Source organism: Jaculus jaculus, chromosome 6 (genome assembly GCF_020740685.1).
Source record: "Jaculus jaculus isolate mJacJac1 chromosome 6, mJacJac1.mat.Y.cur, whole genome shotgun sequence".
Taxonomy (NCBI): Eukaryota; Metazoa; Chordata; class Mammalia; order Rodentia; family Dipodidae; genus Jaculus; species Jaculus jaculus.
In genome coordinates, this window is record NC_059107.1 from 155,042,307 (window position 1) to 155,112,176 (window position 69,870).

The 69,870-nt window shown below is 53.6% G+C and overlaps 2 protein-coding genes across 6 annotated transcripts in view; both read right to left on the bottom strand.

Moving 5' to 3' along the window:
- The window catches only part of Mfng (MFNG O-fucosylpeptide 3-beta-N-acetylglucosaminyltransferase), a 17,762-nt gene extending 4,448 nt beyond the window's left edge, over positions 1-13,314 (bottom strand). The window contains exons 1-7 of one of the 4 annotated variants that reach the window (XM_045152826.1): positions 13,101-13,314; positions 12,862-13,008; positions 6,707-6,755; positions 6,219-6,321; positions 5,297-5,450; positions 2,007-2,092; positions 796-1,037 (exon numbers count right to left, since the gene is read on the bottom strand). In XM_045152826.1, coding sequence (XP_045008761.1) covers positions 796-1,037; positions 2,007-2,092; positions 5,297-5,450; positions 6,219-6,259 — 523 coding nt within the window. In that variant the 5' untranslated portion in view covers positions 6,260-6,321; positions 6,707-6,755; positions 12,862-13,008; positions 13,101-13,314. Of the gene's footprint in view, positions 1-795; positions 1,038-2,006; positions 2,093-5,296; positions 5,451-6,218; positions 6,322-6,706; positions 6,756-11,430; positions 11,550-12,861 lie in introns of those variants that run through there. The other 3 variants (XM_004650285.2, XM_045152825.1, XM_045152827.1) reach the window with 3 other exon arrangements.
- Positions 13,315-18,072: 4,758 nt separating this feature from the next.
- Positions 18,073-50,549, bottom strand: Card10 (caspase recruitment domain family member 10). Of its 2 annotated transcripts, none has more exons than XM_045152824.1 (20): positions 50,315-50,549; positions 49,514-49,651; positions 46,702-47,027; positions 41,127-41,318; positions 38,884-39,039; positions 38,164-38,289; positions 35,513-35,704; positions 34,318-34,446; positions 33,945-34,060; positions 32,535-32,563; positions 32,164-32,287; positions 27,053-27,212; positions 26,724-26,835; positions 25,942-26,185; positions 25,725-25,794; positions 22,117-22,207; positions 20,368-20,526; positions 20,158-20,273; positions 19,747-19,859; positions 18,073-19,131 (listed from the first exon to the last, which is right to left on the bottom strand). In XM_045152824.1, exons 1-20 carry the CDS (start codon positions 50,547-50,549, stop codon positions 18,894-18,896), a joined length of 3,066 nt encoding a protein of 1,021 aa, XP_045008759.1. In that variant the 3' UTR covers positions 18,073-18,893. The 2 variants fall into 2 exon arrangements, with proteins under 2 accessions (XP_045008759.1, XP_045008758.1); XM_045152823.1 differs by having other exon boundaries at positions 19,747-19,862.
- Between the last annotated feature and the right edge of the window lie 19,321 nt (positions 50,550-69,870).

The window sequence follows — 69,870 nt, forward strand, 5'->3', positions numbered from 1 at the left end:
ACCCATCAATCAGTGTGGGATCTGGACAACCAGTTGGGGGCCCCTCTGCTCATGATGGCTGCAGACCAGCCTGCCCTTCTGTGGGCACAGCTACGTGAGGGTAAAGCCAGCCAGTGAAGGGACAGCGGGTGGCAGAGGAGAGTCCCCGCTAAACGCCCCGGGCTTCTCTTTCAAAGCACATGCTGACAGGGTCCCTCCTCGCTAACCAGTCCAGGCTGAGTTTCTGTCACTGGGACCCCAAAGGTTCTGATTCGCTGCAGGACATCAGATCCCCAGGCCTCCCGGCTAGGACCATCTGTGGACGGGCAGGCAAGGTCTACAAGGCCAAGCCAGTTTGTCTCAGGAGCGGAGTCGCGGCCTGCCTGGTGGTAGGCTGGTAACCTGTTCATCCCTAGTAACTGGGGGCTAGGAGGAAACCCAGTGGGCAGGGGCAAAGGGGGTTCTGATGAAGGAGGGGGTGCCACATAGGAGGCTTTGGAAAGGGCCACTTGGCCCCTCAGGAGGGAGGTGCAGAGGGTGAAAGATGACGAGAGGAGAGAGGTACAGGGTAAGGACTTGGGGTCCCCCCCATGCCTGTGCAACCCTCTCAGACCAGAGGGTTGGAGGCGTGGAGGCTTGAATCCCTTTGTGCCTGTGAGTGGGCTTTGTTTCCCCAGGCCTCCATTTCCCCATCTACTGGGGATCAGCAGTTCCCATACTGTCAAGTTCCAGGTTGATTTCAAATACCCCACATTCCTTTGTGGGGGACCCTTCCCTCCCCACCCCAACAGCCATCTGTCCCTGAGCCCAGCTCACCTGTTCCAGGAGCTGACCAGCCTCCAGCAGCTGCAGGGCCTCCAGGTGTGAGTGAAAGAGAGGACTGGGCTGCAGGTGGCCGCCCAGCTTGCACTCCACAATGTAGCCCACCGTGCAGTCGTCCGGGAGCCGGATGAGAGCCGATGTGTCCACAAAACGGGAGCCGCTGAGGGACAGAACTGAGCAGTGGCCACTGGCCCAGGCTTTCCATGCCGCAGCCCACCTCTGCCTCCCAGGAGGCCCTTTGTGGGACCAGCATACTGTTTCAATTTTAATTTGATTTATTTATTTATCTATTTATTTATTTATTTATGAGAGGGAGGGAAGGAGCAAGAGGTAGACAGACAGAGAGAGAACGGATGCTCCAGGGCCTCCAACCACTGTAAACAAACACCAGATGCATGCACCGCCTTGTGCATCTGGCTTTCCATGGGTCGTAGGGAATTGAACCTGAGTTCTTTGACTTTGCCGGCAAGTGCCTTGACTACTAATCCATCTCTCCAGCCCACGACCGGTACACTGCGCTAGGACACTGAGCAAGTCAGGCATCTGGGAAGGCCTCAGTCTTCTCTGGGAAATGGGCTGACCATAGCCCCGCCTCCCCAGAGCCTGGCTGGGATTCAGAGGAGGGACAACAAGGGCCCCTCACAAATGCCTCTCTTGTTCTCTCCCTAACTCTTCATCCTTCATCCTCTAACTCATGGGTCTACCACTGAGCTTGAGAACTGCCTGGCCCATGTGCCGCACGAGGTCTGAGGACCCGGATGTGAGAAAGAAGTGTTCCCTAGCTGGGGAGATGGCTCAGCAGAAAAAGTGCTTGTCTTGCAAGCATGAGGACCCAAGTTCATCCCCAAGAACCATGTAAAAAAGACCAGGCATGGGGCTGGAGAGACGGCTTAGCAGTTAAGGTGCTTGCCTACAAAGCCAAAGGACCTCGGTTGGATTCCCCAGGACCCACGTTAGCCAGATGCACAAGGTGGCGCATGCGTCTGGAGTCTGTTTGCAGTGGCTGGAGGCCCTGACACGCCCATTCTCTCTCTCTCTCTCTTCCTTCCCCCCCACCTTTCTCTCAAATAATAGCTCACTTCCCATGAATGGGGAAGCCCTGCAGTTTCTCCTGTGCACCCTCACAATGCTCCATGCCTCAAAGGCTTCAAGCACGCCACAGCCACCTCTCCATGTCCTCCTGCCACCCCTAGGCCTCCACTTACCTAGCCCATGGGACCATCTTCAAAGCCAGCTTGCGGTTGATGCAGAAGCCAGCGCCCCCAGTGGCAAACCAGAACTGTACCAGCCTCTGGGGAGAGGAAGGCCAAAGTACTCATTGAGTCTGAGGAAGAGTATGCCCAGGCTACCTAGCACCTCCAACCAGTATGGCCCTAAAGTTTTTGGGTTTTTTTTTTTTGTGGTTTTTCGAGGTAGGGTCTCACTCTAGCTCAGGCTGACCTGGAATTCACTATGGAGTCTCAGGGTGGCCTTGAACTCACGGCAATCCTCCTACCTCTGCCTCCCAAGTGCCGGCTGGCCCTAAAGTTTTTTTAATTTCACATCTCACTGGAGGCTTGCTGGAGCCTGAAATTACTGTGTCCACTTTACAGATAGAGACAACAGGGCCCAAAGTCACATAGCTAATAGATATGAGAGGTGAAACCAAACCCAGCTCGAGTCTGGCTAACACTAGCTACGTGTTACTTTCTTCCCCCAACAGCACCCACTGGCTCCTCTAGGCCAGAGAGGTGGGTTTGGCGCCTCAGGAATGGTGAAACACGTGACCATGACCCTTGACTTAGTCACTGGTCCAGCGATGGCCCATAACTTAGGCCAGCCAATCAGGGCCCCTCCCAGAAGGTGCGCTGTGAGGAAGCCCTGCTCCGCACAGGGTCAGCTGGCTGAGGAGCTGGGTGTCAGAGCACCTCCCTTGGCTTCCTCACTCCAGATTCCTGAAGCTGAGAAAGACTTGCCACGAATAAACAGGATGAGGCCTGCCTTGGAGGAGAGAGCTTAGTCTTGACCTGTCCATCACAGGGACACACAGTGTCCCTACCAGGGCTAAGCCACTGTCTCCTCCCTCCACCACCATCCCCTCTGTCTAGGTCTTCCCCCGCCTCTGTGGAGACCCTGAACTCCCCAGTGGATTTTGCTAACCACTTAGAGGGACTTTCCCCTTGCACTACCAACTCGTGGTCTAACGATGTTCGACGGCTACCGTCTCCCAAATCTATAGCCGGTACTTAATTAATGCCTCTTGCACTGGGCTGAGTGAGCTCCCATAATGCAGTTGTGAAGAGATCCCTGGATGGGCAAAGTGGTGGCCTGAGCCTGAGGTCTCCACCTCCTCCCTGCACAGCAACGGAACCTGAGAAAAGCCACTTCTCAGCTCTGGGCCTCAACATCAGTACCTGCTGTCCTTTAGAGCAGAGCAGAATGAATGGCTCTTGACGCCAACATGTAAAAGGTGCCAAATAAATGTTTGTTTTACTTAAATTAATGAGTGTGTGGTTTTCACTACCAGGTTATTATAGTAACAATGGCAGCAACCGCAAACAAGATGACCAGAGGCAGAGGTCACTCGCCTCAGGGCCCAGATCAGGGACGGTCCCCAAGCTAGAGCTCTTGCCTCTGCCATCGACCCTGTCAGGACCTCAGGGTCTGCATAGTCCTGGACACTCTGGGATTCTGAAACACTCCAGGACAGTCAGGGGATCCAGCTCTGGGGGTCTATGCCCAGAAGAACAGCTTCCTCAGCCTTCTGATGTGGTCTAAGTCCAGCTCAGCAAAACTCCTCCAGGCCTGGGCTAGGGAGGTGGCTAAGCACCCATGTAAAGCCACTTGCACAAAGTGGGGCATGCATCTGTAGTCAGATAAGTAGTTAAATAACAACACTGTGGGGCTGAAGAGATGGCTTGATGGTTAAGGCACTTGCCTGCGAAGCCTAAGGACCCAGGTTCAATTCCCCAGGACCCACATAAACCAGATGCACAAAGTGACACATGCATCTGGAGTTCATCTGCAGAGGCTGGAGGCCCTGGTGTGCCCATTCTCTCTGCCCATCTCTATTTTTTTTTTAATCTCTCTCTCTCAGCTTACAAACAAATAAATATACTTTTTTAAGTCTCCCAGGTCTTTGGCACTAAACTGGGACTGCTGGGGCATCCTGCCTCAGACTGAGCAGCTACCAGGTTCTCAGCCTCTCCAGTCTGCAGACATGCCAGCCCATGCCATGTTAAGCAACCTAATAAATAATATACATATATGCTAAATATTCATAAATATTCATTCAATCAGTTCTGTTCCTCTAGAGGACCCTATTACAGAAATCTTGGTGCATGTTGTGGGGGATGGGCACCAGGTGTATCCACTTGGGCACTGAATGGCCCTAGAAGACCCTGGCTCAGCATGGAGTCCCATGCTACCTACGCTTGCTTGTGCCTGTGCCCGCCCGCCCCCCCCCCCCGCCCAGAACCTGGGGAGATGGCCCAATGCGATCCTTCTCTGCTGACATTCACTCTGTGAGTCACCTGTTTCACAGATGAAGAAATTGACACAGGAGGTTGGGTGACCTCAGTAAGGGTCATGGAGCCAGGAGCGTGAACCCAGGGAGGCAGCCTCCAGACTGGACTGCCCCAGGGGCAGATGGCTCAAACCAGCAGAGAAGCAATAGGGGAGCCGGGGACAGCTCACCTGGAGTCACTCATGCCCACATGCCTGGGGATCAGGAGGGTTTAATTAGGGCTCAGCAGCTGATGAACTGCTGATAATTAAGGCTCTGGTTTCCCCAGCGCAGCAGATGGCGACCTGGGGAAGGAGAGGGAGCCCCAGGCAGCGGCTGCTCTGAGCTGGCCTCCTCCTAGAAGGGCCCTCCTCCCTGCCTTTGCCTAGAGACCAGGGGAGCCCTAGAAGCCCAGGCCACCCCAGGACCTGAAGCCAGGAGGGATGGGGGACTGGGGGAGATCCATGCCATCTGGGGAATCAGAGTTATACTAAAATCCTCATCATGTATGTGAAAATCCACTCAAGCCACACCTCCTGGGCTCTGTTTGTTTTCCAATCTTAGTCTTAATCAAGTGTCACTCAAGCCTGCAGTTGACACTGGTTCTGGCCGCCCTTGGCACCAGGTGCCTATTCTTTAGGGGCTGGGGAGGGGAGAAATTTAAGGGTGGGGTGACTGCGGGGAGTCCTGGGGCTCACAGTAGCCTCCGTTTATCACCTGGATGGTGAGAGCAGGTGGCAGGGAACCAGGAGATTGGGTCAGGAAAGCCCAGCCGGCCCTAGTGGACACTGTGTGCCCCTGGCAAGGTCCTGCTCCTGAGTGACCCAGGCCTTACTCTGGGTCTTACCGGCATGTCTCCAGCAGAGAGGAAGCCACCAGCCCAAACCCACACACCTGGCACAAAACTGAAACCCAGAAGCTACCCTGACTCTCTACCATGGCCCCGCCTCTGCGGCAGGCCCCGCCTCCAGGAGCAGCAGCCAATAGGCGAAGGAAGGAGGCGGGACTTACTGTGCGGTTCTCGGGCTGCGGCTCGGAGGCGTGGATGGGCCGGTTCAGGCTGGGCTTGCCTACGTAGACATCTCGGGCCTGCGGGAAGGTTTTCAGCAACCGCAGCAGCGCCCTGGGGTTCACGTAGTTGTCGTCATCCACGTGGCAAAACCACCTGTGGGAACCCCAAGACAGTGAACCTGTGGAGGTGCAGCCCCCCACCCCCAGTCCCCACAATCAACAGCTAAGGGATGGATGGTGACTTAAAGCCAGTTTTGTGCCCGGCCATCTTCGAGGCTGACATTGGCCAAGGTCACACAGCCAACAAGTGGTAGGATTTTTTTTTTAATATATTTATTTATTTATTTGCAAGCAGAGAGAGAGAGCTAGAAGACAGACAGAATGGGTGCCCAGGGCCTCCAACCACTGTCAACAAACTCCAGATGCATGCACCACTTTGAGCATCTGGCTGTCCTGGGTACTGGAGAATCTAATCCACGTCATTAGGTTTTGCAGGCAAGTGCCTTAACCGCTGAACCATCCCTGCAGCCCCAAATGATAGGATTTGACCCCCGCTGGTCAGCATCTTTTCTGCTAGATGCAAGGGCTGAGTCAGACTGCAGAAGGTTCCTCTCACTGGGCCCAGACGGTTTCACTTTTTTGACGGAATACTCAAGAGGTGGTGTGAGGGCTGGAGAGATGGCTTCAAGGTTAAGGCGCTTGCCTGTAAAGCCTCAGGACCCAGGTTTGATTACCCAGTAGCCACGTAAGTAAGTAAGTCAGATTCACAAGGTGGCTCATGTGTCTGGAGAATGTTTGCAGTGGCTGGAGGCCCTGGTGTGCTCTCTCTCTCTTCCCACCCCCCCCACCACCACCAAATAAATAAATAAGAAGTGAACTGAGGCAAAGGCCACCCCTCTCCCAATGATGCGGCAACACTCACCTGAGCCCGCTAGCCAGGAAGGCATTGAACTCTGCAGCCATCTTGCAGGACAGAGCCGGGTGGCTGTGCTCTGCAGAGCAGTTAGTGACCACAAGGTGGGAGCCTGGGGATGTGAGGAGCAGTCAGGAGGCCCTGCCCGGCTCCTGCCCACCGCCCTGACCACTGGAAGCACACAGCAAGGATAGGCGGCAGAGACCCAGGAGGACCCCTCACCCAGTTCCTGATGGGGAAACTGAAGCCCAGGCCAGACCGACCTGTCCAAGACCGCAGAGCCAGTGGACAGCAGGCTGGGCTGGACCCCAGATGTGCAGGGCCTTGCCAGCCACTCTGCACACACACACACCCTTCTGCTCCCCTCCTTGGGCAAAGGGGGAATCCTAAATGCCAAAGCCAGGGGCCTTGGTTCCTGGGAAGGCCCATGCTAGGGCACAGCCTCCTGGATTTCCCTGGCAAGATAACACAGGGCTGCAGCCCTGCCGGGCAGTTACCTAGTCTCTCCAGGAGTCCTTTGTCGGCACTGTCGGTGAAGATGAACGTCTGGGGAGGAGACACAGGCATCAGGACGGGCAGTCATGGGAGATGCAGCCCAAACCACGTCCCACCACACCTTCACCCCAGATGGACCGCCACTCAGGGGTCACACACAGCAGACTTCTGTCCTCCCTATGTGACATACCCACGCTCCTCACAGCTAATTGCTCCTTCAGGACAACACACAAAACACACACACAACCTGGCTTTCCTGGACATGCAACATCAGGGTGTGCCCGCCCAGTTGCACCCCCCTCATGGGGCTACATGATCTTGGCCAACTCACACCTCTTCTGTCATACAATGTCACAGCTGGCTCTTGGCAGCCTCAGCCCTAACCCTAAATATACCCAGGAGGCAAACTGTGAAAGGACCCTCCTGCCCACCCTGGGCCACCACAACATTTAAAGGACAGTCACTCTGTGAAACCACAAACCCCTGTACAAACACAGAGGCCCTGGAGCACCTCAGAAATTTCACCACTTGGCACAACCCCACGCTCCCAGGCTGGACCTGCGCCCCGACAGGATTACAACCCACACCTGCTCCCGGACCATCATCCTCTGCGGACCTCAGGAGGTGCTGTAGCTAAACAACGGATCCAGGATCGTAAATGCTGAGCCAGGAGTCCTACGCAGATCTGGGACATTTACTGCTTGTTTGTTGAGACACAGTCTCCCACTATATATAGATCAGGCTGGCCAGGAACTCGTGACAATCCTCCTGCCTCAGCCTCCTACGTGCTGGACTTACAGGTGTGACCTGGCTTGACCTGGGATATTTCTTGCCACCCCCAGGTGGGTGGAATACACCTTAGTAAACAGAACACCAATCAGAAGGAGACAGAAACGAACCCTCCAGAATCTGCCAATGGGCAAGGCAGATTCACGGCGGGCAGACACTGGGTCACGCCCACCCCAGGCCCAACCTAAGACATGCACAGTCTCCCAGCCGTCCAAGCAGGCACGTCACCACAGAGCAAGGCCCGGGTTGTCCTGCCAGCCTGTGGAACAATTGTGAACCCTTTCTAAGTGATGACCAATGAGATACTACCCCCCCACACACATGTGCAAGGCCCCTGGAGCCCCCATCCGCTGCTCTCCTCACTCCTGTGACCCAGCCCTGTCTCCCTCCAAGCTCAGAGCTCCAGCTGTAGTGCCGGTCCTCGCTCAGCCATTACCTCTTCCTTCCTCCTTCCACAAATCAGCCCTCCAAACGGGGTCAGCTCCTGGCCCAAGCCTCTGTAAAATGGGGAAGAGTAATGACTTCAAGAATAAAATGAGGGTGGGCTGGAGAGATGGCTTAGCGGTTAAGCGCTTGCCTGTGAAGCCTAAGGACCCGGTTCGAGGCTCGGTTCCCCAGGTCCCACGTTAGCCAGACGCACAAGGGGGCGCACGCGTCTGGAGTTCGTTTGCAGAGGCTGGAAGCCCTGGCTCGCCCATTCTCTCTCTCTCTCCCTCTATCTGTCTTTCTCCCTGTGTCTGTAGCTCTTAAATAAATAAATAAATAATGAACAAAAAAAATAATAGAATAAAATGAGGGTGGGCTGGAGAGATGGCTTAGTGGTTAAGCACTTGCCTATGAAGCCTAAGGACCCTGGTTTGAGGCTCTATTCCCCAGGACCCATGTTAGCCAGATGCACAAGGGGTGCACACATCTGGAGTTCATTTGATGTGGCTGGAGGCCCTGATGCGCCCATTCTCTCTCTCTCTCTCTCTCTCCCTCTCTCTCTCTCTCTCTCTCTCTCTCTACCTCTTTCTCTCTCTGTCACTCTCAAATAAATAAATAAAAATAAACAAAAAAGGAATAAAATGAGATTTGTATAAGAGGATGAAGTGTAGACAGGGAAGCCAGGCTCCACTGCTTGCACCTCAAGGGAAATGGAGGCACAGGAGGCCAGAAGCCAAGGTTAGGCAGAGAAGGGACAGGAGGGGACCAGGGTTTTCTCCTGAGGCCCAGGGCATAGGCCTGACTCTGAACCAGTCACCTCCCAATGGACAGTCACAAAATGGTCTCAATCCTCAGCTCTATGTTCCTCTCAGAACCAGAGTCAGACAGAACCTGTACCCACTCACTTCCACCTGCCTTGGCTCCCTAGTGCCTTGGGGGAAAAAAAAGCTCAAGCCTCCATAGCGTGGACAGAGAGGGAAGGGGACCCCTCACCCTTACTGCCTTATCGCAGGACTTATGCCCACTCCTGTGGCAGATCTATTTCACCTCCCCTGGTGTAGTACGGGCACATTCCTCTGGGCTTTTGCGTTTGCTGAGCCCTTCCCACCCTCCAAATCCCCTCTCTGCAACCCTGTCTTCCAGAAAGCCTCCCTCAACACTCCTCCAGCTAGGCCAGGGGCACCTCCACTTGCTCCTTGTTTGCTCTGCCTTCTTTGGTACCACGGCGCCTCAGCAAGGGGAGAGACCTCAGGGGTCCCTCGCTCCCTCTGGGAGACCTTAGGTAGTGTGTATCCTCTGCCTTCCCCCAACACACCCCATCTGTCTCACTGAATTGATACCAGAGCCCCCGAATATCCTAGGGAAAGTATGGGCAGCCCAAGATTGGTATGTGCCCCCCCCCCAAGCCTCCCACAGGGCCATCCGCAGGACTCCAGTTCCCCTTTCTGTGTACCTGCTTCCCAGCCTCCTCCCAGGCTCTCAAATCCCTGTAGCCGTAACCCCCCCCCCCGAAACTCAGCATCAACACTACGCCCCTTAAAACAAAAGCTGGGTCTGAGGCTGAGTGGAAGAGCGCCTGCCTGACATTTGAGGCCCTGGGACCCAGCCCTATCACCAAAAACACAGACCCTCCCATTTCCCCCCTTCCCCACTTCTAGCTACACCTCCCCATTCGCTGGTCCCCCCAGGCCTCAGTCTGAGTCACCCAAGCCTGCTCTGTGCCTCCTCTCGGTATGCCTTCCCACCTGCCCCTCCAAATTCAGCCCCCAGCCCGCTCCAGCCTCTGCACGACTCCCCAGGCTGTCTTCTCTAACATCCTGCCCCAGGCCTTCTTGTCCAGCTCCCTGGCAAACTTTTATCACCAAAACAGCCACCACTAGCAAAAGTTAATCAAGGACTGAAGAGATGTCTTAGCGGTTAAGGCACTTGCCTACAAAGCCAAAGAACTCAGGTCTGATTCCCCAATACCACGTAAAGCCAGATACACAAGGTAACACATGCATCGGGAGTTGGTCTGCAGTGGCTACAGACCCTGATGCACCCATTCTCTCTCTCTTTCTCTCTCTCTCACTCATCTGTCTCTTTCTCTCAAATAAATGAATAAATAAATAACACTTTTTATTTATTTTTTAATAACAGATATATTTATTATTACATATCCATCAGGGCGGCTTTCGATACCCCAAATAACACTTTTTAAAAAGTCAATCAAGGGCTGGAGAGATGGCTTAGCGGTTAAGCGCTTGCCTGTGAAGCCTAAGGACCTGGTTCGAGGCTCGGTTCCCCAGGTCCCACGTTAGCCAGATGCACAAGGGGGCGCACGCGTCTGGAGTTCGTTTGCAGAGGCTGGAAGCCCTGGCGCGCCCATTCTCTCTCTCTTCCACTGTCTTTCTCTCTGTGTCTGTCGCTCTCAAATAAAAAAATAAAAAATAAATTAAAAAAAAAAGTCAATCAAGGGCTGGAGAGATGGCTTAGTGGTTAAGCGCTTGCCTGTGAAGACTAAGGACCCCGGTTCGAGGCTCGGTTCCCCAGGTCCCACGTTAGCCAGATGCACAAGGGGGCGCACGCGTCTGGAGTTCGTTTGCAGAGGCTGGAGGCCCTAGCGCGCCCATTCTCTCTCTCTCCCTCTATCTGTCTTTCTCCCTGTGTCTGTCGCTCTCAAATAAATTAATTAATTAATTAATTAAAAAAAAAAGTCAATCAAGTCTGGAACCTCAGGCCAAAGGGGCTGAGAATTTTCATTGAGGAATCAACTGGTGGAGGTGGGGGGGGATAGCTGAGGTGGGGGAGATCCCAGAGCAGCAGGGGTCTGGGGGCCTGGGAGCTGCAGCTTGGGGGTCCCTGAGGCCAAGGGAGAGCTGGCAGGCCCCAGGACTGCATTTGATTTATTTAAGCAGGGGACTCAGACAATAGTTACAACCTCACAAGCAGCAAACAAAGAGACCGGCAGCCTGCTGGGGCGGGGAGGGAGTGGCCAGGGACCATCTGCTGCAAGCAGGCGGGGACAGTGGGGCTGGAGGCCACCACCTCGCCCACAGAGGACTAGAGGAAGAAAAGACTCCCTTCCAGCTCAAAACACACACAACAGCCTCCCCCCACCCCACCCCCCTGCCCAGACAAAGGCGGCACATGAGCCCCAGGCCCCTGCAGCTAACGCCACCTGCCACCCCATCACCTTTAACCAGCCAGACGGACGTCCAGCTCCGGAGTTAACCAGCTAGCCATTCCAGACTGGCCTGGTATACAGCCAGGGAAACTGAGGGCCCAAACGGAGAGGATTTTGGCTAAAGTCAGAGAGAGGAATGAGACCAGGTAAGAGGTGATGGGATGGCCAGAGTGGTTCTCCTTGTCCCCTTCCCTTCTCCCACACCTGACCCTTCTTCCTGTAACTCAGAGTCCAGCTCTGTCTGCCCCTCCCATTGGGTTACTGGAAGGGGGGCGGGGACTAAGGGCTATGATGGGCATGACTGCAGTCCCTTAGTAGGGGAAGCAGCAAGTAGGTGTCCCCCACCTGGAAGCCTCTAGAAGAGAAGCTGGGTCACTCAGGAGTCATAGCTGCTGGCGTCTTGTCAGCCTGCTAGTGCTAGCCCGTGGCACCCAGGCCGAAGGCCCAGCACCAGCTCCTACAGGTCGGTGAGCCAGGCGGCTCTGATTCCCAGGCCTGGGCGGAGACATAGGGGACCCAGCTGAGAAACAAGAGGAGGTCTTGAGGGTCTCTGGTCCCTCAAGACTTCTGGGTGCCAGTGGCTAGGGCTTCCTCCTCTCCGGCCTTGGTTTCTACATCCGGAGCAAGGGCTCCGCCACAGCAAGCAAGACAAGACAGGGAAGTGCTTGGGACCCCAGTGAGACACAGGCCATAAACAGGAAGATCTGTGGGAAGGGCCAACACCCCCCCCCCGTGCCTTCTAAGGAAGAGCCAGGATCTCCCCAAAATGAGAGGTTGTGTGGAGCCCCAGGAAGAGTGGTGTACCAAGGAGCCTACTGAGAAAGGGCTCATCAGGGTGGGGCATACCTGAAACTGAGGACTGAGAACTGGGGGGGGGGGGTCACACCCTCCCCATAGTTTTTAGCCTCCTTTCAAGAGCCCAGTCACTTTCTCCCACAGAGCCAGCCATCACAGTGTGGACAGGGTGTGTGTGTGTGTGTGTGTGTGTGTGTGTGTGTGTGTGTGTCCCCAACACCACCCTCATCACCAGCTTTGCTTGACAGGCAATCTGGGTGCAGGGAGAAGGGCTCAGCTTGTCAGAGCTGCCACCCTGCACGGCAGGAGCCACACACCTTTTGTCACCCACACACCCGTTGTCATTGCGCGTGTGACACACTTGGGCTTCACACGTACGCGTGCACACAATCTCATGGGCCCGGCAGCCCTCCGCTGGCAGCTTAGCCTCTTTCCCACCCTCGTCAGCCACTTCCCCTCAGGAGCAACACAGGAAGCCTAGGCGCACAGGAGGCCAGAAGCCACCTGCCCCGCCGCTGGGGGGCACACCCTGGGCAGCAGTGGGGACCCAGGGTCTGGGAGGAAGCACCCCCTCAACAGGCCTCAGGAAATGTCTCTCCCTAGGGCACTTCAACTGCCCACAGCCCCTTTCACCCTCAGTGCCAGAGCACAGCAGCTGTCTGGGGCCTCCTCCCCAGTTGCCTAAAACCCCCTCCCCATCACCCCTGAGACCCATGGGACCAAGCTGATTGTGAATGAAGCTCCTTTGAGCAGCCAGGGAAAGGAGGAGACGTCAGGAGGGACCCAGGAGGGGGGTGGAGCGGCGACCCCACCCTGCCCTTGGAGTGGGGCAATGGGGTGAGGGGAGACAGGAAGAAAGGAATGGAGAGACAGCCTGGATCAATCCCTTGGGTGGGCAGCCGCTCACAAGCCCACCAAAAAGACCCTTGTGAGTCCCTCAGCCAGGAGCTCCCCAGGGCCTCAAGGTGGTCAGCCTATCACCTGTTGCCTGATCCTGGAGACCCACGTGTCCAACAGCAGGTCCAGACGGGAGCGGTGGAACGCCAGGGTGGTCTTGACTGCAATGAAGACGTCTCGCAGCTGCAGCTCCTGGGGCCCTGGGCTCAACCTGGGGGTCCCCCGCGCCTCCTGGGGGGACAGGATTGAGTGGTACCGTAGGGACAGGAGCCCCATGCACAGGAGGGTGAGGAGGGCTCCCAACAGGCCCCGGAGGAGCCTACACTGCATTGGCACCGGGACTCCAGACAGTTCAGTCCCCAAGTCCCAACAGGTCCGGGGTGGGCGGCTGATCAGGCGGGACCCTCGGCAGATGCAAAAGGCTGGTAGACATGGGGTAGGGAGCGGGCACGGAGAGAAGAGGAAGGAGTTGGGGCTCTGGACCCTGAGGCTCAACTGACTGCCAGCCGCCGGCCACCAACCAGCCGCCACCCAGGCTCCACCTGCTCCGCCGCCCTCCCCGCCGCCCGCCCCAGCCGAGGCCGCCGGCCCGAGGCCCCGCCCCCACCCAGCCCGAGAGGCGGGGCCAGGCTAAAGCCCCGAGGTGGCAGCGAGGAGGCAGTCGTGCCGGGGTGCCCTCCACGGGGCAGGAGGGAGCCCCCCGCCCCCACCCAGCCTGCCCAGACCCCACAGCCCTGTCTGTTGGCTCCTGTGACTCCCATTGTCTCACAGTGTCCAGGTCCACCCAGCACCCCATCCAGGCTGTTTCCCCTCCGGCATGCTCTCCGTTGCCCGCCCTCCTCTTCACCTTCGCCCCCCCCCCTGGCTGAATTCTCTACGGACTTGATGTTCAGCTGCAGAGCGCCTCCTCCAGGAAGCCCTCCCTGATGGCCTCTCCTTGAGCCCAGGCGCTAACACACAAAGCTCAGCTCCCCTGCTCTCTCTACGGTAGATCCAGATTGTCATTTCAGTCCACAACTGAGGATAAGCGGGGCGTGGTGGCTCAGGCCTTTAATATCAGCACTGGGAAGGCACAGGTAGGAGGATCGCCATGAGTTCAAGGCCACCCTGAGATCACATAGTGTAGTGAATTCCAGGTCAGCCTGGACTAGAGTAAGACCCTACCTTGGTGGGGGCGGGGGGAACCTGAGGACAGAAAACCCGGAGGCACAGAAGGACCTAGGGGAACCCACTGCTCCATCCTACCAAGCCATCTCCATCTTGGCCTCTCCCTCCAGTCTCATCCAGCCTCCGCTCTCACCTCCTCCTGCTGCTCCAACTCTGCACCAGCTCCCGTCTTGCCCGGAACAAAAGCCCAGACCATGACTAGCCAACAAGTCATATGTGCTGGTGCCCAGATGTCCCCCCACCACCACCCCACCTCCTCTGACTCTTCCGTGTCTTGGTTTTTCCAGGTAGGGTCTCGCTCTAGCCCAAGCTGACCTGGAATTCACTATGTAGTTTCAGGCTGGCCTTGAACTCACAGTGAACTTGAACTCGCGTGTCCTCTTACCTCTGCCACCACACTGGGCAGAGAGAGAAGACATGCCAGGGCCTCCAGCCACTGCAAATGACCTCCAGTTGCCTGCGCCACCATGAGCATCTGGCTTTACATAGATACTGAAAACCTGAACTCGGGTCGTTAGGCTCTGCAGGCAAGCGTCTTAACCACTGAGCCATCCCTCCAACTCCTTACTACTTTGTTTTTACTCTCAACTTCAGGTGGGCTGAGCTCCTGACCCATCAGGCACACATCTGCCACAGGGCCTTTTTTACGTCCTGTACCCAGCTGGGCACTTTCCCCTAGAGACTGTTAATCTTATTTCTTGATTTCTTTGGGTCTTTTCACATTGGAGAGCTCAGTTTTATTTGAAGTGTCACCCCCTCCTTCCAGCCCCTCCCCATGGCCTGCTCCTCCCAAGCCCCCTTCTGTACGAGATTTTCCCTAATAGCACTTTCTGTCTTCCAACATTGGGGATTTTTCCATATTTATTGTCTGTCTTCCTCATGAAGCTGTCAGGCAGGGATTTCTTCTTTGACTAAATCTCCCGAGCCCCAGAGTCTAGAACAGTGCCTGGAACATACTGAGAGCTCAGTAAATAGTCGTTAACAAAACACAAGACAGCGCTTGGTGGCTGTGAGTGGAAATGGGCCTGCTATGGCCCAGGCCTGCATGAAGATAAGAAGGGAGTGGGAATGGAAAACTAATCCTTCTGAGCTGCCCTCCTACGAACCAGTCCTAGACAGGGCCTTTCACAGCCTCCCCACCCACCACCACCTCCAGAACAGTGTTGTCCAGGGAAGACCCTGGGCTCTGAGCTAGTCTCCCATCTAGACAGGGCTATTCCCTGCCTGACACAATACTTTGAAAAGGTTTTTCAAGGTAGGGTCTCACTCTAGTCCAGACTGACTTGGAATTTGCTAAGTAGTCTCAGGGTAGCCTTGAACTCACAGTGATCTTCTTACCTCTGCCTCCCAAGTGCTAAGATTAAAGGTGTACATTCAGCGCATTCGTTTGCAGTGGCTGGAGATCCTGGCACACCCATTCTCTCTCTCTCTCTCTTTCTCTCTCTCTCTGTCTCAAATAAATAAACAAAAATAAAATATTTTAAAATTTATCTGAGAGGAAAAAATGGGCACACTGCTGCAAATGTGCAAAATATGTGCCACCATATGCATCTGGCTTATGTGGGTCCTGGGGACTCAAACCTGGGTCCATAGGCTTTGTAGGCAGTCACCTTAACCACTAAGCCATCCCTCCAGCCCCCATAATACTTTTTAAAAAAAAATTTTTTGTTGTTTATTTATTTGAGAGCGACAGAGAGAGAAAGAGTGAGAGAGAGAGAGAGAGAGAGAGAGGGCGCGCCAGGGATTCCAGCCACTGCAAACGAACTCCAGACGCCTGCACCCCCTTGTGCATCTGGCTAACGTGGGTCCTGGGGAATTGAGCCTCGAACTGGGGTCCTTAGGCTTCACAGGCAAGTGCTTAACCGCTAAGCCATCTCTCCAGCCCTCCCATGATACTTTTATAATATACACAATGAGAATGAAAGTATAATGTGGCAATATAAACAGCACGTAGAATCACATATGGGGGATTCTGCAGCTGAGGTTAAACTCTGTGCAGGTCTGTGAGGGATTATCTTGATCGGGTTGATCAAGGTGGGCGGCACACTGCCACCATGGTCCGGGTCCTGGATTGAATAGAAAGGACAGAGTTGTTCTGAGCAGCAGCACCAGTCACCCTGCGCCTCCTCACTGTGCTCAGCGTGACCAGCTGCCTCGGGCTTTTCCTCCACGATGCACTGTAACCTGGAGCTGGAAACGCGGTGAACCCTTTCTCCTTCCTTAAGCTGCTTCTCATTGGCTGTTTTGTACCAGCCACAAGAATTGACTAATACATCCAGCTGACTGATACCCGCTGGCATCGCCACACCATGAAAAGAACCTCTAAGACCAGGAGTGGCCAGAGGCTGTTGAGCCGCCGGGCTTCAGTGTCTGCCCAGCGCTGGGAGTCCCCAAACCAAACACTGGGCCAGGCAGAGGAAAGGGAGTCCCCTTCCCAAATGAGACAGGCGTTCTACCAGGTAGGGGTGTCGGGACCACAGGAAGGACCCAGGGCTTGGCCTGGCGTCCACCATAGCACCAGGTCCACAGGCCAAACGCGCTTCTGGGGAGTTGCTGGTCAGTAGCGCGTTGCTTATTAGAGACATTTCCACCCTCAGGCCCCTCGCACCCCATTGCTACCTTTTACCTACCTCCCATACCCGCAGCCCTGACCCCCGAGCTCAGCCTTTCCCAGGGCTTGACAGGGAGACCCAGCCCCCACCTTGGGGCCTCAGAATCCTCATCCAACCAGGCCACTCTCACTTCCTCTGCCCAGCCCCCACTCAGGCCTCGATACTCTGCTCCAACCTGCTGTGCCAACCCCCAAAAACCCCAAACCAAAGTTCCCGATAGCCCAGCCTGACAGCCTGTCGTGCCTCTGCCGGCAGAGTCGCTTTGCCCGCAGGACACAGCCCCAGGGGTGCTCCTGCGCAGCCTGGAACTTGGTCTCACCTCCACTCCCCAGGAAGACATGGAATCCATTTTTCTGTCTCCAACTAGCATAGCCTCAAATCCCCAAGAGTCAGCCCAAATTTACCACTATGTGCACATAAGTCCAATACATACTTTTTTTTTTTTTTTTTTTTTTTTGGTATTTTTGAGGAAGGGTTTTACTCTAGCCCAGGCCGACCTGGAATTCACTATATAGTCTCAGGGTGGCCTCGAACTCACAGTGATTCTCCTACCTCATCCTCCCGAGCACTGGGATTAAAGGCGTGCGCCATCACAACCGGCCCACGCATGTATTTTTTAATATTTATATTTATTTACTTGAGAAAGAGACAGAGAGAAAAGAATGGACGCACCAGGACCTCCAGCCACTGCAAAGAGAACTCCAGATGCATGCATCACCTTGTGCATCTGGAATCAAACCTGGGTCCCTTGGCCTTGCAGGTAAGTGCCTTGACCACTAAGCCATCTCTCCAGCATGCGCATGGGCATGTGTTTGTGGGTTGTTGTTTTTTTTTTCAAGGTAGGGTCTCACTCTGGTCCAGGCTGACCTGGAATTAACTCTGTCATCTCAGGGTGGCCTTGAACTCATGGCAATCCTCCTACCTCTGCCTCCCGATGTTTGTGGGTTTTGAGTGTCACTATGGAACCTACGCTAGCTTCCAGACCTTGTCTCAGCCTCCCCAGTGCTGGGGTTACAGGTGTACACCACTGTGCACGGCCAATACATGCTTCTTTAAGAAAGGAAGGCATTCTAGCCCTTAAGGCCAAGGGATGTTTCCTCCCATCAGACTGTCTGGATGGTTCCCACTGGAGGTGACTGTCCTCTCTCTGGGAGAAGCTCTTAGGGACATAGGTGCACTCGGTGGCCAGGTCCCTTAAGCCAAATCATGCCCTGCTAGCTTCAACGCCCTGCTCCAGTGGGTACTCCTTTGATGGGCACACCAGGGCCGAGTGCCCGGGTGGCCCATCTCTGGGGCCCCCACCTGGCACAAGGGGCAGGTAAGGTGACTCCGGCACAGATGGCGGGCGTCTCTGGGATGAGTCAGGAGCGAAATCTGACCCTCCCCACAGACTGTGGGGAGCTAACAGGGGCCTGAAAGAAGGGATCAGCCAGCGCTGGGGGTGGGGGCGGTAGGAGACAACAGGGAAGAGTGAAACGCACACCCAGTCCAGGGGTCAAGCCAGTAGAACGCCACCAACACTGACAATAAACTTTAATGATCTGTGTGCAGCTTGAGCGAAAGGGCCCAGGAGTTACCCACGGGGCCCGTACATTCCGGTAGCCGAGCAGCCGCTGCTCCCCTCCCCCACCCCCACCCTACGGGCAGGCACGGTGGGGGGGGCAGGAAGCCAGCTGTGAGAACACGGTCCTGGGTGGGCACGTGGGAACACACACTCGTCCCTGCCCAGTGCCACGGGGGCGGGCACATGAGAAAGAAGTACAGATGACACAAGTGAAGACATGGAGGCGGGGGTCACAGGTAACCGGCCCGGGCAGCCTCAGCACTCACAGGTGGCAGCGTACCCAAGATACCAGGCGGGGCGGTTACCCGTGTGTGATCGTGTGTGCCCAGGTGGAGGGATGAGGGACAGAAGTGGTAACTGCCCCGTGAGAACGTGAGTGTGTAAACCCAGGCACAGGTATGAGAACTCCGTCTCCAGAGTGAACTAGTGTAAGGAGAGAACACAGACACCCACAAATGGGAGTGTGGGAGCGTGAGGACCGAGGGGAGGCCCAGAGCAGCAAGTGCGGGAGTGTGGGGGGGCCAGGCACGCGCCCAGGCAGCCTCTGCTGGACCAGTAACAAACTGGCAAGAGAACCTGGCGACAAGGTCCCACACTGGAGGATCTGACTCCCTGGCAGACCCGGGTGCCCCGTGGTTGGCGGCCTCTGCGGGACTAGAAGAAGCCCTGGTATAAATGGGGAACGTCCGGGCACCAGGTGGAGGAGGCCTTGGGCATCCATCCGCTGGAGAAGACTCGGATATGGGGGGGAAGGCGGGACGTAAGGTGGCTCCTCAGGCCTCGCTGCTGCCGCCGCTGCCCCCTGGGCTACTGCCTCGCTCCACCCACACGAGGCGGGCCTGCTCCTTCAGGATGCGGCCACGCACCACCTTGGCCAATTCCTCCGCGTGGGCCCAAGCATGGGCGGGCACCTGCACCCAGGAGCAAGGCAGCCCCCAAAGCCGCTGCTCCGAACTGCGGCACTGCCGTAAAAGCTCCGAGTCCCGCTGGCCCTGGCGGCCCAGCAGGCCCCTGCCGAGAGGAGAGGAGGCAGTGATCAGAGAGGGATGCATAACACGGGTACACACACACACACACACACACACACACACACACACAGTGGTGGTTTGCTTCAGGCGTCCCCTATAGACTTAAGTGTTCTGAATGCTAGGTCCCCATCTGGTGGCAATTTGAGAAACTGGATCCTACCGGAGGCAGTGTATTGTTGGGGGCCGATTTATGGATGCTGGGGACCAGCCAGTCTCCCCTTGCCAATGTCTGGTGCCCTCTCCTGCAGCTGGTGTCCACCTTATGTTAGTCAGAAGGTGATGTCCACCCTTTGCTCATGCCATCGTTTACCCCTTGCCATCACAGAGCTCCCCTTCTTTTCTGGAAGCTAAAATAAACCCTTTCCTCCCACAAACTGCCCTTGGCCGGGTGTTTTCTGCCAGCAACGTAAACCTGACTGCAGCACGATGCACGCACACGCACACACACGCACGCACACTCACCCAGAGAAACCGAGTGGGACCGACGAGGCTACGAAGAGGCAGAGAGAAGATGGACAAGCAGGAGAAAGACAGACAGACGGCACGCAAAGCGGCAGACATGCCAGGGGCGCCCTGCTCCAGGCCTCACCCGTCTCACCTGACCTCGCGGACGTTCTTCTCTGTCACCTCCACGTGGATGACGATGGGGTACACCTCGCTCTGCACCAGTTCCCGCACCCCGCGCACGCCCAGCTCCAGCAGACAGTGCTTCTTCTCGGGGAGATAAACCACGCTTGCTCCTGGCCCTGCCTCCCCGGCTGCACCCCACCTCCCCGCCCACAGGGACCAGAGACCTGCTCAGCAACCCGGACAACCGCAGTTCAAGGACAAAGATGTACAGGTGACAAATGCCGGCCCAACACCCCCCAAGGTAACCCACGGGAGGCCCACAGCCCCAACCCACCCAGCCTGAGGAATTACAATGGAAGAGCCAGGAGGTGGCCCCGCTGCTGGCTCTGAGCCACAAAGAGGTCAGCACCCTCTGGCCCGGCACACCCCTAACACCTACCTTCCCAGCGGACTCCTGAATGGCACGGATCCTGCTGCCCAGCCCTGGGGTGGCAGGACGGGCTTTGGGGGCTCCGGGTGCAGAGGATGTGCACAGTTCCTCCCCAGAAAGACTTTCTGCAGAGGCGGGTGGGGCGGAGGTTGAGACCCAGGGTCCAATGTTGCCCGGCCACCTCCCGGACTCCCTCGCCCACCCACGTGGGCGGCTCACCTGCCGGGCACACTTGGAAGTCCAGCTTGGAGCTGGGCAGGTCCAGCAGATTGCGGATGAGCCTGGGTGCCAGGCACTCGGGCAGCAGCACCACGGGCCGCAGCGCGGACACCAGCAGCGGCCGCACCAGGCTGTAGGGTTTGGGGCTCCGCTGGGGCTCTAGGGTGGGACGGGGGCCAGGAGAGATGAGCATCTCTTTTCATGGACACTCAAAGCCAGCACTGTATTCCTACCATCTATTTTACCCTCCTGAGTCCTGCTGTGCTCCTCCACACACGTGTAACATGCACACACACACACACACACACACACACACGCACGGGCTGTATCATCACAGTAGGGTCCCCCTGAGCCTCTGCCTCCACACTGCCCCCTGTAGGCCACTCTGCACTCAGCAGCCAGAGGGAAAGCTTTCAAATGAGTCAGATCATGTGACTGTGTTTTTCAATACATCAGTGACTTCCCAGAGTCCCAGGGCAAAGGCCACATCCTCCACATGGAGAGAGCCCTGCCCGAGTATCTGGGGAGGATGGAGCTACTGACCAGCCCCCTGGCTTCATCTGCCTCCATGGCGTGGCTTTTGTCTTCAGCTCTCAAAGCCTCGCCCCTGAGCCCATCAGCCCACGCAGGTCAGCCTCCTCTTCCTCGTCCAAGTCCTTGCCCAAGTCACACCTCCCTGGGTCCTCACATGGACAGGGTCCACAGCACTCAGCTCTCCTGCCTTTACACACCTCATGCTTCCTAACTGTGCTTGCCATGGGGTTATCTGAGCGTCTGCCTCCCCGGCTACAGAAGCAGGTCCCTGTGGGAGGGACCGCTGAGACCTCTGAACCCAACCCAACCTGACCCACACCCACCTGCTGTGACCACCCTCCTTCAAAGACAGCACCCACACCACGCTCCTGTGACCTTGTGCCTGGAGCAGCTCCTCTTCAGCTTTGGAGACCCCAGCCAAAACAGCCTCTCTTGGGCTGGATGGCTTAGTGGTTAAGGCATTTGCCTGTGAAGCCTAAGGACCCAGGTTCGATTCCCCAGTCCCCACATAAGCCAGATGCACAAGGTGGTGCATATGTCTGGAGTTCATTTGCATTGGCTAGAGGTCCTAGCATGCCCATTCTTCTCTCTCTCTCTCTCTGTCTCTCTCTAATAAATAATTTTTTTAAAGCCTCTCTTCCAGCCTTGGGGGATGGCTTAACAGTTAAGGCGCTTGCCTGCAAAAACCAAAGGACCCAGGTTTGATTTCCCAGGACCCACGTAAGCCAGAAGCACAAGGGGGTGCAAGCATCTGGAGTTCATTGGCAGTGGCTGGAAGCCCTGGCATGCCCATTCTCTCTCTCTCTCTCTCTCTCTCTCCCTCTCCCTCCCTCTTTCTCTGTCAAATAAATAAATAAAATATATTGTTTTAAAAAAGCCTTTCTTCCAAAGTCTTCCCTAACCACTTCCTCCCTGGTGCCCCCTCTGAAGTCCCACTGGCCCCTTCTTCCTCAACCGGCCTATGGCCTCTCTCTGCTGGGTGCAGGAAGCCCCTCTGGGCCTGAAGGCACCTATGGCCGCTCACTGTGAAAAACAGCAACGCTGCTCTGCCAGACAGGCGTAGTGGGGACAACCCCCAGTCACAGGGTCCCGCGGTCATGCACCCTAGCACCTGCCCACAGGCTCTTGTCAACCCATTCCACCACCAGGGAGCCTTGTCCCTCAGGACTGTCCCCCCTTCCAGGTGGGCAGATGCCCCTCCACTTCTGAACACACCTGAGCAGGGTTCCTGGGGCAGCTGCTCTGCGTTGTCCCCCGCAGCACCCCCTGCAGTCTTGGGCCTCACCAGCTCCAGGGCCCTCTTCAGCTGGGAAAGAAAGAAAGAAGAAGGTCATGTGAAAGTTAGCTCCATCCAAACAGAGGACAGAGAGGGATAAACGAGACGCCAGAGAGAACAGGCACCTGCCCTGCCATCACTGTCCAGGCTGGGTGGGGTTCAGTCCATGTGTGGTACTTTGAATGTATGTCCCCTGTTGACTCAGGTGTTAAACTTATAGGGCTGCTGGATAGATGGCTTTGCAGTTTAAGCACTTGCCTGCGAAGCCCAAGAGCGCTTGCTTAAATCCCCAGGTCCCACGTAGCCAGACACAAAAGTGACGCAAGCATGCAATGCTGCACATGCACACAAGGGGGCGCACATGTCTGGAGTTCATTCTCAGTGGCTGAAAGGCCCTGGTGCGCCCATTCCCTCCCTCCCTCCCTCCCTCCCTCCCTCTCTCTCTCTCTCTCTCTCTCTCTCTCTCTCAAAAATAAAATAATAGGGCTGGAGAAATGGCTTAGTGGTTAAGTGCTTGCTTGTGAAGCCTAAGGACCCCGGTTTGAGGCTCGATTCCCCAGGACCCACATAAGCCAGATGCACAAGGTGGCTCATGCATCTAGAGTTCATTTGCAGTGGCTGGAGCCCCTGGTGTGCACATTCTCTCCCTCTTTCTTTCTCTCTCTCTCTCTACCTCTTTCTCTCTGCATCTGTCTGTTGCTCTCAAATAAATAAAAATAAAAAACAAAAAATTAAAAAAATAAAATAATAAAAAAATTAAACTTGTAACTTTGATCTAAGGTGTCACTGGGGGAGAGGGAAGATCTGAATTCCAGCCCAAAGGTGTAAGAGAGCAGATTGGCTTGCTGCTTTCTGGTGTTTGCGGGTTGGTGGTTTCGCTCCACTTGGAGCTGTGAAAGGGGGGCAGCTTCTTCCGCCATAGATGGAACTTCCCCTGGATCTGTCAGCTTGAAACAAATCCCTTCCTCCTCTGAACTGTTTGGTTGAGTGTCTGTCCCAGCGTCATGAGCTGTCTATTATGGCACAGAACCTCACCTCCCCGCCTAGCACCCAGGCAGACTCCCCTCTAATGAACTATTGTGGATTTTTTTTAATTTTTGTTGTTTATTTATTTGAGAGTGACAGACAGAGAAAGAGGCAGAGAGAGAGAGGGAGAGAATGGGCGCACCAGGGCTCCCAGCCACTGCAAACGAACTGCAGACACGTGCGCCCCCTTGTGCATCTGGCTATGCGTGGGTCCTGGGGAATTGAGTCTCAAACCGACCCGGGGTCCTCAGGCTTCACAGGCAAGCGCTTAACCGCTAAGCCATCTCTCCAGCCCAGGGTCAGATACAGGGAATGGGCACACCAGCTGCTCTAGCCCACACGAGCGCCCCCTTGCGTGCATGCTGGGGATTCGAACCCGGCTCCTTTGGCTTGAGAGTCAAAGGCTGTAACCGCTAAGCCATTTCCTGGTTCCCCTAATGGTCGTACTGGTGGGACGTTGGAAGAAGATGTCACTGAGACTAATGAAACCAGAACTATTCAGACCAAGGCTGACAGCTTACGGAACATGCACAGGGAGCGACGCTGGGCCCAGGGTGCACGTGAACTAAGGACGCAGCATTGTGTCTGGCAGTCCAACGACCTCCTTCTTGTGCAAATGAGGGACGGGACTGAAAGCCATAGGCAGGGCAGGAAAGGTTCGGGTGACTGTCCACAGCCGTGCGGCAGCAGGGCTGCCTGCAATCTGGGCAGTCTGCCTAGTGTCCACACTCCTTGCCAGCTCTCCAGCAATGTGGCCTCCTCAGGATTATAATCTGGGATCCTTCCTTTCCCATGGGTACAGTAGTGATCCAGCCCTTGTCCAGGGGCTGGGAAAGGGAATGTCAGATGCCCACTGTGTGCTGGCCACACCCCAGGACATTGGGCTCCATCTTGTTCCATTTTTCAGTCACCCTGGACAGGGAACCAGCATTCTTCCATTTTGGGCACGTGGCACATGACCAGTTAAGACTGGGGGATGGTCTCTGACCACTTGGGAACTTCCAGCTGTGGGTAAGTACTTCCCTTGGCTGGGCGCAAGCCCAGGCCCAGCTGGGTGGGCCCTCTAGCCCTTACTGTCCGTATGGGTTCTTTATCCCCTCCAGCTCCTCACATGGACAGGAGATTCTTGAACTTTCTCTTCTCTCTCTTCTTTCCACAGTTTCTTCCAGGCCCTCCATGTGGGATCTCTAGCCACATGGGTGCCTTTCCTTGGCTGTGTATACTTCCCTCAATAAATATAATTAAAAATTTAAAAATAGATCTAGGAAAATGGCTTAGTGGTGAAGGCATTTGCCTGTGAAGCCTAAGGACCCCTTTAATTCCCCAGGACCCACGTAAGCCAGATGCAGAAGGGGATGCACCTGGAGTTCATTTGCAGTGGCCAGAGGTCCTGGCATGCCCATTCTCTCTCTTTTCCTCTCTCTCTCTCAAGTAAATAAATAAAATATTTTAAAAATAATTTCTAAAAATTGGACGATGGAGCTGGGTGCGGTGGCGCATGCCTTTAATCCCAGCACTCAAAGGCAGAGGTAGGAGGATTGCCATGAGTTCGAGGTCACCCTGTGACTACATAGTGAATTCCAGGTTAGCCTGAGGTAGAGTTAGACCCTACCTCAAAAAAGAAAAAAAATGTAGTAGGTTATCATATGGCTTTTTCATATGTCTTTACTTTAAAAGAAAAAAGAACTATCATAGAAGTTGTTAATAAAAATTTGAAAAGAAAAAAAAACGGCTGGAGAGATGGCTTAGCAGTTCAGGCGCTTGCCTGCAAAGCCTAAGGACCCACATTTGATCCTCCAGACCCCACATAAGACAGATGCACAAAGTCGTGCACGCACACTAGGTGACGCATGCATCTGGAGTTCAACTGCAGTGGCTGAAGGCCCTGGTGTGCCCATTCTCTGTTTCTCATTAAAAAGAAAAAAGAAAAAAAAGACTGGGGCTGAAGAGATACCTTAGTGGTTAAAGCCTTTGCCTGCAAAGCCTAAGGACCCAGGTTCGATTCCCCCGGACCCACGTTGTTAGCCAGATGCCCAAGGGGGCTGCATGTGTCTGGGGTTCATTTGCAGTGGCTGGAGGCCCTGGTGCACCCATTCTCTCTCTCTTTCTTTCTCTGTCAAATAAGTAAATAAATAAAAATATTTTAACAATTATTTGTGAGAGAGAGAGAGACAAAGAAAGAGAGAATGGGCACGCCAGGGCCTCTAGCCACTGCAAACTAACTCCAGACACATGCGGCCCCCTTGGGCATCTGGCTAACAACGTGGGTCCTAGGGAATCGAACCTGGGTCCTTTGGTTTTGCAGGCAAACGCCTTAACCACTTAGCCATCCCTCCAACCCTCATAAATAAATGTTTTTAAATGAATGTAAAAATAAAAGATTGGAGGATGGAGCAAGTTGGGCCTCTCCTTCCTCTCCTCCCCCCCCCCCCCCCCCCCCGGGGTTGCCAGGACACACAGCCTGCCCCTCCCTTTGGATGCCACCCTCGTTGCCCCGTTCTCCCCAGGCCACCCTGCTTACATTACTGCGGGGGCTCCGGTGTCTGCTGGAGGTTAGAGACTTTTCCTGGGCTTCCAGCAGCTGCTGGGCTCTGTGGAGGGAGTCAGGTCACTTACAGGGAAAAGCAAGCTCCATCCCCTCTCTGCGAACCCCACCCTGTCCCAGCAGGCAATGAGGGGATTCCAGGAGAAAGAGCCACTTCCGGGTGCCCCCGTCCCAGGTTCCCGGATGCCATCACCTCTGATAATTGGGCACCGTGCCCCGATCCAGGTCTCTCAGCGTGAGGGGGTCGACCCGGGCGCAGAGCCACTCCTGCCATCGCTTGTGCGCGGGGTCCACCAGCCGCAGGATCTCTTGAGCTTTCACGCGAAGGGCGTGGGGATCCGCCCGCTCGGGCAGGGCGAGGTTGGCTCGGATGTAGAAGGGTTCTGGGCTTGGCTCTTTCGCCCAGGCCTCCAGGGCCTCATGGAAGGACTGGCAGGCTGGGCGTGGTTGGAATGGGAGGTACAGAGAAGGCTGGTGAGAGGAAAGGTCGGCCTGGGGGCATAGATATGGCCAGCATAGCCACCTTCCTTCAAGTACAGAGGAGGATTGGACCTGAGTGAGGCCTCCAAGCAGAACCAGGACTTAAGGCAGGTGTGCAGACTCCCAACACAATGCTCCATCCGTGGTACTGAGGGTACAGAAGCAGCCACAGCCCTGCCGGGCTCCAGGACACCTAGGCCTGGGCATCTGCTTCAGGCCCCTCTTTTCCCATCAGCGCCTTGGGGTAAAGGAGCCTCTCGTTTTGTTTTGTTTCGTTTTGTTTTTTCGAGTTAGGGACTCACTCTGGCCCAGGCTGACCTGGAATTTACCATGGAGTCTCAGGGTAGCCTCGAACTCGTGGCGATCCTCCTACCTCTGCCTCCCGAGGGCTGGGATTAAAGGCGTGCACCCGGCAAAAGAAGCCATCTCTTAAACCGTGGGCCCTGACCAGCTAAAACCCGGGAGTTCCCAGGTCCTCCCACAGGCCCCGCTTACCCTTGGAGTCCAGCAGGTGGGGGAGCGTGCAGCCCTGGCTCCAGGGCAAGGTCCTCTGCTGGGCCTCAGCTTCCAGGCCTGAGCCCTCGAGGCAAGCGCCTTCTGCCCTGGGCTAGGTGGCAAGTGAGTGACTTTAAAGGCAGGGATCTGTCTGGGGGCCTTAAGTCTACCACGTCTCCCACTCTCTCTCTCCACCCAGCCAGTGTTCATCTTGGGCAGAGATGGAACAACTCCATGGAAGCCCCGCCCACAGATGCTGCTCCACCAATCAGTGCTCATCCCTAGTCAAAGCCACACTCCACCCCCAAATCTGGGGAAAAGGGCCTCACCTCTCTGTGTTCTGTCCTGGCTGACCCAGGCCCTGACAGCACCCTGCGCACCACTGTCCCAGACCATCTGTCCCCAAGGAGTGACAGACTATCTGGGCCCTTATCCTGGGGTTCTGGGCCCCCTGGGGGGCTCCAGCCTGACACGCGAATGGCCAGAGACCTGAGAAAGGAGAGAGAAGATGGGCATGAGAGCGCATTCCCTACTGCAATCCAGTTGAGGATCCTTGGAGATCAGCAGTGACTCCATTTCCCCACCCAGGGGCGCTGCTCCCGTGGTGCCAACAGCCTGGAGTCCCCTTCCCCATCTCCCCTGCCTTGAAATTCTGCTCTTCATTCAAAGATCAAGTCAGGTTCAAGAGATATCTGGGACCACATGAGCAAGGAAAAGCAGGGCTCAGGGCTCCGCCAGAAGATGGCACCCCAACTTCCTTTACTACTGTCCCAACACCCAGCACCTCGCTTTACTCTCAGGCTCTTCCCCACCTTCTCCACACCCAGACATCCGGCCAGGCATTCCAGAGCACCTCAGCCCCTCTACCCCCTGCTCTGCCCAGAACATAGAAGCACAGAGTGGGCAGCCAGGGGTGCACGCACAATGCCCAACAAGGGCATGGCAGAAAGCACATTCCAGCAACCCAAGGCTTGTGACTTAGGACCACTTATTCCTCCAAGCTCTGACTTCTCAACTATACAGCAGAACTTTAAAAAATAGTGGCCTGCGGGGCTGGAGAGATGGCTTGGCCCTTAAGGCACTTGCCTGCAAAACCTAACAACCTGAATTGGATTCCCCAGTACCCACACAAAGCCAGATGCACAAAGTGGTGCATCTGGAGTTCATTTTGCAGCGGCTGAAGGCTCTGGCATGCCCATTCTCTCTGTCTGACTCTCTTCTCCCTCCCTCTCTCCCTCCCTCCCTCCCTCTGCTTGCAAGTAAATAAAAATTTTTAAAGTATATGATTTTTTTTAAAGTGGCCTGGCCTTGGTTTCCCACCAGGAATCAATGGTAAGGCCCTATTGCTGAAGACTCCACATACTTGGGCTGTGAGCCCACTGAAAAATCCTGCTAGAACTGAGCTGATAACCTCCTCCATGTAGACCAGCTGACAGAAAGCTGGAAGAAGCCATTCTGCATGCAGTTCAATGGGAGAAAGAGAAATCACCAGTGAAGATACTCAACAGTGGACACTGCAAGCCTTATAGTTGGCCAACCAGGCCAAATGAGCCAACGGGTACAATAGTGGCACATCTGTCATAGTGGAAACCAACTGCCCTCCAATTGGACTGGAGGCCCGATCCATGGGAGGGAATACATCCCTGATACTGAAAACTTAAAACAGGGGTAGTCATGAGCCCTAGGGGTGTAACATCTGCTGATGCCTGGATAAGTGTATATATACTATGCTTATCAAACTGCCCAGTAAGCACTTCTCTTAATATTTATGCCCTTATATTAACGCTACTCTCACTTTTGGTATAGAATCTTCTCTTTTCAGATGGCAGTGACCTTGGGATGACTCAGAAGGTATCATAGTGCTGGAAAGAAGTGACTGGAGTACTGAGTAATATCTCGATCACACCTTCCAAGGCTCAGGGTCTAATGCAGAAGAGGTGGCAGAAAGAATGTCAGAGCCAAAGAAAAGGTAGGACTCCTTACAACGTGCTCCTCCAGGCACAAAATGGCCTGGATATCCACACAAGACCATCATAAGAGGAGGAAAAGATAATGACATCAAAATAAAAGAGAGACTGATTGAGATGGGGAGGGGATATGATGGAGAGAGGAGTTTCAAAGGGGAAAGTGGGGGAGGTGGAAGGAGGGTATCACCATGGGATTTTTTTTTTTTTTATAATCATGGAAAATGTTAATAAAAATTGAGAAGAAAAAGTATTTGCTATTTTTAAGGAAATATATGGAGTAAATTACACAGGACATGACAATAAAGATGCAACTTGACCCTGGAAAAAAAAAAAAAAGTCTGAGGCCAGAGCTGAAGAAATGGCTTAGCAGTCAAGGCGCTGGTCTGCAAAGCCAAAAGACCCAGGTTCAGTTCCCTAGGACCCATATAAGCCAGATGCCCAAGGTGGCACATGCGTCTGGAGTTCATTTACAGGGACTGGAGACCTTGCAGTGCCCATTCTCTCTATCTGCCTCTCTCTCTCAAATAAATTATATATTTGGTTTGTCGAGGTAGAGTCTTGCTCTAGCTGTAGCTCAGGCTGACCTGGAATTCACTCTGTAGTCTCAGGGTGGCCTCGAATTCACAGCGATCCTCCTACCTCTGCCTCCCAAGTGCTGGGATTAAAGTTGTGTGCCACCATGCCTGGCTTTAAATAAATACTTTTTAAAAAATAAAATTCAAGCTGTGAATTCGAGGCCACCCTGAGACTACAGAGTGAATTCCAGGTCAGCCTGGGCTACAGCAAGACCCTACATTAAAGAAAAAGAAAAGAAAAGAAAATTTGAGGCCAGCCCGGGCTACATGAGACCCTGTCTCAAACAAAACAAAACCAACAATAAAAAACAAACAAACATGGTGGGGGCAGAGCTGGGAAGATGGTTCCGTGGGTAAATTGCTTGCCACACAAGCATAAGGTCCTGAGTTTGGATGCCCAGTACCCATGGAAAATGCCAGGCATGGTAGCGAGGGCCTGTAATCCCAGAGCTGGGGAGGGAGACACAGGAAATCCCTGGGGTTCACTGGCTAGCCCAACAGGTGAGCTCTAGGTTGAAAGCAATGAAGGAAGACACCTGACTTCAACCTGTGATGTGTGCACACACATTCACGAACCTACACTTTTACACACACATACTTGCACCCAAAAAAGGATAAAGAGCCGAGTGTGGTAGCACAAGCCTTTAACCCCAGCATTCAGAAGGCAGAGGTAGGGCTGGAGAGATGGCTTAGCGGTTAAGCGCTTGCCTGTGAAGCCTAAGGACCCCGGTTTGAGGCTCGGTTCCCCAGGTCCCACGTTAGCCAGATGCACAAGGGGGCGCACGCGTCTGGAGTTCGTTTGCAGAGGCTGGAAGCCCTGGCGCGCCCATTCTCTCTCTCTCCCTCTATCTGTCTTTCTCTCTGTGTCTGTCGCTCTCAAATAAATAAATAAAAATAAAAATTTAAGCCAGGCGTGGTGGCGCATGCCTTTAATCCCAGCACTCGGGAGGCAGAGGTAGGAAGATCGCCATGAGTTCAAGGCCACCCTGAGACTACAGAGTTAATTCCAGGTCAGCCTGGACCAGAGTGAGACCCTACCTCGAAAAACCAAAAAAAAAAATAAAATAAAATAAAATTAAAATTAAAAAAAAAAAAAAGAAGGCAGAGGTAGGAGGATCACCATGAGTTTGAGGCCAGCCTAAGACTACAGAGTGAGTTTCAGGGCAGTCTGGGCTAGAACGAGACCCTATCTTGAAGACCAAAGGAAAAGAAAAGAAGAAAAGGAAGGAAAGAGAGAGAGAAAAAGAAAGGAAGGAAGGAAGGGTGAAAAAGAGGGAGGGAGGGAAGAAGGAAGGAAGAAAGAAAAGGAGATTTGCAAAGCCACCAGAGAGGTGACACAGGCTGTCAGCAGCAGAAATCCCCAAGAGCTATGAGCCAGGTCCTAGAAGGACCTGAGGAGCCCTAAGGATGACCCAGGCAGGGGACAGGCACTGTGGTGGCCTGATCCCACACAGCCTGCAGGACACTGAGGCACTAGGAAATTAAGTGGCCTCCTCAGTCAACTCCAAGGTAGCAAGAAACAGCCAAGATCTGAAGTGCAAAGGGCTTTCTCCTCCCTCCCCCGCCCCACGCCACGCCCCTTTCCTGGAACCCAGGCAGATCACCCTGGTCTGCACAGTTTGGTTACTTAGCGCTATCACCTCCCTCTTGGCCTGTCCCCCTTCCTCTCCCAGCCACCCCTGCCCACAGCCCAATCTGTGCTCTTTCTCCAGCCCCCTCCTCCCAGAAGAGCACGGGCTGTTAGGTGACCCGCTAGCCCAGGCAGGGTTAGGCCAGAACCTCCACTCCCTGCCCAGCATCCTGGAGCCCCCTGGAAGGCAGCCAGGGCCCCTGCTGCAGGCCAGGCTGGAGGAAGGGCCGAGGCAGGCAGGAAGGGAGGCGCCTCCGCCCCTTCCCCCAGAAGCGCGTCCTGAACAGACAGAAACAATGTCACCCTGGGCCTGCTGCCTAGACTGCAGTGGGGGCAGGGCCCGGACACCAGCCTGGCCAAGCTACCTCGAGGAGACAGGAGGACCCCGGCTCTTCTCGGTCCCGTCTGGGTGGCCCGGCCTTCCCACAGCCAGCATCCCATACCCCAGTTTCCCTAGGTCCTTCCCCAAACACAAGTTCTCATCAGGACCTGGCCCTGGTATTTCTAAGCTGTGTGGCTTTGGGCAAGTTCCTCAACCTCTCTGAGCCATCCCTTCATGCATTACGGGAACCCAGATAATCGGAACACTGCGTAGCTCCCAGCAGTAAAGGAACCAGCGGCTTACGGCAGCTGAACCCGCCCAGGCCTCACTTCCAGTATGAGGCAAAGTCCACAGGTCCCCAGCCTGACTCACAGAGCCCAGTGGGGATCATCCAGTCCACTTTCACCTCCCATCGCCCCGCTCCCTCCTCAAGGACTCCAAGAAAGTCCCTGCCAGACTCTTGCTCCTTCCACAGCTACCCCGAGTTCAAAGGTCATGTTCACAGCGTGGCCCCTTCATCTGCCCACCCCTGCCCCATGGACAGAGCCCAGTCATCTGCAGGACTTCTGTTTGTGGCCCAGCTCCCGGAGCACCCGTGGTGGTCCCAGCACAGGCCACAGATGAACGTCAGCTGTGTGGCTCTGCCAGGAGCCCCGAGGCTGGGACAAGGGTGGCATGAGGAACAACTGCTGTGTCCTGAGCCACTCCTGTGCAGAAGAGACTGCTGTCCCCCTTGGCCAGTGAGAAAACTGAGGCACAGGGAGAAGTGACCAGCTAAGTCACCCAGACCACATACAGTACCGTCGGGACTGAAGTAAGATAAGAATGTAAGACTCTACTATTCTGCAGATTCCTAAAACAGAGGTGTGGCCCGGCTGCTCCCGGCCTCTCTTAAGTCATGGGGTGACATCTATCCCCCTGCTCCACCTTCCAAGAAGCCACCTACCTGTTAAGGAAGTCCAGGCCACAGCCCCTGCCCAAGAGGCCTTCAGGCTTTCCCAAAGGCCACACACTGTCCGAGGAAGAAGAGGAAGACAGGCCTGGGGACCAGGGCTTAAGGGTCACACTCCCTGGGGAAGAAGCGTGAGATTAGGGATCAACAAGATAACTGACAGCCTTGGTCAGGCTGGGGATCCCGGGAGCAGGCCCAAATCATCCAAACCCCTCCCCCCCACCCAGCTTCCCAGGCAACCTCCCAGCCTGGCCAGAAGCATAACACAGCTGGTGGGGAAAAGGGGGGAGGAGGGAGGGCACAGGCCAGACAGGGCTTCCAGAAACCTCCTGGAAGTCATCTGCCCAAGGGCCCTGGGGAGTTACCTGTGATGTCAGACATGCTGCTGAAGGCCCTGGACAGAGAAAGGGGCGGGGCAGTGGATGAGGCTCAGCTGTGCTATGTCCCCTCTTGCTCCAGCCACGCCACCAGGGCCACCCAGCGCCCATAAAGTCATAGTGCTTGCAAGGAGTTAAGGTCCTGGCCTCTGCTACAGCGGTCCCCAACTGGCCTGCTCTTCAAAGCCAGCAACTTCAGTTCCTCCTGCCCAGACCTCTCTCTGCCCCTCAAGGTCCCTGGCTACAGTCCACTCTTCCAGCTCTAAGATGGACTTCCTGTTCATCACATGCCTAGGTAGGGTCACTCGGATAAGCCCATGTGCATCGCAGACTTCCATCAAGAGGTCACTTACAGGGCTGGAGGGAGACGTAGCTCAGCAGTTAATGCATTTGACTGCCAAGGTCTAACAACCTGGGTTCGAATCCCCAGTACCCACATACAGCCAGATGCACAAAGTGGTACATGCATCTGGAGTTCATCTGCAGAGGCTAGAGGCCTTGGCACACCCATTTACATTCTCTCTCTTTCTCTCCTTGAAAGAAATAAATACTTTTTTTAAAAAGCCATTGACCCGGGTTTGGTGGCACACTCTAATCCCAGCAGAGGTAGGAGGATCACTGTGAGTTCAAGGTCACTCTGAGACAAAAAAAAAAAAAAAAAAAAGAAGAGGCCACTGGACTGGAGAGATGGCTTAGTGGTTAAAGCACTTGTCTTGCGATGCCTAAGGACCCATGTTCGACTCTCCAGATCTCACATAAGTCAGATGCACAAAGCGCAAGGTTGCACATGTCCACTAGGTGGCGCAGGCATCTGGAGTTCAATTGCAGTGGCTGAGGCCCTGGTGTGCCAATTCTCTTTCTCCCTTGTCTCCCTCCCTCTCTCTCTCTCTCTCTCTGTGCGTGTGTGTGTGTGTGTGTGTGTGTCTTTCTCTAAAAAATAAAATAAAATAAAATAAGAGAATGCTTAGGGTAGTGACAGGAACAGAGCCAAGAAATCTCCCACTTGCTCAGCCTTGCTCAGATGTGACCTGGGCCTGTCTGCTCTTGATGCCCCAAGGCTGGGACCTGGCTTTCTTGCTTTGGGCCCCAGCACTGGAAACATTCTCTATTTCCCCCACCTGGGCCACCAGACTTCTCCCCCAGGATGGAAGATCTTTGAGATCTCAGACCATCCACAGTGGCTTTTCTACCAGGTAGCTGGGCTTCCCTAAGCCCTCTGCTCTCTGACCTGTCTTCACCACTGACTTGGTCCCTCCTTAGACCTGGAGTTTCCAGGGCCCTGGCCACTTCAGGGAGCCAGAGGAGGGAAACACTACACCCGAAAGTAGCGGCTGGATCCCGGGGAGGCAGGTGGTACTCAGACCCCAGAAAAACCCTCCCTCGGGGACTCCTGCTCACCTGTTATGGGGGTCTGGGTCCTCTTCACGCTGCCGGCGGAGGATGGAGCCAGCACTGGGAGGGAAGGGCAGGATGGAGAGGCGGTTGATCTCCTTCTCACTGTCTGTGGCTTCTTCCTGCAACCCCAGGACAGGGCCTGGTCATTCCCTGTCCCAAGCCATCCCAGCTCTCAGCACACATCCACAGATGAGACCCAGGGCCAACAAGAGAGAAGAGTGGAGGAGAGAGCGCAGGGTGTGAGGGCTCCCCACACCTGTCAGCTCTGGAAGAGCTTAAGGTGGGTCCTAGGTCTGCCAAGTGCAGCAGCTGTAGACGTGGGTGATTGTAGGAATGTCGTGGGCTCCCCACGGTTTGGAGCTGGGTGGCGTCTTACCGAGGTATGAGGCTCCGATCCTCCGGCTTCTCCTGAGGTGGCTTCCGGGGCTCCCAGTGGGGAGGGGAACTCAGTGAGGCTCCAGGTGCTGCTAAGGTTCGAACACAAGGAGTGGGAGGAGGTGCAAGCCTGAAAGAGAACCAGGCCAGGGAGGGGATGCATGAGGAAAGCTAAGCCCAGACCAGCCCCAAAAGTACCAAGCACCTGCTGCATGCCAGGTAAGGGAGAAGCTGGGTACAGGCTGGCAGACCCTAGCCCTCGGGGAGCCCCCCAGGCCTTCAGGGAAGAGCTGTGAGCCAGAACCAAGTGACCCCAGAAGGAAGGCACACAGAGGCACACCCAAGACCACCCCTTGCCCAGGGCATCCAGGGCTTTTCAGGGGAAGCAAAGTTTGAAATGAAGCCCCAAGGATATGGAAATGCCAACTGGGTACAGTTAGAGAAGGTGGGCTGGGCAGGTGACCGTGTGTCCCGGGGGCAGGACAATGACGCATTCCTGGATTTACAATCCGGGGACTCAGTAGAACCAGGGAGCTGGAAGGGGAAAACCATCTCTTCCTAGCTGGGAGATCTGTGTTAACCCCAGAGCACTGAGGTTCTAACAAATGAGAGGCCTTCTCCTCTTCCTCCAGGCCACACTGCACTCATTCCAGCTCATCACAAGCCACGGGTTCATCACAAGCCACGCAAGACAGGCAAAGGCAGAGCTCCACGCTGGAGCCCAAAGACAAGGGTCTTGGGGGGGCGGTGGCTGTGTGACCTCCTTCAAGCCCCAGACCCTCTCTGGTCCCATGCCGTGAAGGGATTTTAGAACAGCTGGGTTCTGGGGGATTCATGCTAAACTAGCTGTCTCTGAGGCCCAGTTTTGCAGTCCAAGGAGGTTACAAGCCCTCAGGCAACCAGGCTGGCCCCCAGTGTGAACAGACAACTCAAACTTCCCTTACTTCCCAGGAGCAGCCCAGAAACTCAGAGACCCGCATGGCCCATCTGCTGTCGGCTCACACCCTTCCTGGTGCAAACCTTTGGCAGTTCCTCCATGAGAAACGCCAGATAGGGCTTCTCCCACCAATGCCCACAGGTCCCTGGCCCTGACCAGGCACTGGCACCCAAGTCCCAGCCTAGAGCCAGGATACTTTCACCTTGAGCCCCGGGTTTCCCTGGGTGCCCCACAATGCTATGCTGGTGACCCCACTCACCTTGAGGCAGGAGCCCCCCTGGGCCCGCTGCAGCTGTGCCTCCAGCAGGGCCTTGGCACCCTCCAGGCTGGTAAGCGTGGTGAGCAGCTCATCTCGCTCGGCTTCCAGTCCCCGCACCTGCTTGCGGTACTGGTCCTTCTCAATCAGGCTCTGGGAGTACTGTAGCTGGATGCGGTCTCGGCTCTGGATGGCCTGAAGGGAGAAGCGGGGAGGGGGGCGGTAAACACTGAGGAAGGGAACATCCCTGGCCACCGGGGCTGGACAGATGGCTTAGCGGTTAAGGCGCTTGCCTGCGAAGCCTAAGGACCCGTGTTCAACTCTCCAGATCCCACATAAACCAGACGCACAAAGGTGAGGTCAGTGCAAGGTCACACATGCCCAGTAGGTGGCGCAAGCATCTGGAGTTCGAATGCAGTGGCTGAGGCCCTGGTGTGCCAATTCTCTGTATGTGTGTGTGTGTGTGTGTGTGTGTGTGTGTGTGTCTCTCTTTCTCTCAAATAAAATTTAAAAAAGAATGGTTCTAGCTATCACGTGCTGGAGCATTTCCTGTATGCCAGACCCCTAAGTATCAGTTCACTTCATCTCCACACACACTGACTACACGGGACCTATCACTGCTCTTCCGAGTTACAGACGGAGAAATGACGCCGGCAGGGACAGGACTGACTCTAGCAGGTCAGACCAGCTACGGAGACCAGACACATCATTCCCCCAGAACAACTTCAGTTGCTTCCAAGAAACCACCGTACACCCAACTTTAGTCACAGCATCCTGGTCCATGCGGGAGCCGCGAGTCCAACTCAGCCTGCTGCGTCCATGGCACTCTATTCTACCCCAAATGACAGGCCCTTGAGAGATAAGCCTGAGGCCTAGACACGCACCCCCCCACACACACACACACCTACTCCCTCTAAGGGAGCTGAGGCCAGAGGCCCAGGGTAATGACCAGGCCACAGCTGGACTTTGCCTCAGAGCACCGGAGTCACAACGCCAGGGATGAAGCCCAGAGCTGCAATCTCAGGGCCCCCCTGGGTGCTCACAGTGGACCAGAGCCAGGAGGACCAGGCCCAGGGTGCCAGACCACCCTGCAGCCTCAGCAGGAAACAAGGGCTGCGGTGCCAGGGACACAGAGCCAAGACTCTTGAGAATTTCTCCATCAGCAAATACTTTCAGGTCCCTCCTCCATGCCAACCTTGTCCTTGACAGAGAAAACAGAGATGAAGACAAAGGACCGGGCTGCAGAGAGGGCTCTGCGGCTAAAGCCCTGCAAAGCCTAGTAACTAGGGTTCGATTCTCCAGTACCCACGGAAAGTCAGATTCACAATGTGATGCATGCATCTGAACCTCATGTGCCGCATAAGAGGCCCTAGCTTGCCCATGCCATCTCTCTCCTTGCAAATAAATAAATAAAATATTTTTAAGAATTTTTTTTAATTTATTTATTTATTTAAGAGCTACAGACACAGGGAGAAAGACAGATAGAGGGAGAGAGAGAGAGAATGGGCGCGCCAGGGCTTCCAGCCTCTGCAAACGAACTCCAGACGTGTGCGCCCCCTTGTGCATCTGGCTAACATGGGACCTGGGGAACCGAGCCTCGAACCGGGGTCCTTAGGCTTCACAGGCAAGCGCTTAACCGCTAAGCCATCAATCCAGCCCAAATAAAATATTTTTAAAAGAACAACAACAAGCCGGGCATGGTGGCGCATGCCTTTAGTCCCAGCAGTCAGGAGGCAGAGGTAGGAGGATCTCTGTGAGTTCCAGGTCACCCTGAGAATATACAGTGAATTCTAGGTCAGCCTGAGCTAGAATGAGACCCTACCTCAAAAGAAAGAAAGAAAGGAGGAAGGAAGGGAGGCAGGAAGGAAAGAAAGAAAGAAAGAACAACAACAACAAAAAATTTTAAATGATGGCCAGGCATGGTGTCACATGCTTTTAATCCAGCCCCTAGGAGGCAGAGGTAGGAGAGAAGACAACAGAGTGAAGTCCAGATCAGCCTGGACTACAGCTAGACCCTACCTCGAAAGAAAGCCGGCATGGTGGCGCACGCCTCTAATCCCAGCTTTTGGGAGACAGAGGTTGGAGGATCGTCAAGAGTTCAAGGCCACCCTGAGACTCCATTGTGAATTTCAGGTCAGCCTGAGCTAGTGTGAGACCCTACCTCGAAAAACCAAAAGAAAGAAAGACAAAAAAAAAAAAAAAAAATGAAGGATCACTGTTAGGGGAGCTCAGATGAAGCACTGAGGTCAGAGTCTCAGGCTGGTGACGTCATGGATTCCAGGATAAAGCAGAGCTTCCTGCCAGTCTCATGTGCCAAGGGTCCGAGGCTTACTCGGACATATAACTTCCTGTAAACCCCCATCCCTTCCGGGTCCTGTGCAAAGAGCAGCTGGTTTCTGGGAGCCTCCGAGGCCCAGACAGACCAGCGAGTACCTGAGGTCTGGGTTTTGCACCGCAGCACGCAGACGGGTTTGCTCAGGTACACACGAAGACCCTTACCTGAGTCTCCAGGCCTGCCCGCCTATCTTCCACTGACCAGCACACTGTGGATGTCTCTCCTGGCAATGCCAGTCCTGCCCCCTCCTCCTCATCGTCTACCTCTTCCCCCCCGAGCCAGACCCTGTGGTGGTCCCACGAGGTGAGCTGCGGCTCACCTGGTCCCTCTCCTTCTCGATCTCCTCCAGCTGGGCCAGCACGGTGGCCATGCGGTGCTTGTACAGGTCACAGTCCTTCTGCAGCGTGCGGTGCTTGAGCCGCAGGTCCTCCATTTCCTGAAGGTACTGCGGGCCGGGCAGGGCAGGCAGGGCGAGCTCAGTACCCAGGGCCGGTGGGGACAGGAAGGAGCTGCCCACCGGGCGCCTGGCAAGTCTAGCCAGAAGCCAGAGACCAGTAATGGGTGCCCACTTTCCCAGCAATATGACCCCAGTCAGTGCCTTCCCGTCAATGCCCGTAGGATGTCTGTGACCATAATGATGCCACCATCCATGACAACCTTGGTCTCTCATTGGAACATCAACCCCCCCCGCCAAACCCCGAGCCTTCTCAGCTTCTTTTCTGGCGTTGTTGTCTATGGTCCTACGGCCTAACCTGCCTCCGAGTTGCATACATGGGCAACCCGCTCCCTGCTGCAAAGCTGGCTCCCGGGAGCGTGGGACTCAGCCTTCCTCTCTAATAGCTCTGCAGTGTCTAGAAGGTTCCCGTTGATACAGGAAAGCAAATGAATGCATATTGTCCACACAGGGCCTGTCAGAGTGGCCCAGGGCAGGCCGGCCACAGTTAATGGTGATGTCTGGTGGCCTCTCCTCCCAGGCCAGGGCATCGGCGAGGGACGGCGGAGCGGGATGGGGATGGGAGGCTAGGCAGGGGGCCCCCACCTTGTCCCGCAGCTCCTCCGCCCACTGCAGCTCGCCCTGCACGGCGTGCAGCTTCTGACACAGCTCCTGCCTGCTGTCCTGCGCCTCCCGCCAGTCATGCTCCAAGATGTCCAGCAAGATGCGCTCGGAGCCCGCCGCCCCTGGCCGGTTCACCTCCTGCGGGGAGAGAGCGTGGGCTGCCTCCGCACGTGCTCCCGGGCCCGCCGCGGGCATGGGTGGAAGGGGGGGACACGTGGCCCTCAGCCCCACTAGATCTACCAGCTCAGCCATCTTGGCTTCAGACCTGGACTTTCGTTAGACTTCGGCTCCCCTGGGTGGACAGCGGGCATGGCTCCACCAGCCCAGCTGTCTTCGGTGGGCACGTGGAGCCCAGGGAGATGAACGGGTGAGGGTCTACTTCAAGCGCAGCCAGGACCACAGTCCTAAGCAAAACCACACTCGCTGCTTATTTTGGCCCCAGCTGGCACCCAGGACAGTAGATGGTGGATATCCCCAAGGTCTATTCCTACCCCTCCGTCAAAAAGCCATGGGAGGGGGGTTGGCCCTGAGCCCAAGACCCAGCCTCCACGCACACACTACAGCTAGGCACCCGCAAGCCCACAAACCACGCAGCCACACCTCTCCCATTTCATGTGGGAAACAGTGGCCAGTAGGCAGATCCTCACTGCCACAGACTTGCCGTGGGACATCAAGCAAGCCCTGGGACAACCTAGATCTAGGACAGTGGCACCTCTTCAAATTCCAGGAAAGGCAGGGCTGGTGGTAACAGAACTATAATCCCAGAGGCTTGAAACAGTGGGATCATGAGTTCAAGACCAGCCCAGGCTACACAGTAAGGACCCTACCAAAACAAAACAAACGAAAAATCAAAAACAGGGCTGGAGAGATAGCTTAGCGGTTAAGGTGTTTGCCTGTGAAACCTAAGGACCCATGTTCTGCTCTCCAGGTCCCATGTAAGCCAGGCGCGCAAGGTGACATAAGCACCAGGTTGCACATGCGCACAGGGTGGTGCGTCTGGAGTTCAAGTGCAGTGGCTGGAGGCCCTGCTGTGCCAGTTCTCCCCCCCACCCCACCTCTCCCTCATAAAAAAAGAGAGAAGAAAACCTAGAGCAGCCAGGCATAGTGCCTCATGCCTATAACCGCACTTGGGAGCCAAGGTCAGGAGGAGCACTGTAAGTTCAAGCCCAGTAAGTTCTGTGAATCAAGTTCAGGCCAGCCAGGGCCACCCAGTGAGACCCTGTCTGTCTCAAAAATCCTGAGGCTGGGCTGGAAAGATGGCTTGGTGGTCTAAGGACCCAGGCTTGATTCCCCAAAACTCATGTAAGCCAAATGCACACGGTAGTGCATGCATCTGGAGTTTGTTTGCAGTTGTGAGAGGCCATGGTGGACCCATTCTCTCTTTCTTTCTCTCCTCCTCTCCCTCTCTTCCTCTCTGTCTCTGTGTGTGTGTGTGTGTGTGTGTGTGTGTGTCTCAAATAAATAAATAAATTTTTAAGCCTAAGATTGGGATAGAGAGATGGCTTAGCAGTTAAGGTGCTTGCCTGAGAAGCCTAATGACCCATGTTTGACTCTCCAGATCCCATGTAAGCCAGACACACAAATGTGAGGCACATGCAAGGTCACGTATGCCCATTAGGTGGCACAAGCATCTGGAGGTCGATTTCAGTGGCTGAGGCCCTGGCGTGCCAATTCACTCTCTCTCTTGCTTTCTCTTAAAAAAAAAGAAAAAAAAGCCTATTACCAGTCAGGCATGGTGGATCATGCCTATAATCTCAGGAGTCAGGAGGCTGACAAAGGAGAATGGCCCTGAGTTTGAAACCATCCTGATCTATAGAATGAGTTCTAGGCCAGCCTAAGCTAAAGTAAGACCCTGCCTCAAAAAAACAAACCAAAAATCTAGGGAGGGCCGGTAGCATCTCAGTGGCTCAGAGCTTGCCTAGGATGCACAAGGCCTTGGGTTTGATCTCTAAACTTGCATAAAGGCAAATTAGGGGCCCTCTCCCCAAGAAAATGTTCACACCAGGTTGTGATTTCATAACCTTTGCAGGCCACCCACCAACCCCAGACTGAACCCCTGTGAGCAGCAATGAGAACTTCATGTGAGAAGTGGACCCAGGTGGTACGAGACGTCAGCCTCCTGGCTCTGAAGCCCTTGACCTGCTAGCCTTGGCTGGAGGGTGGTGAGCCGCAGGGGTCTGCTTCCCTGGTGACCCCTGCGCCGGTGCCCGATGCTGGCCTCCTACCTGCTGCAGACCTTCCTGGAGCTCTTGCAGTGACGTCATCAGCCTCTGGTTCTCAGCCCGCAGCTCTGAGAGCAGGTCCACACCGTCCGACTCCTTCTCCTTCTCCTCGGCAGCAGGCAGGGGTCCCCTGGCCCTCCGCAGCAGGGCACACTCCTCCTCCAGGCGGCTGACTTTGAGCTTCAGCTGATCCACCTGGGGCCCAAGATATGTAAGGATCAGCCTGGATGGAATCCACTGGGAGCCACTGCAAGCTTCCTCACTCCTGCTGTCCCCTAGTCCCCAAAAGGGCCTGAGCCAGAGGTCCACCCCAGACTCTGAAGAAGGGCCCAGCTGGACAAATGTGGAGCTAACAGTGACGGGGAAGGGGGCAAGGCCAAGGCTGTCCTCCCAGGAAAACCTGCTTCAAGGCTTATGGCAGAGACCCTTCCTTCACTGTGGCGCACATCCGCCCTAATGCCAGTGTCAACACGACAGAGGAGGGAGAATGTGAGAATGGAGGGGTCCAGGGCCTGAACCCAGCTCTGCCACCACTCAGTCACGGCCCCTGGATTTGCCTCATTAGGTCCCTTTGTCCAGATCCATGGCAGGGAGGAGGGAGTGACAGGCCTGAGGGTCTCACCAAGCCCAGGAGCCTCTTTAGCCCCCACCCCCACCACACACACACAGCCGAGCTGGGTCCTCCTTCAGGAAACTCCTCACAGAGGAGCCGGGCATAGTAGTGCAACCTGGAATCCAGCACACGGGAGGCTGAGACAGGAGGACTATTGGAAATTCAAGTCCAGCCTGGGCTACACAGCAAAATCCTCTCAAAAGACAAAAGAGGGCTGTTGAAAAGGACCCATGTTTGATGTTCTAGGTCCCACATAAGCCAGACACACAGAGGTGATGCAAGCAAGCATGCAAGGTCACACATGCCTACTAGGTGGTGCACGCATCTGGAGTTCAACTGCGATGGCTGGAGGCACTGGAACACCAATTCTCTCTCTCTCTCTCTCTCTCTCATAAAAAAAAAAATACAAAAAAAGAGAGAGAGAGAAAGGAGCCATGCGTGGTGGCACACACCTTTGATCCCAGCACTCAAGAGGCAGATTTAGGAGGATCGCCATGAGTTTGAGGCCACCCTGAGACTCCATAGTGAATTCCAGGTCAGCCTGAGCTAGAATGAGACACTACCTCAAAAAAAAAAAAAAAAGAGGGCTGAAGAGATGACTTAGCAGATTAGGCGCTTGCCTGCAAAGCCAGAGGACCCAGGTTTGATTCCTGAGGACCCACGTAAGCCAGATGCACAAGATGGTACATGTGGTCTGGATTTTGTTTACAGTAGCTGAAGGCCCTGGGGCGCCCATTCTCTCCCTCCCTCCCCCTCTCTCAAGTAAATTAAATGAATAAATAAAAGAGAGTAAAGAAAGGAAGGAGAAGGGGAGGGAAGAAGGAAGGAAGGAAATAAATTCCTCACAGATGCTTTCTCAGAAAGATTAGCCTGTGGTTCCCACCCAACACTCCAAGTCCAGGTTCAGTTTCAGCGCCACCAGTCTGTCTCCCTGAGCAAGTCCCTCCCCTCCTCACCTGTCCACCCATCTCCCAGAGTTTTGCAAGAAATCAAACATGACAATGATCAGGTGGCAGCCATGAAGCTGCTACCGATAAGAAGTGGCCATGTTCGTTGCTTTCAATAAAGCCCAGAACCCCTGGCCAGTCATTCACCTGTCCTCTGTGTGACACCAGAGCCTGGCCCAGGATCTGAGTGGAGGCGGGCCCTGGGTGATGGCTGCCTGGCCCAGGCGGACATGCATGGCCAGTTTGCTGGCTTATGGTGTACTTGGCCAGGGTTGTTTGCCAAGTTCATGTGGATCTGCGATGGCCAGACTGCAGGAAGAGGAGCAGCAGGTGGCAGGCCATAAAATGAAGTCACTTTGGGGAAAGATCCCCACAATCTCTGCTGCGGCTACCTTTAAGAATGCCAATGTCTGGTGCCCTAGGAGCACACTGAGGAAATGATCTGAGGAAAATGATCTGCTAATCTCCCAGGCCTCAGAACCTACAATGGCACCCCCACACACACACCCACACGGGTCAGGCAGTTCCACGAATTAACAGTCCACTCCTCCTCCGCAAAGACTCCAGAGACAAATTCATGACTCCCACATTCCTTTCCACTCACAAAACATGCTTTGTGACGGGGCCAGGGGCCGGAGGAAGACAAGCTAGTTTCAAGGCCAGGCCCGGTCACACCCTTCCCAGTAAACCACAGCCGAACCCCGAGGTTCCTGCCCGACCCTCAGCTGCCCCAGGAGCTCGGCAAGCGACAGTCTCACCCGAGCCCCCAGGAAACCTGGATGCATTTAATCCTGGTGTACAAACTCCCTTAGAACAAAATTACAGAGTTTGGTCCCTAAGTTTATGTTTCTTGGAAATAACAGCTCATTAAATTTGCACCTTATAAAACATGGTATTAAATCACAGCAACCACGCACCTGCCTGTGGGGGGGAGGGCGCGGGGGGGGGGGAGCAGTGCTGCCCAGCCAGGCACCTGCATCTGTTCAGCACACATCCACCTGCAAGACCTTCTTCCACGTTTGCGAGAAAATAGTAAAGGTGGATTTATGGGCGTTTTTCTGTTAACCTGCTCTCCTTCTCACCCTCGACCCCTGAAATGCAAGCGACATCTGCACAAGCAGATGGCCCCACCTGCGAGAAGTCACTGCACACAGAGGCGCCTCGCCTGCCTCTTTTCCAGCCCCCAGACACTCCCTCTCATCCCAACTCACAAATCGCACTCAATCCACAGGGGACACTGGTGGCAGAGCCCGTACAGCTTCTTGGAGCCCAGCTGGCTGTCACACTGCCCTCCCCCAGCAGCAGTACCTTTAGGGAAAACCTCTCACAAGCCCCACATCTGCTACAGGAAGAGAACCAACTCGGGGGAGAAATGGGGACCCCCCCCCCAACCTGCCACCTCTCAGCCATGCAGGCAGCGAAGCCAGAACTTCTTCAAGTTCAAGGGCTAGGTACTACGCGCACCAAAACTCCATGCACCACACTCACTGAATCTTCATAGCCCGAGTGTCATCACCTTGGCCCTATTGATGTTGTGGAAGCTCTCTAAACAGACCTCTCTGTGCCTCAGTTTCCCCCTCCAGAACCGAGGCCCACAGCAGTTCCGAGTCTCGACCCAGAACTGCTGGGGCGTGTGGGGACTGTGCAAAGCAAGCACCGGTGACTGTGTCTGCGGTTGTTACATCAGCCACATCATGACCTCTCACCTCAACAATGAGGAAACTGAGGCAAGGGCCCACGCAACATACTCATCAGCAAACCTGGGACCTATGTACATGGCCCTGCCCACCACCTCTCAGAAAGCTTCCACTTCATGCCAAGGAGCGAACCCTCAGACAAAGGCCTTGCAATCACGTCAGAGCTGTAACCCTACACCCTCGAGAAGGGCCAGCAGCCAGGGCCTTCCCACTTGTGGCTTCAGCACACTGATCACACCGATCTGGGCTACACACCCAGTGTGTACAAACCCAGCAACTCACTACAGCCTCCCACGTGCCAGTTATGATCCCTAGACCCCCCCCCACACACACACACACCATCCTCCTCAATACAGCAGCCCCACCCAAGGCTCACAGGGGTGAGGCTCCCAATCCAGCAGTCAGAACACCACTGTGAATTCTCCCATTCCCATAAAGAGCCTGCTGAGGGCCTCGGGCACCAAATACTCTGAACCTGGACTAACTCCTTAGTGCTAGGGATGACAGCCAATGGCAGACACACCCAGCATGTGGAGTCCCAGTAAGAGGGGCTGGACAGATGGCTTAACAGGTAAGGTGCTTGCCTGCTAAGTCTAACGACCCACGTTCAATTACCCAGGACCCGTGTAAGCCAGATGCACAAGGTGGTGCAGGCGTCCAAGAGTTTGCATGCAGTTAGCTAGAAGCCCTGGCATGCACATTCTCTCCGCATCTGCCTCTTTCTCCAGTAAATGAGCAAAAAATAAAGAAGAAAAGAGAAGGCTGACAGATGGCTTAGCAGATAAGGTGCTTGCCTGATAAGCCAAAGGACCCAAATTCGATTCCCCAGGACCCACGTAAACCAGACGCACAAGGTGGCACATGCATCTGGAGTTCATTTGCAGCGACTGGAGGCCCTGGCGCACCCATTCTCTCTCCCCCTCTCTTTCTCTCTATCTCAAATAAATAAGTAAATAAAAGGTTTAAAACATTGAAAAGGGGCTGGGGAGATGGCTCAGTCAGTAAAGTGCTTGCCAAGCAAGCATGAGGGTCTGAATCTGGATCCCCAACACTCACATAAAATGCCGGGCAAAATGGCACACACCTATAATCCCTGCAATGAAAAGTAAGAGGCAGGCAGGTCCCTGAGGCTTGCTGGATAGCCTCTCTAGTGGAATCAGGGAGCTCCAAGTTCAGTGAGAGAACCTGTCTCTAGAACAATGAAGAGGATGAGGAAAACATCATGCAACATCATGTGCACACGTACACACACACACACACACACACACACACACACACACACGGCACAGCAGCTAGGAGCATCCACTGGACAGGATCCTGGCTGAGAACAGAAGGTGCCCGCTCAGGAGCCAGGAAGACCAGTTGAAACCCAGACTCCCAGCCTTGGGCAAGTCCCTTCACCAGCTGCAGCCTCAGCTCCTGTGTGTGAGCACCTACTGCGGGCAGCCTTTACTGAGATTAAGAGGACGCACTGCACAGCATATACAGAGCATGCCGAAAGGCCCTGTGAACCCCAATACCAACTGGCAGCATGCAGGCTGCAAGCACCAGGCTCATGTGCATCTGAAATTCTGCGCACCAGACTCCCCCAGTCCTCACAGACCAAGGTTTCGCCCCCTTGACGCTACAGACATTCTGGACTGGAAAATCCTGTCGTGGGCATTCCTGACCTCTTACACACAAGACACTCCTGACATCCTCATATTGGACAACCAAAACTGTTCCCAGAATGCTTCAGAGTGAAGGAAAATGTCCCCCAGCTGAAGACCACAGCCATAGCAAAATGAAATACCAACATGGGGCAGCAAAAGGATCTATGTCCATGGTCAAAAGAAAGCAAGTGCTGGGGTTGGGAAGACGGCTTAGCAGTCAAGGCACTTGCCTGAGAAGCCTAAGGACTCACTGTTCGATTCTCCAGACCCCACGTAAGCCAGACGCACAAGGTGACGCCAGCGCACAAAAGGCGCACGCACGCGGTCTGGAGTTCAATTGCAGCGGCAGGAGGCCCTGGTGCCCCAATTCTCTCTCTCTCTCTCTCTCTCTCATAAAAAACAATGAATAATTTTTTTTTAGCCGGGCGTGGTGGCGCACACCTTTAATCCCAGCACTCGGGAGGCAGAGGTAGGAGGATCGCCGTGAGTTCGAGGCCACCCTGAGAGACTCCATAGTGAATTCCAGGTCAGCAGGGGCTAGAGCGAGACCCTACCTCAAAGCTGAGGTGACTTCTGGTTGCCCTCCTCTAGCCCTCCCCCCTCACCCCCACCCCACCCCCACCCCCACCGCCCCGCCCCGCCCGCCAGTCGTGCCAGCCCAGGGCCTACCGCCAGCTGCAGGTCCCGGCTGCGCAGCACGGCCGAGTTCTTCTCCTCGCTGAGCTGCGCCAGGCGCATGGCAATCATGTAGTTCTCGTCCTTGAGCCGCAGCAGCTCCAGGCTGCCGGCCTCCCAGTCCTCCCGCAGCCGCTGGCAGCGCTCCTGCGTCTGCTGCTGCTCCCGCAGCCGCTGCTCCAGCCCGGCCCGCTCCTCTTCCAGGGCGCGGCCCCGAGCCTGCAGCTGCTGCTCCCGCTGCAGCTGGCTCTTGCGAGCGTCCCGCAGCCGCCTCACCTCCGTCATCAAGAACTGGGTCAGGCCCTCAGGACCCTCCTCGTCTGCGGGGACAGGCAAAAAAGAACACTCAGGAGAGACAGGTAAAATCCAGAGGGATAGCGGACCACCCAACAAAACACAACCATGAGGTCTGGGGAGATGGCTTAGCGGTTAAGCGCTTGCCTGTGAAGCCTAAGGACCCCGGTTCGAGGCTCGGTTCCCCAGGTCCCACGTTAGCCAGATGCACAAGGGGGCGCACGCGTCTGGAGATCGTTTGCGGTGGCTGGAGGCCCTGGCGCGCCCATTCTCTCTCTCTCCCTCTATCTGCTACTTTCTCTCTGTGTCGCTGTCAACTAACTAAATAAAAATGAAAACAACAAAAAACAGTTTTTTAAAAACCACAGCCATGAAATTACTAGTGTGAGAGTGTGGAATACATTTTTGTAATTTTTAGATAGGGGAGATATTCCAGGAGTTATAAGGGAAAAGGTCGACAAGCCTATGTAAAAACTGTTAAAAATCTCCAAAAAATGAAAGAGGCAACAAGGGGAAAATAAAAAAACAAAAGTAGAAAAAAAAAAAGAACATGACTCAAAGCCATAATATATAAACAGTTCCTGCAAATCAGTAAGAAAAGGGGTGAGGAAAACAAAAGAAAAATACTGAGGGCTGGAGAGATGACTTAGCAGTTAAGGCACTTGCCTGCAAAGCCTCAGGACCCATGTAAGTCAGATGCACAAGGTGGTGCATGCACCTGGAGTTTGTTTACAGGGGCTAGAGATCCTGGCACGCCCACGCCCATTCTCTCACTCTCCCCCCCCCCACCTTAGCTCTGCCTCTTTCTCTCTGTCTCTCAAATAAATAAATGAAAATAAATATTTTTAAAAAACAATAAAAGCCGGGCATGGAGGTGCAGGCCTTTAATCCCAGGACTTGGGAGGCAGAGGTAGGAGGATCGCCGTGAGTTCAAGGCCACTCTGAGACTCCATAGTGAATTCCAGGTCAGCCTGGGCTAGAGTGAGACCCTACCTTGAAAAGCCAAAAGAATACAAAAATAAAATAAAATAAAAATATGGGTCAAAGCTATCAGTAAGTACAAACAAAAATTAACATGGTTAACAAATACAGGAAAATATGTTCCCGTTCCCCAGTAACAATATTAACAGTAGTCAACAATATCTGTTGCCTTCATTCTGTGTGCTAGGTACATGAGTTAACTTGTTTAATCTTTATGGCACTATAAGATATTATTATTTTTTTAAATTTTTTATTTATTTATTTGAGAGCGACAGACACAGAGAGAAAGACAGATAGAGGGAGAGAGAGAATGGGCGCACCAGGGTTTCCAGCCTCTGCAAATGAACTCCAGACGCGTGCGCCCCCTTGTGCATCTGGCTAACGTGGGACCTGGGGAACCGAGCCTCGAACCGGGGTCCTTAGGCTTCACAGGCAAGCGCTTAACCGCTAAGCCATCTCTCCAGCCCTAAGATACTATTATTATACTGACAGCAAAGAGAAAAACAGTGAGGTGCAGAAACGTCACACCAGTTACCCACTATTCACTAGCTAGTAAACTGTAAACTTCCATCACTTCAAGGAGACATAAACCTGAAACATTATTTTTCACACCTGTCTGGGGGAAAAAATGTTCCCAAGTGATTCCCAGAATTCCTGAGGCTACAGTGGAGGACTGGGATGTGTGTTCATGGAATACTTAAAATCATACAGTCTTTGAGACATTCCCCTCCAGAAACACTCCCCAGTTCACACAAGGAAGCGTTACAGGCCCAGGAACAACCCTGAGCTGCGGAGAATTAAGTGGATTATGTCACAGCCTCACTAATCAAATTACGCAGATACTCAGAACAAGTGTGACAGACACGGCCAAGCCAGCCTTTCTGAGAACAAGCAAGGCCACGTCCCCGTGCGCACGTAAGGTCTTGCCACCAGAACAGAGCCCAAGGAAGGAAGGAAGACTTCTCTTTAGTCTAAAGTCACCTGCATCTAGTGTGTGGTGTGTGTGTGTGTGTGCACGCATGAACACATGCTTACATGTACTTGCTAAGACAAGAGGTCTTGCCACCAGAACAGAGGAAGAAAGACTCCGGGGGTCTAAAGTCACCTGCAGCCTTTGAACTTTTGTTTGTTTCTTTTGAAGACAACATCTCGCCCTGTAGCCCAAGGCTGGCCTGGAATTCATCATGCGGCCTAGGCTGGCTTTGAACTCACAATCTCCCTGCCTGTGCCTCCACAGTGCTGGGGTGGCAGGTGAGCAGGACCCCACCCAGCCTGAACTTTTTACAGAAGAAGCCGTGGGTTGTGTGTGTGCCCGCACGGTCATATCACACTGAAAACAACCTCGGGCGGGAGAAGTCAGGTAGCCCTCCTAAGCCCTGGACTGGGGCTCACCCCAATCCCAGCCCCACCCACAGCCTACAGTGGAGCCCTGGCCCCAAACCACCGCATCAGTCTATGACTCCTTTTCCCTGTCTGTTCAATGGGGATGGTGGGAAGGCCTCCAGGGCTAGGAATCTCCCCCGTGGCTCACCGAGGATCATGGAGCAGCGCTGGGCGGGTTCCTGGCCCGTGAGCAGCGTGAAGTGCTCGGGGTAGTAGAACTCCAGGGCTTCCAGGAAGGCTTCGTAGCCCCTCTTGCCACGGCAGCGCAAAATGTCCATGAGGCGCCCTGTGGAGGGGGAGGGGAAGTGCACCAGGGGTCAGCGCGAGGGCTCCCCCCAAGTGGCCCTGCCTTCTCCCCCCCACCATGCTCCGGGGCCCACGTTCCCCAGATGTTTGAGTCGTGACACACACAGGGGCCTGCCCCGACACATCAGGGCGCAAAGGCTGTCTGCCCCGGCTAGGAGAGAGGGCCACACCTCCCCCCACCCCATGGCACCTGTGCTCCAGCAGGTCCCCCCCACACACACACACACACACGAAGAGCGAGGACAGCTAAGGTGGCCTTCCCTCCCCACCGCACGGAGAGACCCCCTCCGCCCCTTAGCAAGGTGCTCCCACGGGCCAGTGCGCCGGACTCTCGAGACAAGCCCCCCCCCCAAACCCGACCTCGTCCCTGGGTCAGGGGCACACCCCGTGGGAGGTGGGGGTCCCCTGGAACGCTGTGCCTGGACACGACTCTCCCAGGAGTGCTGGGCTCACACCAGGGGGCGGGCAGAGCCGTGGAGGTCAAAGGGTGCGGGAAAGATGTCAAGGCCACCAGCAGCTGGTGATCCCGCGGGCACGGGCAAACCACATCCCACCGTGGGCTCCGATGTGCGTCCCGGAAGCGGGAGCGGAGCCGCGGGCCAGAGCGCGCGCGGGGCACGGGCCCGGGACCCCCGCGGCTCACCGGTGCGGTTCACGCGGCACGGGAAGCGGTAGGTGCTGAGCACCTCCTCCTCGTCCTGCTCGTCGATGACCCGGCACTGGCGCAGGTACGGCGTGAGCTTGGCCGGGTTCAGGGCGCGCGCCAGCCGGTGGCGCACGCCCTCGATCCGCTCCCAGAGCGCGTCCTCCTCCGCCTCGGACCCCGAGCCCGCCCCGGCCTCCTCGTCGGCCTCGCCCGACTCCGCTCGGCCCGGCATGGCTGCGTCGTCCTCGGGGTCTGCGGGCGGGAGGACCGGAGGGTGGGCGCGGGTCGGCGCGCACCGGCCGATCGCACCCGGGGCGTCGCCGCAGTCCTCCCCGTGCCCCGTGTTCGGACTCACCCCGCGCGCCGCAGCCGCTCCGGACTCCCGGGTCCGCGCTCGGGCGGCGGCTCCGGCGGCGCAGGGGGGCGGCGCCCTCGGCGTCCCCGGCTCCGCCCACGGTCCCGGCCCCGAGGCCGCTCGGGCTGCCCGGGCCTCCCCACATCGCCGGCCCGATCGATCCCGCCGAGCGTCCGGTCGCCCTCGGCGAACTCCGTCCGGCTGCGCGCCTCCCCCTCCCGCTTCCTGTTTCCCGCCGCCGGCTGTCCCGGCCGGCCCTAGCTCGCCGGGGTCCCCCGCGGCCCGCCCACACCTGCCCGGCCTCCCGCGGGGCGGGGCGGGACAGGGACCGGGACACACAAGCTCACACCCTCCCGCGCGCGCCCTCGACACACCTGGCCAGGGCCACGCGCCACGGCCGTCCACGCCCACGGCTCGCCCGCCGAGGCTCACCACTAGGCGATCCAAGCGTCCCACCGGCGACCTGCGGCTCCCATATCACACCAACATGCAACCTTACACCCAGGTCCCCATGCAAACCCGCTCCACAGCCTGCATAGCACGCCCACCCCGGCCAGAACCACAGACCAGGGCACACACCCCATCTGTCTGTCTCCCAGGAAATGGCTTTAAAGTGTGGCATCCCAACAACTCTGTCACCCTTCCTCCACAGACCCCCCCCCATCCAAGCATTTCTCAGGCTGTGGTCAGCTGTGGAACACTGAGGTACCTAGTGTAGGGGCCATCATTGCACCCCATCCCAGCCAGGCCTCTTACTTGCCCAGTAACCTGGGGAAGTGCTTGCCTTCCCCCAACCTGTGTCCCCAAACAAGACTGTTAAGGCAGGCATCTTCCTCCAAGCTTAGAACATCCCCTGGCTGGGCCACAGGGGACTGAGGTCAGGGACAATTTCCAAAGACAGGAGTCAGTATCTGCAGGTACCACTGCCACCTCCCTTCCTAAGTGAAGTCCCATGGTAGCTGGGGTCCATATTTCACAAAAGGTCTTCCTCCAAAAATTGGTCCCCCTGGGCTAAAGGGATGGCTTAGCTGTTAAGGCACTTGCCTGTAAAGCTAAAGGACCCAGGTTCGATTCCCCAGGACCCACGCAAGCCAGATGCACAAGGTGGCACATGCTTCTGGAATTCGTTTGCAGTGGCTATAGGCCTTGGCTCACCCATTATCTCTTTATCTCTCTCTCTCTCTCCATCTTTCTCTCACACACGTAAACAACAACCAAAAAAAGCTGGTCCCAGAGATGCTGAGGAGGGCTCTATAAGTAAAGTCAAATTAATTTGGGAAAAGCACCATCTAGTCCCCCTCCCAAATTGGGGAGGTACTCACTAGGCCTGATAAGGCCTGAGTAAGTACTCATAGTTGATGCTACATGAGATAGCATCTCTCCAGACAGTGGCACTGCCCACAGGGTCTGGAGATAACACAGGAGTGTGGAAAGATGTGTGCATCCCCAAACTTATCTGCCCTGGGCATTTTGTGCCACTCACCAAAAGAAACAAGTCTCCATCACAAAGGCTTTGAAAAGCACTGGAGTAAGGAAACTAGTTTAACTTTACACAGCCTAGTCCTGCCCCAACTTAACCAACCACAACTTGGATCTGCTTTGGGTGTCCCCTGTCTCCTGCAGAAGAAATGCTTTGGAAGGAATGAAGTCATGTGCACATCAATTTACAGGGAGGAAGCAGAGGCCGAGAGTGGGCAACAACCCGCCCAGATCTACACGTGAACAGCAGTGGGCAGAAAGCAGGACAAGAGCTGGAGAGAGGGCACTTGCCGAGAACCTAAGGACCCATGTTCAACTCTCCAGATCCCACGTAAGCCAGAAGGTGAGGCAAGCACAAGGTCGCACATGCCCACTAGGTGGCACAAGCGTCTGGAGTTAGATAGCAGTGGCTGAGTCTCTGGCGTGCCAGTTCTCTCTCTCTCTCTCTCTCTCTCTCTCTCTCTCTCTCTCTCTCTCTCTGTCTCTCTCTCTCTCTTTCTCTAAATAGAAAATAGGAGCCGGGCATGGTGGCACACGCCTTTAATCCCAGCACTTGAGAGGCAGAGGTAGGAGGATAGCCATGAGTTTGAGGCCACGCTGAGACTACATAGTGAATTCCAGGTCAGCCTGGGCCAGAGTGAGAACCTACCTCAAAAAACAAAAAAATAGGGCTGGAGAGATGGCTTAGCGGTTAAGCGCTTGCCTGTGAAGCCTAAGGACCCTGGTTCGAGGCTCGGTTCCCCAGGTCCCACGTTAGCCAGATGCACAAGGGGGCGCACACATCTGGAGTTCGTTTGCAGAGGCTGGAAGCCCTGGTGCGCCCATTCTCTCTCTCTCCCTCTCTCTGTCTTTCTCTCTGTGTCTGTCGCTCTCAAATAAATAAATAAAAATTTTTTAAAATAAATAAATAAATAAATAATAGGGCTGGAGGGATGGCTTAGCAATTAAGGCATCTGCCTGCAAAGCCAAAGGACCCAGGCTCGGTTCCCCAGGACCCACGTTAGCCAGATGCACAAGGAGGTGCCCACATCTGGAGTTTGTTTGCCGTGGCTGGAGGCCCTGGCACACCCATATTCTTTCTCTCTTTCTCTGTCAAATAAGCAAAATAAAATATTTTTTAAATAAAAAATAAAACACAGCAAGTGAAAGCCCAGTCCTGACCCCTTTCCCAGGCTCTGTGCTGGGGTTCACACCAGGCTTGCTCCCCAAAAGCTCGGACTCCCTGGTGACCCCACAGGAAGCAGCTCCTCCCACCAGCCTTGCTCACATGGTGAATATTTTTCACTTGGCCTGGCCTACGGGGTGGAAGCCTTGGAAGACTCGTCTGTGGTTAATTATTCTCTCATCCAGAGGCACAAGCAAAGCCAGGGTTAGGAACTAAACCAAGAGGTCAGCTTGAGAGCAGGCAACCAGCTCGGGGATCAGTGGGTCAAGGCAGGACCCGTAGCAGATTGTCACTAGGGGCCCAGCATTGCTGGGGAGCTACAGCGTTCCTAGGGACACCACACTCACATCACACACATGGTTACACATACACGTGGTCACATAATACATACAAACACACACACACACACACACACAGCTGGTTACCCATGATACCCTCACACATGCAGGCGTGGTTACACATGCACACAATTACACGCTCATATACACACACAGGTGCACAGATATACACACACATATGGTTACACAGATACATTCAATGTACAGTTACATAGATATGCAAACACTTGCACACAGACACACACTCACATGCACAGTTACACACCCACACAGTTACACACATAGCTTCACACGTGAGTACACAAATAGACACTCACATGCATAAACATACACCCACCTACATGCGCACACAGTTATATGACCACACAAGCACATTCACTGTTCCACAGACACACTCATTAGAGTGGGTATGGAGCCAAACACGGGCATACCACGCCCCTGCCCAGGTCCCCCCGTCCCAGGGTCTCCAGCTCTGTCTGGTGTCCCTGTGTGTCCCTAGAACCTGGGATGTAGCGGCATCTCTGTTATCATCCACCTGTGGCATCTGCTACAGTAATCTTCCCCCTGGCCCGTGCCAGGAAAAAAAAAAGGGGGCTGCAACCAGAAAGACAGACCAAGAGTTGAGGCCCTGCGCCAGGGCCCCTGGGTCCTGTTCCGGCTCCTGGCTGGGAATGCTGCTCGTCCCTGAGCCTCCATGTCCCTGTCTGCAGAGGGCAAGCCATGAGCAATGCCAGCCACGCCCATCAAGAGAGTGGACTAGGAGCAGACCGCGTGCCCTGGGGACCAACACTTCGCTTTAGCAACATCTGCTGAGTGGCTGCATCTGTGTGATGTCGTAACAGCTGTCCCTGAGCAAATGTGCAGTGCGCGTAAGCTGAGGCCCCTCTTGTCTGTGAAACGGGGCCCCTCCCGACTCATCACCAAGCCTCAAGCCCATCCGTGTCCCACAACCTCCAGCCCTTCCCCCGCACCCCACGCTGATCCTCAGTGTATTTCCCAGGGAGCGGACAGAAAATTTGTTTTGTTGCCGAGATGGCATTTCTCTGTGTTCCTCGTGGTGACCTCAAGGTCCCTGGCTGGAGCGCTCCTCCAGCCTCAGCCTCCCAAGCAACGGAGACCACAGGCCTGCAACACATCATTCAGCTGAGAGATTATCTCAAAACCAGAACACATTTCTCTCAGACTTAAAGCCTCCCGGTTTTCCCGCCAAACTAGTATAAACTATTAAAGCCACCCAAACCTGCCAGGCACACACCCTCGGTCCCCACCCGTTCACCAACCGTGTCCATCCCAGAACCCCGCGAGCTCTCTCCGCCTCAGGGACCTCATCCCATCCCATTCCTCTGCCCCTGTGTTGCTTCTGGCTATTCGGAGCTGGGGTCAAATCTCGCCTCCCTGCAGGGACGAAGTCCTCTGCACCCCTCAAGCCATGGTGCCCGTTTGTCCGTGCCATTTTCCGTGTCCCGACTCCCTGGAGCTGCTCCAGACACCTGCTTGCTGAAGTCTCCCCCACAAGAACAGAGCTGTCTTTGGTCAGCAGGTGTGGGCTGGAAGGTTCCAAGAACAACAAAGACGAGGGAGAGCGGAGAAAAGGGACGGGGAGAGAAGAGGTCAGGGGCAGAGCCAAAGGCCTCGCGAAGCACCAGGATGACGACCTTTACTCTTACCAAGGCTGGAGCAGTGGGATCGCCATCTTCCTCAAACCAAACCAGTGAGCCCCAGGTTCAGTGAGGGACCCTGTCTCAAAACATAAGGTCAGGCTGGAGAGATGGCTCAGCGGTTAAGGCCCTTGCCTGCCTGCAAAGCCAAAGGACCCAGGTTAGATTCCTCAGTATCCACAGATGCACAAAGTGGAGCATGTGTCTGGAGTTAGTTTGTAGTGGCTGGAGGCCCTGGCATGCCCATTCTCACCCCATCTGCCTCTCTTTCTCTCACTTTCTCTAATAAACAAAATCTTATTTTAAAAAATAAATAAATTGAAAAATAAATAAATAAATAAATAAATTGCTGGGCATGGTGGCACACACCTTTAATCCCAGCACTCGGGAGGCAGAGGTAGGAGGATCGCTGTGAGTTTGAGGCTACCCTGAGACTACATAGCAAAGTCCAGGTCGGCCTGGGCTGGAGTGAGACCCTACCTCGAAAAACAAAATAAATAAACAAATAAATAAAAAGGTGAGCTGGAGCGGGCGATGGCTTAGAGGCTAGAGCTTTTGACTCTGAAGTCGAAGGACCCCGGTTCGAACCTCCGGAACGCAGGCAAGCTCGAGACACAAGGGGGCGCTCGTGTGTTCTAAGTCACCTGGTGGGCCCCTTTCCTGAAGGGGTCCTTTTCTCTTGCGGGGCGTGGTGGCGCACGCCTTTAATCCCAGCACTCGGGAGGCAGAGGTAGGAGGATCGCCGTGAGTTCAAGGCCACCCTGAGACTACAGAGTTAATTCCAGGTCAGCCTGGACCAGAGTGAGACCCTACCTCAAAAAAAAAAAAAAAAAAAAGGTGAGCCGGGCATGGTGGCACACGCCTTTAATCCCAGCACTTGGGAGGCAGGGGTAGGAGGATCGCCGTGAGTTCAAGGACATCCTGAGACTACATAGTGAATTCCAGGTCAGCCCAGGCTAGAGTGAGACCCTATCTCGAAAAACCAAAATGAAAAAATAGTACGGTAGATGGCTGAGGAGATGGCTCAGTGGTTAAAGACACTTGCTATGAAAGCCTGCTGACCAGGGTTCAGATCACCCACCAGTTCATCCCCTACACAGAGCCAGGCATGCATTCAGGTGCGCTTGGTGGTCCCAGCACCTTCCCCATTCTTCCCGGCATCCCCAAATGTGGGTCTCCGTTAATCCAGTGTGTAATTATTGGACTGTAGTGACATGGCCATGCTGCCAGGCCCAGTTTGCTCCCACAGCCTGCGACTATCTTTGCAAGCTGTGGCAGGGCCTGGGTCATTTGGATACCGACCCGGAGCCCAGCCCCAGCAGATGTTCAATAGGAGGCAGGCAACACGCCCAGGGCTGGAGGGAGCTCCTCTGTTGGGCTGACAACTCCCACACAAGAGGCCCTGGATTCGAATCCCACCACAGGTTCCTAACCCTGCCCCTACCCCACCCCCCACCCCCACCTGACAGGGCCTGCAGAGCCTGAGCACTGAGAAAGCACCCTCCGCTGACTCACCTGGGGATGTAACCCCCCCCCGGTTTTTCACTCCCTGTCCAGTGTCCCCCGTAGCATGCCAACACAAGGGGTCTTTCTGATACCTGTTCCATGAGGGGAGAGGACAGGAGTGGGAGTTCGCTGTGCCCACTCACAGGAGTCCAAGCAGAAAAGCCTCTAAGGCTGCCATTTTATAAATGTTAGAGAAACACGAAGCTGTGGTGACTCAGGTAAGCCCTGGGCAGGGGCAACAAACCAAATAAAGACTATGATAGGGGGCTGGAGAGATGGCTTAGAAATTAAGGCACTTGCCTGTGAAGCCAAAGGACCCAGGTTTGAGTCCCCAGTACCCACGTAAGCCAGATGCACAAGGTGGTGCATGCATCTGGAGTTTGTTTGCAATGGCTAGAGGCCCTAGCATTCCCATTGTCTCTATCTGACCCCCCCCCAACAAAATGAAATAAGTAAAATTAAAAACAAAAATCTATAGCTGGGTGTTGTGGTGCATGCCTTTAATCCCAGCACTTGGGAGGCTGAGGTAGGAGGATCACCATGAGTTCGAGGCCACTCAGATATTACATAGTGAATTCCAGGTCAGCCTGGGCTACAGTGAAACCTAACTCAAACAAAACAAAACAAAACCAAAACAAACTGTGATAGGAGTGGTCTTCCCTCCAGCACCAGGGCATTGCATCTTCTGAAGTCAGAGAAAGGGGTGACCCTGGCCCCAGCATGTTCCCTTCCCTTTGGCTGCCCCTCAACAGCTTGGCAACAGGAAGCAGAAATGGTGACTCATCTGTACCTTAGTTCAAGCCAATGGCAGAGATGTGTGCCCACCTGGCCTTGGGTGGGGCTTGGGCCCAGGGGTGGAGCTGAGCTGGGAGCAAGAACGGGGATAAGGTGGGGGACAGGCCAGACACTGAGGCCTGCCCACCCCTCCCTGGGGCCATGCCATCCAGCTGCCTTCTGGGTCCTGTCTGCACCCCAAGGTGGCTAGGGAAGAGATGCCTACTCCAGAAGCCTGCCCGCCCCCACAGTTATCAGAAGCCTGAGCGCACAGGGCAGCTGGAGCAGCCTCTCTCTGCAGAGGGTGTGCCTGCCTGGTGAGAAGGTGGGCCGGGGCCCTGCCCCAGGGCCGGGATTCCAGAGAAAGGCTCTGGGATGATCCTGGCTGAGTCAGCAGGGATGGGTGGGGGCCGAGGGGGCCTGCTGCTCTGAGTCACAGTGCCCCGAGGGCTGGCGGGGGGGGGGGGGCTCCTTCATGGACCTACCACCACCACCATAGGGTCCAACAAGCCTGTTCAGTGTGCTTGTGACGCTGGGCAGAACTGAAGTGGTGACTGCAACAGTCCTGTCTGGGGAATGGATGCTTTGAGGAAAGTGCTTGCCACAAAGGCAACAAACATCTCATTATATACCAACATGTTAGGAACATGTGATTTGTTTGTTTGTTTGTTTGTTTTGCGAAGTAGGGTCTCACTCTAGCTCAGGCTAGCCTGGAATTCACTATGGAGTCTCAGGGTGGCCTCGATCTCATTGCGATCCTCCTACCTCTGCCTCCCGAGTGCTGGGATTAAAGGCGTGCGCCACCATGCCCGGCAGAACATGTAATTTTTTTTTTGTTTTGTTTTGTTTTGTTTTTCGAGGTAGGGTTTCACTGTAGCCCAGGCTGACCTGGAATTCACTATGGAGTCTCAGGGTGGCCTCGAACTCACAGCGATCCTCTTACCTCTACCTCCCAAGTGCTGGGATTAAAGGCGTGCACCACCACGCCTGGCTTTTGTAATTTTTTTTTTTATGGACAGTTTAGAGCCTTAAATTACCTTCCCACACACACCGACCTGGGTTTTCTGTCACCTCTGTGGGTCAGATGGGACAGTTTCGGTGAAGAGCTAGAGGGGGCCTGGTGGCCTGTGGCTGTGACCCTCCCCTCGCCCTACCCAGCTCTCGGCCCAGTCTCTGTGCCCCACACCGTTTGATACCCTAGGGCCCTGAGAGAAATGCCTGCCCCCATCACTTGGGTTTTGTTGTTGTTGTCTTCTATTTTTTGAGGTAGGGTTTCACTCTTTCACTCTAGCTCAGGCTGACCTGCAATTCTATGGTGTCTCAGGGTGGCCTCGAACTCACTGTGATCCACCTATCTCTGCCTCCCGAATGCTGGGATTAAAGATGTGCACCACCACGCCCGGCTCCCATCACTTTCGGTTAAATTACCTGCTGCCCAAGAAGAGAAGACCTGCAATTCTGCACAGGGACATCAAAAAATTCAGCTAATGCCCAGTGTGCTGACACACACCTTAAGTTCTGGCGCTGGGGAGACAGAGGTAGGAAGATTGCCATGAGCTCGAAGCCCAGCTTGGGACTTACAGAGTGAGCTCTGGGTCAGCCAGGAGTAGAGTGAAACCCTACTTCAGAAAGGAAAAAAAAAAAAAAAAATGAAAACGTCCAGCTAAGGAGGAAGCAAAGAGAGAAAGGCAATCCAGGTGGAAGGAACAGTCAAGGCAGACAGAGGCCAAGAGCCAGGGACGGGGCTCCCCACCTGCTTTAACTTGTCCGCTTTCTGAGCCTTGAATGCTGCTTCCCCTCATCCCCATGACTCAGACCCTTGCCTAGGATGACCTGAGTGAGCCAAGTGGGTCTAAAAGGCTAGTGAATGATTAATTGTCCCCCGGTGTTCATGGGGAAGCTCCCTGGGTTTGCATGAGATGGTAAGCTCAGCAGCTGACTTCTTGCCAGTTCCAGAACATCCCATCTCATGGTCCCCCCGTCAGGTAAGAGGAAGAAGATGTCTAGGTAATTCAAGGTATGGAGCTGTGATCCCAGCTGGGCCCGGCATTCACCTCAACACGCTCCTGGTAGAGTGAGTGCCCCAGGCGTGGGCCAGTAAGACTGAGTTCGAGCCTCTTCTTGTCTCCTTGTGTGTGATTGGACTTTGGAGGGTGCTCACCTATTTTTGTGGCTCCATCTTGGCCTGCTGTGCACTGGGAAGGTGGAGAAGCAACCACGTGCCCATACAATGCCTCTCTCCTCCGGGCTTCAGGGGCAGACGCAGCAAGCAGCTGCCTGCTCTAAGGATGGGCTGAGTGTGTACTCACAGGTATTCAAAACAACCCTCTTCCATGGGCTGGAGAGATGCCTTAGAGGTTAAGCGCTTTCCTGTGAAGCCTAAGGACGCCGGTTCAAGGCTCAGTTCCCCAGGACCCATGTTAGCCAGATGCACAGTGGCTGGAGGCCCTGGTGCGCCCATTCTCTCTCTCTCTCTCTCTCTCAACTTCATTCTCTCTCTGTCGCTCTCAAATAAATAAAAAAAAAAGCCACTTTCCACATCCCTGGAGAGTGCTTGAGGAGCCCCTCACATACCAAATCCCTGCCCCCCGCCCCACACACACACAGTCAAATCTACTTTATAAAATAGCATAAGTTTGCCTGAGGAAATATCTCCACAGGGAAAAAGAGACTTCCCTGAAAGACCTGAATTCAATCCCTAGAGCCCACATTTTTTTATTTATTATTTTTTTATTAACAACTTCCATGATTATAAACAATATCCCATGGTAATTCCCTCCCTCCTACCCCCCATTTTCCCCTTTGAAACTTCATTCTCCATCATATCCCCTCCCCCTCTCAATCAGTCTCTTTTATTTTGATGTCAGGATCTTTTCCTCCTCTTATGATGGTCTTGTGTAGGAAGTGTCAGGCACTGTGAGGTCATGGATATCCAGGCCATTTTGTGTCTGGAGGAGCACGTTGTAAGGAGTCCTACTCCTCCTTTGGCTCTTACATTCTTTCCACCACCTCTTCCACAATGGACCCTGAGCCTTGGAAGGCGTGATAGAGATATTACAGTGCTGACTCCAGTCACTTCTTCCCAGCACCATGGTGCCTACTGAGTCATCCCAAGGTCACTGCCATATGAAAAGAGAAGGTTTTCTACCCAAAGTGAGAGTAGCATCAATATATGGGTATGAACATTAAGAGAAGTGCTTACTGGGCAGTTTGATGAACATAGTATATACACGTAGCCAGACAGCAGCAGACGGTACACCCCTAGGAGAGCGCACATTTTTTATTTTTTAAGTTTTTTTTTGTTGCTTGGTTTTGTTTCTCAAGGTAGGGTCTGGCTCTAGCCCAGGCTGACATGGAATTCACTATGTAGTATCAGGATAGCCTTGAACTCACAGCGATCCTCCTACCTCTGCCTCGCAAGTGCTGGGATTAAAGGCGTGCGCCATCGCTCCTGGCAAGAACCCGCATTTTTAAAGCCAGGGTGGTGGGTAGCATACACTTAAAATCCTAGAGCTGGGGAGGTGGGAGAGGCGCATGCCTGGGGCTCCCTGGCCAGCCAGGCTAGCCTCTATGGAGAATTCCAGACCACTGAGACTCTGTCTCAAAAAGAGTGACTGGCAACCGGGCGTGGTGGCGCATGCCTTTAATCCCAGCCCATGTGAGACAGAGGTAGGAGGATCACCATGAGTTCGAGGCCACCCTGAGATTACATAGTGAATTCCAGGTCAGCCTGAGCTAGAGTGAGACCCTACCTTGGAAAACCAAAAGAAAAAAAAGAGTGACGGGTGCCTGAGGAATGATACCCGAGATTGTCCTCTAACCTACATGGGGACACAAGGGCATGTACCCTGCACACACGCGTGTACCCACACACACGTACCATACAAATAAGTAAACTAAATAGCACAGCACTTGAACATGACCTGCGCACATCCTCTCCATATGCCTGAAGTCATCTGGATGCTATGCATAGTGCCTCCTGCCAGGGACGTGCAGTACGAAATGAGGTAAGGGACAGGAGCACTAGGGGTTCGAGGCCACCCTGAGACTACATAGTAAATGCCAGGTCAGCCTGGGCTACAGCAAGACCCTGCCTTGAAAATTAAAAATTAAAAAGGAATGATTTGGGCTGGAGAGATGGCTCAGCAGTTAAGGCACTTGCTTATGAAGCCGAAGGATCCAGGTTCAATTCCCCAGGACCCACGTAAGCCAGATGCACAAGGTGGCACATGTGTCTGGAGTTCTTCTGTGGTGACTGGAGGCACTGGTGTGTCTATTCTCTCTCTCTCTCTTTCTCTCTCAACAAATACAACATTAAAAGAAAAACAAAGCCAGGCGTAGTGGCACATGCCTTTAATCCCAGCACTCGGGAGGCAGCGGTAGAAGGATTGCTGTGAGTTCAAGGTCACCCTGAGACTCCATAGTGAATTCCAGGTCAGCCTGGGCTACCTTGAAAATCCAAAAAAAAGATAAAGAAAGAAAGAAAATAAAAGAAAAAGAAAAACACTTGTGGGATGGATAGATGGCTTAGTAAGGTGCTTCCCTACAAAGCCAAAGGACCCAGGTTCAATTCCCCAGGACCCATGTAAGCCAGATGCACAAGGGGACACATGCATCTGGAGTTTGTTTGCAGCGGCTGGAGGCCATGGCATGCTCATTCTCTTTCTCTCTCTATCTGCCTTTTTCTCTCTCTCTCTCAAATAAATAAAAATAAATGTTTCATTAGAAGTTTAAAAAATTGTTAAAATGTAGTGTTTTCTTTTCGGTTTTTTTGTTTGGTTGGTTGGTTTTTTTGTTTTGTTTTGTTTTGTTTTGTTTTGTTTTGTTTTGTTTTGTTTGTTTTTCGAGGTAGGGTCTCACTCTGGCCCAGGCTGACCTGAAATTCACTGTGTAGTCTCAGGGTGGCCTCGAACTCACAGTGATCTTCCTACCTCTGCCACTACTCTTTCTTTTTTCAAACTTTTTTTTTTAATGGTTATTTTAAAATATTTATTTGTAAGCAGAGAGATAGAAGAGAGACAGACACACACAGAATGGGCACACCAGGGCCTCCAGCCACTGCAAACGAACTCCAGATGCATGTGTCCCTTGTGCATCTGGCTTACATGGGTCCTGGGAAATCGAACTTAGGTCCTTTGGCTTTGCAAGCAAATACCTTAACTGCTGAGCCATTTCTCCAGCCCTTTTTAAGCTTTTTTAATTGACAACTTCTGTAATTATAGACAATAAACCATGATAATCCTCTCCCCTCCCCCACTTTCCCCTTCACAAATCTACTCTCCATCATATCCCCTCCCCCTCTCAGTCTCTCTTTTATTTATTTATTTTTTGGTGGGGAAAAAAAAGGGGGTTATTTTGGCTTACAGACTCGAGGGGAAGTTCAATGATGGCATGAGCAGAGGGTGGACATCCCTCCTGGTTGGACAATAGCCATAGGAGAGCGGGCCAAACGCTGGCAAGAGGAAACTGGCTGCAACACCCCTGGGCCTGCTCCCAACAATATGCTCCCTCTCTTTTATCTTGATGTCATCATCCTTCCTCCTGTTATGAGGGTCTTGTGAAGGTAGTGCTAGGCACTGTGAGGCCGTGGGTATGGAGGCCAATTTCTGTCAAGCAATTGCATTAAAAGCAGTCCTACCCTTCTGTTGGCTCTTACATTCTATCTGCCACCCCTTCCACAATGGACCTTGAGTCCTGGAAGGTTTAATAGAGATATTTTAGTGCTGAGCACCCCTCTGTCTCTTTTTCTCAACACTATGGTGTCTTTTGGGTCATCCCAGTGGTCACCGCCATCTGAAAAGTGAAACTTCTTAAACCAAAAGTGATAGTAGCATTAATATATGGATATAATTAAGAAAAGTGCTTACAGGGCAGTTTGGAGAGCATAATATATGCATTTAACCAGACAAAAGCAGGCATTAAGCTCCTAGGGCTCATGATCTCCCCTGCCATAAGCTTTTGATTAGGTTTTCAGTAACAAGCACATGAGGCAGGCCTCCAGTCCATATAGAGAGCAGTTGGTTTCCCCCATAACAGACATGCCACTATTGCAGCAGTTCAGTCATTTGGTCTGGCTGACCAAACTTAAGTCTTACAGTGTCCACTCTTTTCACCGCTGATGACTTCTCTCTCTCCCATAGGACTGCATGCAGCGTAGCTTTTTCCACCTTTCTGTCAGCTGATCTACAGGGAGGAGGATTTCAGCTCAGTTCCAGCTTGATTTCTCAGTGACCTTGCAGCCAAAACATATGGAGTCTTCAGCAATAGGGTCTTACCATCTAGTTCTGATGGAAAACCAAGAGCTTTGGCAATGACCTATAATGTTTTGGGAGCATTAGGGACCCCCTGGCCAACAACTCACTGGAAGGTATCCCATCCCTGACACTGAAATTTTTCTAGTAACAGTCTATGGCTTCTGGATGTGCCATTATCCAAAATAGTAGGCTTCCATATGGCTTATTCATAACATCTTGAATTTTTATTAGCCCTCCCCCCACCCTTCTTTTACTCAATCTCTTCCTGTGACCTCACTTAGCCCATGACACCCCCAGTAAGCTGTTCATCCAATTAAATATATGGAATATTATTTCCTTAAGTCCTCCCCTCTCCTCCCTCCCTTATAGCTCTTTTCTACCTTATTGGCCTCTGCTACCAATTTTTACTCCAACTCACACACAAGTCTAAACGTTTTTAGTTAGAATCCACAGACGAGAGAGAACATGCGACATTTGGCTCTCTGGGCCTGGGTTACCTCACTTAGTATAAACCCTTCCAGAGCCATCCATTTCCCTGCAAATTTCATAACTTCATTTTTCTTCACTGCTGAGTAGAACTCCACTGTGTAAATGTGCCACATCTTCATTATCCACTCATCAGCTGAGGGATTTCTAGGCTGGTTCCATTTCCTAGCCATTGTGAATAGAGTGGCAATAAACATGGATGTGCAAGTATCTCCAAGGTAGTGTGGTGTGAGTCCTTAGGATGTATGCCTAGGAGTGCTATAGCTGGGTCATATGGTATATCTTTTTTTGTTGTTGTTGTTGTTTTGTTTGTTTTTTTTGGGTTTTCCAGGTAGGGTCTCACTCTAGCCCAGGCTGACCTGGAATTCACTATGGAGTCTCAGGGTGACCTCAAACTCATGGCGATCCTCCTACCTCTGCCTCCCGAGTGCTGGAATTAAAGGCGTGCGCCACCATGCCCAACTGGTAAACCTATTTTTAACTGTCTCAGGAACCGCCACACTGATTTCCTCAATGGCTGTACCAGTTAACATTCCCACCAACAGTTTAGAAGGACTCTTCTTTTTTCATATCCTCACCAGCATTTATCATCATTTGTTTTCTTTCTTCCTTCCTTCCTTCCTTCCTTCCTTTCTTTTTTCCTTCTTTCCTTCCTTCCTTCCTTTCTTTCTTTCCAGGTAGGGTCTCACTCTAGCTCAGGCAGACCTTAAATTCACTATGTAGTCTCAGGGTGGCCTTGAACTCATGGGGACCCCCCTACCTCTGCCTCCAGAGGGCTGGGATTAAAGGCGCGTGCCACCACGCCTAGCTTCGTTTGTTTTCTTGATGATAGTCATTCTGACAGAAGTGAGCTAAAAACTCAAAGTAGCTTTAATTTGCACTTCCCTGATGGCTAGGGATATAGAACATGTTTTTAGACGTTTATGTGCCATCTGTATTTCTTCTTTTGAGAACTCACTGTTTAGTTCCATTGCCTTTTTTTTTTTTTTTTTTTTTTAAGTAGGGTTTCACTCTAGCTCAGGCTGACCTGGAAATCACTATGTAGTCTCAGGGTGGCCTCAAACTCATGGCGATCCTCCTACCTCTGCCTCCCAAGTGCTGGGACTAAAGGCGTGTGCCACCACGCTTGCTATGGCTCTTACATTCTTTCTGCCACCTCTTCTGCAATGGACCCTGAGCCTTGGAAGGTGTGATAGAATTATTTCAGTACTTAACACTCCTCTGTCACTTCTCAGCACCGTGGTGCCTTCTGAGTCATTCCAGGATTACTGCTATCTGAAAAGAGAAGGCTCTCTAACCAAAAGTGATTTCTTATTATTTAGTTTTTTCAGCTCTCTTTATATATCCTGGATATTAATCCTCTGTCAGATGTATAGCTGGTAAAGATTTTCTACCATTCTGTAGGTTGCCTCTTTGCTCCATTTACAATGTCCTTTGCCGTACAAAAGCTTTTTAATTTCATGAGATTCCAGTGGTTGATTAGTAGTTTTATTTCCTGAGAAACTGGGGTTATACTCAGAAAGTCATTGACTATGCCAATATGTTGAAGTTCTTTCGTTACTTTTTCCCATAGCAATTTCAGAGTTTTGGGTCTTTGATCCATTTGGACTTGATTCTTATACACAAGGAAAGATAAGGATCTATTTTCATCCTTCTACATATAGACATTCAGTTTTCCAAGGACCATTTGTTTTTAAAGAGGCTGTCTTTTCTCTCACTCTAGCTCAGGCTGACCTGGAATTCACTCTGTAGTCTCAAGGTGGCCTTGAACTCATGGTGATCCTCCTACCTCTACCTCCCAAGTGCTGAGGTTAAAGGTGTGCAATACCACGCCCGGCTCCAATGAATATTTTTGGCATTTTTGTCAAAAATCAGATGGCTGTAGCTGCCTGGATTTATATCTGGGTCCTCTATTCTGTTCCATTGATCTAAATGTCTGTCTCTGTGTCAGTACCATGCTGTTTTTGTTACTATGGCTCTATAGCATAGCTTAAAATCAGGTATGGTGATACCACCAGCCTTATTTTTGTTGCTTAAAATTGTTTTGGCTATTCAAGGATTTTTTGTAGCTCCAGATGGATTTTAGGATTGTTTTTTTCTATTTCTGTGAAGAATGTCATTGGAATTTTAATGGGGATTGCATTAAATGTGCATATTGCTTTTGGTAAAATTAACATTTTCACAATATTGATTCTTCCAGTCCAAAACATGGGATGTTTTTCAATTTCCTAGTGACCTTCAAGAACCTTAACTGCTAAGCCATTTCTCCAGCCCTCCTTTTTTTTTTTTTCCCTGAGGCAGGGTCTCAAACTAGCCCAGACTGACCTGAAATTTATTCTGTAGTCCCAGACTGGCCTTCAATTCACACCAATCCTCCTATCTCTGCCTCCCAACTGCTGGGATTAAAGGCATGTGCCACCATGCCCGACTATGACTTTTTAATTTATTTTTACTGTCATTTACTTATTTGGAAGAGAGAGAGAAAAAAAAAAAACAGGCAGACAGAAAGAGAGAGTGGGCACTCCAAGGCCTCGAGCCACCGCATACTAACTCCAGACAATGCACCACCTTGAACATCTGGCTTGCATGGGTCCTGGAGAATTGAATTCACAGCTGTCCTCCTACCTCCACTGGCATTACAGGTGTGTGCCACCACCCCCAGCATGGGAGATGCATTTCTGCAACAGGGGAAGTGGGTACACCCATGCGGCTCGCAGGGTAGAGGAGGGACAGCCTGGGGAGGAAGGCTGCCAGGGGCTCCTATTCAGTACCTGTGTGACAGTCCACCCCAAGAAGTGGCAGCAGCAGGCAGCTTTGGCTTAGCCCAGGAGTCTGCATTGGGTGGGACCCTACAGGCTAGCATGTCGCAGGAGCCCCAGTCAGGCCAGCCGGGGGGCTCCTCGGAGGTCCCGCGGCATCGTCTCCATAGTGCGGTGGGAGAGGGAGTCAGCTTCCCACACCACGATTTCAAAGACACCCAGAGGAAGCCACCGCCTTCATGATCTGGCCTTGGAAGTCAGCCAGTGTCACTTCTGTTATGTGGGTCAAAATTGTGACAAAGCTGCCTGGGCTTGGGGAGGGAGGAAGAGGTGTCCTCTTTACCTCTGGCTGAGGAGTGGCCGAGACCTGGGAGGGAAATACTGCTGCGGAGCTTAGACGCTCATTGAGTCACAGGCGGAGATGGGCTGAACCACCGTGTCAGCCAAGGGGGCCACTCTGAATGGTGGACCCCATCTCTAGGGCTGGGGAACCAGCATGGCTGCATGTCTAAGACCTCTGCTACTCTTATTATTTAGATATAAAACACAGAAGCCAAGGGAGCTGGAGAGATGGCCTAGCAGTTAAGGTACTTGACTACAAAGCCTAGGACCAAGGTTCAATTCCCCAGTGTCCATGTAAGCCAGATGCACAAGACGGCACATGTGTCTGGAGTTTGTCTGCAGTGGCTAGAGGCCCTGGAACACTCATTCTCATTCTCTCTCTCTCTCTCTCTCTCTCTAGTTAATTAATTAAATTTAAAAACACAGAAGCCAAGACAGAGGTAAGAGGATCACTGTGAGTTTGAGGCCAGCCTGAGGCTACATAGTGAATTTCAGGTCAGGCTGAGCTAGAGCAAGATCCTACCCCTCTTCCACGTAGACCAGCTGACAGAGAACTGGAAAGAAAAAAAGAAAAAAAAACATGCTGCACACAGTTCAATGGGAGAGAGAGAAATCACCAGTGAAGATACTTTACAGTAGACACTGAAAGCCTTATATTTGGCCAGCCAGGCCAAATGAGCCAACAGGTGCAATAGTGGCATGTCTGTTATGGGGGAATCCAACAGCACTCTAATTTGACTGGAGGCCCGCTCTATGGGAGGAAATACATCCGTGATACTGAAAACTTAAAACGGGGTAGTCATGAGCCCTAAGGGTATAATTGTCTGTTGCTGTCTGGCTAAATGTATATACTATGCTTATCAAACTGCCCAGTAAGCACTTCTCTTCATGTTCATACCTACATATTAATGCTACTCTCACTTTTGGTTAGAGAACCTTCTCTTTTCAGATGGCATTGATGTTGGGATGACTCAGAAGGCACCATGGTGCTGAGAAGAAGTGACAGAGGAGTGCTCATCACTGAAATATCTCTATCACACCTTCCAAGACTCAGGGTCCATTGCGGAAGAGGTGGCGGAAAGAATGTAAGAGCCAAAGGAAGGGTAGGACTCCTTACAATGTGCACCTCCAGACACAAAATGGCCTGGATATCCATGACCTCACAGTGCCTGACACTACCTACACAAGACCATCATAAGAAGAGGAAAACATCATGACATCAAAATAAAAGAGAGACCAATTGAGATGGGGAGGGGATATGATGGAGAGTGGAGTTTCAAAGGGGAAAGTGAGGGGAGGGAGGGAATTACCATGGATATTGTTCACAATCGTGGAAGTTGTCAATGAAAAGAAAGAAAGAGAGAGAGGAAGGAAGGAAGGAAAGAAGGAAGGATTTACCAGTTGGGCATGGTGGTGCATGCCTTTAATCCCAGCACTTGCGAGACAGAGGTAGGAGGATCACCATGAGTTCAAGGCCACCCTGAGACTACAGAGTGAATTCCAGGTCAGCCTGAGCTAGAGTGAGACCCTACCTTGGAAAAAATAAAATAAATAAATAAAAATTAAAAGGGTGGGGAAGCTGGAGAAATGGCTTAGCAGTTAAAGCACTTGCCTGCAAAGCCAAAGGACCCAGGTTCCATTTCCCAGAACCCACATAAGCCAGACGTACAAGGTAGCACATACATCCGAAGTTCCTTTGCAGTAGCTAGAGACCCTGGCACACCCATTCTCCTTTTCTCTATCTGCCTTTCTCTTCTCTAAGAAAGAAAGACAGAGAGAGAGAGAGAGAGAAAGGAAGAGAGGAAGGGAAGCCAGGCATGGTAGTGCATCCCTTTAAATCCAGCACTCAGGGGCTGGAGAGATGGCTTAGCGGTTAAGCGCTTGCCTGTGAAGCCCAAGGACCCCGGTTCGAGACTTGATTCCCCAGGACCCATGTCAGCCAGATGCACAAGGGGACACACATGTCTGGAGTTCGTTTACAGTGGCTGAAGGCCCTGGTGTGCCCATTATCTCTCTCTCTCTCCCTCTTTCTCTCTCTGTTGCTTTCAAATAAATAAAAATAAGCAAACAAAAAAAGTATTAAAAAAAAAAAAAGCCGGGTGTGGTGGCACATGCCTTTAATCCCAGCACTGGGGAGGCAGAGGTAGGAGGATCTCCATGAGTTTGAGGCCACCCTGAGACTACATAGTGAATTCCAGGTCAGCCTGAGCTAGAGTGAGACCCAACCTGGAAAAAATAAATAAATAAATAAATAAATACACAGATCTTAAGGGTGTAGCTCAGCACACACTTACCTGTGTTCACAACCAGATGACCATTGCCAAGGTCAAGGTACCAAATGGCTGTTTCCAATACTCTCCTGCTGAGCCCTTCCAATCAAGATCGCTTTTAGGGGCAACTGTCCCCTGCTTTCAAGAAGCTGCCGCCTAGTTTTGCT

Coding starts and splice junctions, on each gene's coding strand:
- Card10 (XM_045152823.1), bottom strand. CDS start 50,549: ATGCCGGGCCGAGCGGAGTCGGGCGAGGCCGACGAGGAGGCCGGGGCG. Junction 39,040..41,126: donor TCCAGGAAGGTCTGCAGCAG/GTAGGAGGCCAG, acceptor CTCTCCCCGCAG/GAGGTGAACCGGCCAGGGGC. Junction 22,208..25,724: donor ACCGGAGCCCCCGCAGTAAT/GTAAGCAGGGTG, acceptor TTTCTTTCCCAG/CTGAAGAGGGCCCTGGAGCT.